We start from the raw sequence: 72,089 nt of genomic DNA on the forward strand, positions 1-72,089 counted from the left end.
ATTCTTCTCTTATTGTATCTGACTTTCATTACTTTTTGTTCCAAGACAGGAAGTTTGTTCTGATGCAAAATACTCTCTTAAAATCAGAGGTAGAACTATTATTTTCTCTCTTTTTAAAGGAAATAATAGTCTTAAGTCTCTCTACTAGGATTGCCAAATGATAAAGCTGTCTGCTTCGTTCCAACAAAAAAGTGACTTAAGCTTGGAAATCCCAGGAGATATCTTCCTAGTATAAAGTATATTTTCACTGAATGTTCAAAGAGTGCACTTTACAGTAGCAGATATAATTAATTGTGTGCCACAGAAGAGGCCAAACTATAACCTACATAAGAACAGAATTTTGTACCAAGGACATCTTTAGAAAATAAAATGCCATTGGGAGACTATAAATCTATGACAACTACACTGTCAGAATTGCCATTGAGAATCAGAGTTGCAGTTGAGTACCATCAGCTGCCCCTTTCTATCATGTATTGATGCAAATACTGAGCCTCAAAGTACTCAGAACTGAATTACCTCCACCTTTCTCTCTTCATTATTTCCTCCTGCTTTTCAGTAACCATAGAATGTTTATTTCCCAAAAACGTGGAAGTAGAAAAACGTCAACATGTGATTAGTTGATTTCTTAAAGGCAGATCTTGCTGTAAGCAAGTCATAGTCAATAAATGTCTTGATTCATGGAAATTCTAGAAACTCTTTAATTATCCTCATTAAAAGTCTGTTAACTTGAAACAGATTTCAAGAAAAGTAACGCTTTCATAGATAACATAGACCTATCACTATTTCAAGAAAGGAGTAGGCTCATATATGGTGAGGTAAAAGGAAAGAAATAATAATGGTAAAAGCAGAAATCAGTTAAATAGGACACAAAAATATAATGGATGAGATCAACAAAATCAAAATCTGATTTTTAAAAATGACTAATAAAATCGACAAGACCCTAGGGGTAAGTCCCAAGAAAAGACAGCATAAAGTAAACTCAAAGTAAAAGTAAATAACTAACAAAAGGTAAGAGAAAAAATCAATTAAATAGAAATAGAAAAGCAAAGAAGAAAATCAGTAGAACCAAAGCTTGTTGTTTGTAATGATTAATTGATAAAATAATCAAAATCTAGCTATAATGACCAAAAAGAAAAGAAAAATAAAAAAAGAGATGCATCACTGTAGATTTTGACCCATGTCAGATGCGTGTTGATGTATGGCAAAATCAATACAATATTGTAAAGTAAAAATAATAATAATAATAAAATTAAAAACAAAACAAAACAAAAAAAAGAATAATAAGGAAATATTATGAACAGCTTAATGCCAATAAAGCTGGCCTATGGACAATATGCTTGAAAGGTATGACTTATGAAAAGATATCCAAAATGAAATAGAAAACATAAATAGGCCTATAGCAATTACAGAATTAGAATTTATAATCAAAATCCTTATCACAAAGAGAGGCCCAGAAGGATTCAATGATAAATTTTATCAAACATTTAAGGAACAATAATACCAATCCTACAAAAACCGTTCCAGAAAACTGAAGAGAGAACATTTTCCAATTAATGTAATGGAGCCAAAATCAGACAAAGACATCTCCAGAAAAAAAAGAATTACACACCAAAATCCCATAAACACATACACAAATATATAAATATACAAACAGAAAAATGTATAATGGCCAAGAATGGCTTATACTAATAATGAATGATCAGTTGGACAATCAAAAATAAATCAGTCACCATATAAGTAAAATAAAGGAAAAAATCCATGTGATCATCGCAATAGATGCAGGGAGAAAACAAGAAAAACTTTAACTCCCATCTATGACAAAAATTTCGAAAAATAGGAATAAAAGGGAATTACTTTAACATGATAAAAGGCATATTTGAAAATCTTGCAGCTAATATCAATTTTGAAAGGCTCAAATCTTCCTAGCTAAGATCAAAACTTAGGGAAGGATGTCTATCTCACTTCTGTTCAACCTTGTGATGGAGGTTTTAACTAGCCAATTTAATCAGGCAAAGAGATAGATGTTAGATAGATAGATAGACAAACAGAGAGGGGCTTGATCGATAAAGGCAAAGCATAAATATTGGAAAGAAAGACTAAAAATTGCCTTTACTTGTCAAGGACATTATCAACCATGTACACAGAAAATCCCATTGAATTTATACAAAAGCTACTAGAACTAAAAATAAATTTAGCAAGATCACAGGACATAGTCAATAACATAAAGATCAATTTTATTGCTGTCATATCACAATTAAAAATATTAAAGTAAAATTAGAAACTATCATCATGTACTAGAACATCAAGATATGAAACAGGAGTAAATTTAGCAAAAAAAGGAGGCGCCCAAATTTTTACAATGAAAACTACAATATATTGCAAAATTAAAGCACATATAAATATATATACTGTGATATTGACAAAATATTGGCTTTTGTTTTACTGTTTTATCTTGGACATATTTGGAAATTAATTTGATGATGACCTCATAAAATAAGTTTGGAAGTGTTTCCACTCTGTGTGTAAAAGTATGTAAGATACTTTGACGAATTCATCTAGGAATGGGGTTTTCTTTGTGGATAGGTTTACTTTTCAAAATTTAAATGTTTAATAGCTTAATTAAGGCTTTAGTTAGGCAGACAGGGCAAATCACCCCTTCCTCCACCTTTATATCCTATTGAAGCCCCCAACAGATTGAAAGATGCCAACCCATATTGGGGAGGGCAATGCACCTCATTCAGTTTATCAATTCAAATGCCAGTCTCTTCTGGAAATAGCCAAAGACTTAACCATAAATAATGCCTAATTTCCCAGGTGGCACAGTCGTTAAGAATCTGCCTGACATTGCAGGACATGCAAGAGGACGTGGGCTCAATCACTGGATTGGTAAGATCCCCTGGAGATGGACATGGCAACCCACTGCAGAACTCTTGCCTGGAAAATTCCATGGACAGAGGGGGTCGCAAGGAATTGGACATGACTGAGCACACACACAACCACACACAGAGAGACATCTGAACATTCCATGATAAGGTCAGGTCATAAGATAAACTATCATATATGGATATACTACATATAACACAATTTGTCCATTCATCAGTTGAGGGGTTTTGCTATTATAAACAATGTTGCAATAAGCATGAATGTACAAGTCTTTGTATGGACATATGTTTTCCTTTTCATTAGATAAGTATCTAGAATGGGATTGCTGTATCAGATCATAAAACATGTTTAATTTCATAAGAAGGGGCTTCCCTGTTGGCTCAGAAGGTGAAGAATCTGCCTGCAACGTAGGAGACTGGGTTTGACCCCTGGGTTAGGAAGATCCCCAGGAAGAGGAAATGGCAACCCACTCCAGTATTCTTGCCTGGAGAATTCCATGGACAGAGAAGCCTGACAGACTTCAGTTCATGGGGTCACAAAGAGTTAGACATGACTAAGCAACTTACACTTACTTACTTACACCATATTATCTTCCAAGTTAATGGGCTATTTTGAATTTCCATATCAAGGTATGATAGTTTCAGTTGCTTCACATCTTTTGTGAGAAGTATTGTCCATCTTCTTGACATGAGCCATTCAGATGAGTGTATAGGGATATCTCACTAACATTTTCATTTGGATCTTCTTGATGACTACTGATGTTGATCATCCTCTGTGATTATTGGCCATTTTTGTGAAATATGCCACACCTTTTGCCTATTAAAAATTTTTTTCTTCTCTTTGAATAAGAGTGCTTTATATGTTCTGGATAAAGTCTTTGTTTACTTTCCTGATATCAGCACTTTGTTGATATAGTTTCATTTTTTTCCCTCTCAGTGCTTTTCTTAACAAGGCGCTTCAAAGAGAAAATGTTTTTAATTTTGATCTAATCAATTTTGATTTTTTTCCTTTTATGTGGCTTTTAGAGTCTATTAATAACTCTGCCTTCCTCAATGTCATAAAGGTCTTTTCTTAAAGCTTTCTTCTAGAAATTTAATAATTTTAGCTCTAACAATTAATTTTATAACTCATTTTGAGTTAATGTTTGCATATGGGGTGAGGTCAGGGTTAGAGTTTCTTTTCCCCACTTGTTTATTTATCCATTTGTTCTGGCATAGGTTTTTAAAAGGCTATCTTTTCCCATTAAATAATTTTGGAACTTTGATTGGAAAATCAATTGAACATTTAAGTGTGAGTGCCCTTTATGATGAATTTTCATAGCTCCTGCAAGGAAACACCACATTAGAATAGTGGGTCACCCTTTGAGCCAAGGTGGAAACACTCTTAGGGATTCCCAGGTAGCTGAATGGTAAAGAATCCACCTTCCAATGCAGGAGACACAAGAGATATGGGTTCAATCCCTGGGTTGGGAAGATCCCCTGGAGAAAGAAAAGGCAACCTACCCCAGTATTCTTACTGAGAAAATCCCAATGGACAGAAAAGCCTGGTGGGCTATAGTCTTTGGGGTCGAAAAGAGTCAGACACAGCTGAGTGAGCACACATGCACACAAACCCTCTTAATGATTCATTTTCAGGAAGAACCCTCAGGCAGCTTTTGTTGATGACATATAGTGTCAAGATCCTACCTGATTCTCCACTGTTTGCATATTCATGTACTTCTTGGCAGGCACCTGAGACAATGAAGTGAACAATGTTTTTATTCAGATGCTTCAAACTTAGTTTTACTGTGCACTGATGACTTTCCTTATCTTTGATTTTGGTCAGGGGATTTGATTACCCTGAAGTGTCAAGAAACACCTGGAGTAACAGGCAAATTTGGCCTTGGAGTACAAAATGAAGCAGGGCAAAGGCTAACAGAGTTCTGCCAAGAGAACGCACAGGTCATAGCAAACACCCTCTTCCAACAACACAGGAGAAGACTCTACACATGGACATCACCAGATGGTCAACACCAAAATCAGACTGATTATATTCTTTGCAGCCAAAAATGGAGAAGCTCTATACAGTCAGCAAAAACAAGACCGGGAGCGGACTGTGGCTCAGATCATGAACTCCTTTTTGCCAAATTCAGATTTAAATTGATTAAAGTGGGGAAAACCACTGGACCATTCAGGTATGACCTAAATCAAATCCTTTATGACTATACAGTGGAAGTGAGAAATAGATTTAAGGGACTAGATCTGATAGCCTGATGAACTATGGACGGAGGTTCATGACATTGTACAGGAGACAGGGATCAAGAGCATCCCCCAAAAAAAGAAATGCAAAAAAGCAAAATGGCTGTCTGAGGAGGCCTTACAAATAGCTGTGAAAAGAAGAGAAGCAAAAAGCAAAGGAGAAAAGAAAAGATATACCCATTTGAATGCAGAGTTCCAAAGAAGAGCAAGGAGAGATAAGAAAGGCTTCTTCAGTGATCAATGCAAAGAAATAGAGGAACACAATAGAATGGGAAACACTAGCAATCTCTTCAAGAAAATTAGAGGTACCAAGGGAACATTTCATGCAAACATGGGCTCAATAAAGGACAGAAATGGTATAGACCTAATAGAAGCAGAAGATATTAAGAAGAGGTGGCAAGAATACACAGAAGAACTGTACAAAAAAGATCTTCACAACCCAGATAATCATGAAGGTGTGATCACTCACACTCACCTAGAGCTGGGCATCCTGGAATGTGAAGTCAGGTGGGCCTTAGGAAGCATCACTACGAACAAAGCTAGTGGAGGCGATGGAATTCCAGTTGAGCTATTTCAAATCCTGAAAGATGATGCTGTGAAAGCGCTACACTCAATATGCCAGCAAATGTGGAAAACTCAGCAGTGGCCACAGGACTGGAAAAGGTCAGTTTTCATTCCAATCCCAAAGAAAGGCAACGCCAAAGAATACTCAAACTACACAACTGCACTCAAAATTCTCCAAGCCAGGCTTCAGCAATATGTGAACCGTTAACTTCCAGATGTTCAAGCTGGTTTTAGAAAACTCAGAGGAACCAGAGATGAAATTGCCAACATCCACTGGACCGTCGAAAAAGCAAGAGAGTTCCGGGAAAACATCTATTTCTGCTTTGTTGACTATGCCAAAGCCTTTGACTGTGTGGATCACAATAAACTGTGTAAAATTCTTCAAGAGATGGGAATACCAGACCACCTGACCTGCCTCTTGAGAAATCTGTATGCAGGTCAGGAAGCAACAGTTAGAATTGGACATGGAACAACAGACTGGTTCCAAATAGGAAAAGGAGTATGTCAAGGCTGTATATTGTCACCCTGCTTATTTAACTTCTATGCAGAGGACATAATGAGAAACACTGGGCTGGAGGAAGCACAAGCTGGAATCAAGACTGCCGGGAGAAATATCAATAACCCCTGATACGCAGATGACACCACCCTTATGGCAGAAAGTGAAGAAGAACTAAAGAGCCTCTTGATGAAAGTGAAAGAGGAGACTGAAAAGTTGGCTTAGAGCTCAATATTCAGAAAACTAAGATCATGGCATCCAGTCCTATCACTTCACGGGAAATAGATGGGGAAACAGTGGCAACAGTGTCAAACTTTATCTTTGGGGGCGCCAAAATCACTGCAGATGGTGATTGCAGCCATGAAATTAAAAGACACTTGCTCCTTAGATGGAAAGTTATGACCAATCTAGACAGCATATTAAAAAGCAGAGAAATTACTTTGCCAACAAAGGTCTGTCTGATCAAGAATATGGTTTTTCCAGTAGTCATGTATGGATGTGAGAGTTGGACTATAAAGAAAGCTGAACACAGAAAAACTGATGCTTTTGAACTGTGGTGTTGGAGAACACTCTTGAGACCACCGTGGCCTGCAAGGAGATCCAACCAGTCCATCCTAAAGGAGATTAGTCCTGAGTGCTCATTGAAGGGACTGATGTTGAAGCTGAAACTCCAATATTTTGGCCACCTGATGGGGAGAGCTCACTCATTTGAAAAGATCCTGATGCTGGGAAAGATTGAGGGCAGGAGGAGAAGGGGACGACAGAAGATGAGATGGTTGGGTGGCATCACTGCCACAATGGACATGGGTTTGGGTGGACTCTGGGAGTTGGTGACAGAGAGGGAGGCCTGGCGTGCTGTGGTTTTTGGGGTAGCAAAGAGTTGGACATGACTGAGCGACTGAACTGAACGAAGTATAGTATAAATTAATAAGTGATGATTCAAAGAGTCAATGGATTACAATTAGCCCCTGTGACTTTTTGCTTCATAACCCTGTGCATGCATGCATGCTCAGTTGCTTCAGTTGTGTCCAACTCTTTGCAACCCCATGGATGTAGCTTGCCAGGCTCTTCTGTCCATGGAATTTTCCAGGCAGGAATACTGGAGTGGGTTGCCATGCCCTTCTCCAGGAGATCTTCCCAATCTAGGGATTAAACCCATTCCCCACGGCTCCTGCATTGGAGGCAGATTCTTTACCCAGTGAGCCACCTGGAAAGCCTCTTAATCCTGTATATTATTCTAAATTTCTGCAATAACTGACATTAAGGGAAAACAGCAATAATAAATGTTGTGCAGGGAAAATAAAATGTATTGTGGTTTTATGACTGATCCTGGCTCTACTGCAACCAATTCATTTTGTGACTAACAGCAACAAAGAGAAAAAGAAAACAAAGAGAAAACATGAAATGAGCAGCTGAACAGAGTGACCCAGCCAACATACTGATCAGCGATCCAGGTGGGAGCTTCCAGAGACCTGGGAGATTGTTCCTTCTCAGTGCAGTCAGATTCTGTTTCTCCCATTCTCTTTCCCACTGCTCTGCCTTTTTCTCACTCTCCCCATGGACTGTCATTCTCCTCTCCACCCCCCTCCCAGCTCTCATTGCCAATTATGAACTTATCTCTTCTTAGTCACGGACTCGATCTGGTTGAAGTAATGAAATGATATTCTCACTTCTCTGGACATACAGTGTTGTCATTGGAGCCCACAAATGAGAAACTGGAACCAATTACAGATATTTGGTGCATCATGTGGTAATCTTAAATGATGTATGAAAATGGTATAAACATGGATCGATTTTTATATCCTACTTTGATTCTACTTGGCTGCAAATGGTGATAAAACTTGTTTTGAATAGGAAACTATGAAAAGGTGAGAGAAAAGTCACAGAAAAAGAGTTTGTAACTTACAGGGCCCAATGTCTTTATTTAAAGATTTCTCCCACCACTCGTACAGCGAAGATACTTTCAAAATCAAGTTTAATTGCTTAGAACTTCATGTGTCAGAGGGATATACTTTATAGAGTTTTAACTGCCTGTCCCATATATGCAAATATTTACATCAGGATTTTTATCATTATAATATAATAGAATCTCAGACCTGGAAAAGGGCTTAGAATTAATCTTGCGAAGTCCAAGCTCTTAACTTTACAAATGAAAAACCTAAGTCTTACAGAAGTAAAGAAATTAAACTCAAATCTTAAAGCTACTTAACAACAAAGCAAAATGTTGACTGTATGCTTCCAGAGTCCCGTTTTAATACTACACTTCCCAAACTCTAGAATTGGGGAAAATATGCTACACAATGGGGATTCTCATGAATAATAATCATGAAGGTTGGAAGGAATCAATTTTCTTGAATACAACTAGGAGCCCATTCTTATAACACGATTTACATGATTTTCAGGATAAGCATGTTTTCCATGCATATGGAATGCAAAGAAAATGTAGCCCAGATGACTGCTAAATGTTTTAAAAACAAAATATGCATGGAGAAGGAGCAAAACTAGAACAGTAAAGGAGTAAGTCTAAATAACTCATAGCTTGAGACTTCAGGAATATCTCAAGTTTGCAGAGACTACAAAATATTTGCAAGCTTCTAGATATTGAGATCTTGGAATGACTGAGAATGATACATTGAAATGCATGTTCTTGACATTGCTATGATGCAGTTAAATTGTGCCGTTTTAAATCAAGAGCCCTCAACAGCCCCAGTCCACATCCCTGCAAAGAATTGCCTTGCCATCCAGCTATCGTTGTGACTAAACTTTGTGCAGAATGACCCTTCTCAAGACACTTGCACAGTTTACAGTACATAGATGTTCAATAAAGAATCGTGTTAAACAGGTGAATTTATCTCCTCCCACTGTGCTGAGGAAGTTGTTATTTGATGCACTGCAAAATATGTGGTTTGACATACAGATACAGCAGATACTGACCAAGCCTAACATTTGTGTTAATAAATCATAACCACTGGTAAAGGAAAAGCATCTCACCCTCTGCAGGCTTGTCTTGAAAAAGAAGTAGAAACCTTTCTGTCTTTAGGAGAAAATGATCTTTCAAATGAAACTCAATGCACTTTTCCCCCTAAGCAAATTAGACTTATGCTGCTGCTGCTGCTAAGTCGCTTCAGTCATGTCCAACTCCGTGCAACCCCATAGATGGCACCCCACTAGGCTCCTCTGTCCCTGGGATTCTCCAGGCAAGAACACTGGAGTGGGTTGCCATTTCCTTCTCCAATGCATGAAAGTGAAAAGTGACAGTGAAGTCACTCAGTCCATGGACTGCAGCCTACCAGGCTCCTCCGTCCTAGGATGGTGAATTCTCCAGAGAGAGGGAGGACAAAATCTTGACATCCATTGTAGTTTCAAATTCTCCATGCCTCAGGAAGAAAGTCCTTTTCCTCCCATTTCTGAGTTAACAGAAGTCCTGCCTGGTGTCAAGAGATAGACTATATACCAGGGTCCTTGAGCTGTAAGTAGAGGTAAGACCATATTAGGCAATGTTTTCACACTAATTTGAGCACTAAAGTAAGTGTTGAGCCCATGGGAACTTTTCATCAGTTCAGTTCAGTCACTCAGTCGTGTCTGACTCTTTGCGACCCCATGAATTGCAGCACGCCAGGCCTCCCTGTCCGTCACCAACACCCGGAGTTCACTCAGACTCACGTCCATCGAGTCAGTGATGCCATCCAGCCATCTCATCCTCTGTCATCCCCTTCTCCTCCTGCCCCCAATCCCTCCCAGTATCATAGTCTTTTCCAATGAGTCAACTTTTCGCATGAGGTGGCCAAAGTACTGGAGTTTCAGCTTTAGCATCATTCCTTCCAAAGAAATAGCAATAGCCAAATGTGTTTGCAATACTGAGAGAAAAGGACCTACACATGAAACACTTTGTGTGTTAGTTGTTCAGTCCTGTCTGACTCTTTGTGACCCCATGGACAGTATCCCACCAGGCTTCTCTGTCCCTGGAATTCTCCAGGCAAGAATACTGGAGTAGGTTGCCATTCCCTTCTCCAGAGGATCTTCCTGATCCAAAGTCTGAACCCAGGTCTCCTGAATTGTAGGCAGATTCTTTACCATCTGAGCCACTAGGGAAGCCCTACTGTAAGGCAAAAATTACTGCTGCAACAGAAGCATAAGCAAAGATAAAGAACCAATGGAATATAATATTTAACTGACAGTATGAGAAATGTTTTTAAATGGTGTGGTATACCAGTTGGACTTTGAACAATTGGTTAAATTTTAATAGGATAAAAAGCATAGAGATTTTGTTCTGTGCTGCAGGAATAGTAGTAAAGGCATGAATATGCATCCTGTGTTTAGGAATAACCAGAAATTCAGAGATAGGAATGTAATTTGTGGGAAAGAAAAGTTAGAGAAGGGTCAGCTGCACTTCTGCCTCCAGATCTGTTCCTCAGGCTTGCATCCCATTCCACTCCACATCACAGACAAGCCCATTCCTGCAGTTTCATCCAGGCTTCCACATCATCTGATTTATGGCTGAGTTTGGCCAGTGGGAGTTGCCAGCTGGAGACTAGAAGGCAGTTTGTAGTGCAGAGATGGGGGCTCTGTCAGCTCCTTTCTCGCCCTTGGGTGTGACCTCCAGCAGCAACTAAGTCCTTCTTATGGCTTCAGCTTCCATGGGACAGTCCACCCTCTGCAGCTTCACTTCTCACCAGGAAGCTCCCACTGTGGTTACAGTTTCCTCCAGAAAGCTTTGGCTTCTTGGTTCTGGTAACACCATCTCACCACATTGTCCTCTCTGCCTATGTACAGAGGTAGCAGCTTCCTCTTTCAACAGAAGGAAATCAGGATATGTCACCCCAAAATATGCCCTCTGATACAAAAATTATTTTGAGGAATTAACAGAATATGAACACTTAGGTGACGATGATGATGACACAAAAATATCTCCTATGGTTTTTGTCCTACAGTTATTTGATTTTTACATGAACATACACAACAGATAAGTTTATTAACTGTACAGCATGATGACTATTTACTGTTCATTAAGTGGAAATAAATCATCATAAAGGTCTTCATCCTTGCCATTTCCATGTTGAGTAGGCTGCAGAGGAGGGTTGGTCTTGCTGTCTCAGGAGTGGCAGAGACCAAAGAGGGAGAGGAGGTGGAAAGGGCAGCAGGAGGGTCAGGCACACTTAGTGTAACTATGGAAATATATCATAACTTCTGTCTGACTTCGCTTTTCATTTCTCTCAAAATGTTTCTATACAGACTGAATCCTCCTACCATTCACTTCAGTGCCCAAATCATAGAAGGGATCATCCATGTTATAAAAGAATGCAAAAGCAGTCTTGAAAAGTCAGAACCCTTCTGACTTTTGTCTAACGTTAGTTTTTTTTGTTTGTTTTTTTTTTTTCTGGCACTGCTTCTTGTACATCTTCTCCGTTGTCTGGCACTGGTTCAGAAGCACTCAATCATCTTCTGGTAATTCCTCTGGTGTGGTGTCTATTAGCTCTTGAATTTCTCCAAGATCCATATTCTGAAACCCTTCACAGACACCACCCTATCTTTTTTTGCCACATCCACAGTCTCTTTCATAATTTCCTTGATGAGCTCTGTCATAAATCCTGAGATGTCATGCACAACATCTGGAAACAATTTCTCCACAGGAACTTATTGTTTCAGGCTTTATGGTTTTTACAGGTTTTTTTACAATAACGATGGCATCTTTAGTGGTGTAATCCTTCCAGACTCTTATAATGTTGTTTCCATCGAGGTTCTCTTCCACAGGATTGACAATCCTTTCCATAGAGTACCATGTGTAATGAGCTTTAAAGTCCCTAGGAGCCCTAATCTGGAATCTGAATCTGAGACACTGTGTTTGGGAGCAAGTAGACCACTTCAGCACCTGTAGTGCTGAACTCATGAGGTTCTGGGTGGCCAGGGACATTGTCCAATATCAAAAGACCTTTAAAAGGTAGTGCCTTATGGGAGAGGTATTTCCTGACTTCAGGGACAAAGCATCAATGGAACCAGTCCAGAAAAATACTTCTCATTGTCTGGGACTTCTTGCTGTACAACCAGAAGACTAACAGCTGGTGTATATACTTTTCTGTCAAGGCTCAGATGTTAGCAGCTTTATAGATACAGGCAGTTCTGATCATAAACCCGACTGCATTTACACAAAATGGGAGAGCTAGGCTATCCATTCCTGCCTTAAATCCTGGTGCACATTTCCCTTCTGTATTAATAAATGTTAATAACTCCTGGAGATACTCTTTCCAGGAAATTGTCTGCTGCCTCTTGGTCAGTGGAAGTTGCCTCTCCTGTTATCTTGATATTTTTAAAGCCAACATCTTTCTAAAATTATCAAACCATCCTTCACTGTTAAATTCTACAGCTTTAGATCCTTTACCTTCCTTTGGCTTTCCATTGTCATATAATAACTTCACTTTTTTTTGAAACATATTAGTCTATAGATATGCCTGCACCCGCATAAAAACTGCATTTTCAATACAGGATAAAAAGATATTTTGCAAAAAGTGCAAAGTTTTCCTGCTTGCTAGTGTAGATGCAGTTATGCCTTCATGGATTTCCTTTTTGGGGTTTGTTTTTGTTGTTGTTTTGTTTGTTTGTTTTTACAATGGTCCTTATGCTGGATTTGTTTATCTTGAAATGGCAGGCAACAGAAGCTGCAGACCTCCATCTAGGGTACATATCCAGCAATTAAACTTCCTCTTGTAATACCGTCATGACTTTTCTCTGCTTCTTGGGAGCACTTCCAACCTCACTAGCGGCACTTCATATGGGTCCCATGGTGTTAGCCAAGGTTTATGATATAGAACTAAACGTGATGAAAACCACACAAGAACTGAAAAGATCACTTTCTACTGTGATGCACAGTTTACTAGAGAGAGGAACTGCACATACGGAGATGATGAGCATCACGTGGCATTTTACACAGACCCTCACAACACCTAAGCTCACCTAAACAGCAGCAGGAGTTGCCTGTACAGTAGTACAGTGTGTACTGCAGCTAATTTTACAGTTATGATTTAACACTGCATCATTACACTTTTTTACATTGTTTTTTACTTTTCTCTCGGCTATGAATGGTGCCAAGTATGGTTTTTACGTGTTTTAATGCATAAGTTTTGATAAATTTTAAGTTTTCATTATAGATTTGTATGTATTTTATGACCATAAATGATAAAATAGGCTAGAATATTCATATATTTTATGCATTTATGACATACCTACTTTTTCTTCACTTTTTTTACATTTCTAAGCTACATGGTTTATTGGTAATTTTTTCAAAGCAGTGCAAATCTCCAAAATTTTGTCCAGTATATTTACTGAAAAAGATCTACTATCAGTGGACCCACAGTTTAAACATGTGTTGCTCAAGAATCAGCTGTAGATTTTTTGATGTTATTCTCAGCTACGTTTTCAGGAATCAGGTTCACATCCACATAAGTCTTCACATGTTTTCTAATCACTTCATTTAATTCCTTCAAACATTACTGACCATCTATTATTCACAGAAACTATACTAAGTGAACTGACCACAAAAAGCAGTGTGCCCATACATGACCGTGTAGCTAAATAACATATAGTGTGATAATGCCTGAACAGTGTCTACAAAGAGTCAGCAGAATGCAAATGACAGAGAAATCAATTCCTGATTGGCAGGTGGTAGAGAGGTATACAAGATGAAATACTACAGAAGGGAAACATGAATAGCAATAGGCATTTGTTTACTGCCTCAGCTTCCCTAGTGGCTCAGTGGTGAAGAATCTGCCTGCCAATGCAGGAGACATGGGCTCAATCCTTGCATCTGGAAGATCCTCTGGAGAAGGAAATGGCACCCCCGCTCCAGTATTCTTGCCTGGGAGATCCCATGGATGGAGGAACCTAGCAGGCTACAGTTCCTGGGGTCACAAAAGTGTTGGACATGACTTAGCAACTAAACAACAACAGCAACAACATTTACTGTCTACTGTGTTTCTGACACTTCAAAAAGTATTTTAAGTATACTTTTATTTAATCCTCAAAACAATTCTCTGAGGTAGGTACTATAATTATTCCCATTTGCCAGATGAGAAAACAAGGGACATAGAAATTAAATAACTTCCCCAAAGTATAAACAATCGCATGGAGATGGGACAATGCATAAAACAGTTAGGAAGAGGAAGTCACTCAGTGGAGCACTTGTTTTAGTGTTTGAGATCAAGAATGTCCAGATTAGGAAAAATATCCTAAGAAGTTTGGACATAATGCTGTGTAGGCAAAGGAATTCATCATAAATCTCTGAAAGAAGCATTGGTAGGGAACCAGGGCACATCGTCATGTTTTTGGAGCAATGTGCTATAGTAACTAATTTGCAGACTCTTTTTTCCTATTGAATAATACTAAATCAAATATAAATTCACATTGAAGGAACATGACTCTTGAAGCATAATGTTTCTTCTGTTCTACATGAATGTAATTTGCCTGCACAAATTAACTCATGTGTAAGTGGGTTCGAACCTCATTATCCAAAAGTAATGTCATTGGGAATAACATTGTTTTAAAGCAAAAGACAAAAGTTCCCATTTTATGTGTTTATTGATCACCATAGGCCTTGAGCATTAACATTCAAATTTCTATTTAAACATGCTAAAATAGGATATGTTAATAATACCTTAGTTTGCAAACATACATGAATAATGTCTGATATAACGCCAGGAATAAAAATATTCTAGCACAGAACTCAGCATTTCCAAATGCTGTCATATATTCAACACCAGGAGAAAATAATCTTCCATTTCAACAAGCCTTAGTTTTTATTTGAGTTTCCAAATTTGACCTTCACCACGTGGCGGGCTGCCGTCTATGGGGTCACACAGGACTGAAGCGACTTAGCAGCAGCAGCAGCAGCAGCAGCATCTTCTCCATTTAGAGCATTGACCACTAGGGGGCAGAAATGACCCAACATTTAGTTTGTTTCCGTTGACTGTTTCAGATTTTGAATCCGAGACGTCGTATGCTCCTAAAGCTAAAGGTGTACCTTCTTTAAACTGCATATCAAACAAACAAACAAAAAGAAAGAAAAAAAAAACTGAATTCAATTTTGTCTCTTTCATTTTTTATGAGTTACCAAGTCCAAATCTTATGTTTATTTTCAACTACAATAAAATTAAATTTACAATAGAGAGATTGATAGTTGATTATTGGTTTGTTGTAATATGAGACTAGCAATGTCCTTCAGTATCTGGGTTTATGTTTCTAAGTGCCTACACTAATGATTAATGTAGTTATGAATATCACCTAATTCACGTATGTTATTAATTACATATATATTATACATATTATACATCATACATATTAATATAGTTACATATATTATCTAATTATTTATATGTATATATTATCTAATTATATATATTATCTAATGATTTAGTTACATATATTATCTAATTTAGAGTTTATGACATATCTATGTAAGATGGGAAATTAAAGATTTTTTAAAAGATTGCAAATTATGTAGCATAATAGGGATTTAGACCCAGTTCTGCATAATTCCAAAAGTTTTCTATGATATTAATTTTTTTCTGTTAGTATGGAATATACAATACAGGCAGGAAAGTACAATAAAATACAAATATTCAACTTAAAAATGTTATTAAAGCAAATGTCCATTTCACCACCATTCTGATCAAAACAAAGGACACTTTTAGCTCCTGCAGAAGCACCAGGTGGCTACTTACTCTTCACAAACCCCCTCTGCTGGAGCCAGCGTGAGGAGCTCCGCCCGTGGCAAAGGTCATGAGAAGGAGGCTCGGCATTCTCAAAGGCGGGATCGAGCCTCAGGAGTCCCCCTGGATATTCTCGAGCATCTACCCCCAAAAACCAGAGTCTGCCTACTTTACTGCCTTGTGCTCTCACCTCTGACTTTACTGGGGGCTGTCCCCCACCACCATCTCACTCTCTCTGATAGAGTTAACTTACAGCTCCAGTTAATAAAGTTCCTGGGTATTAGGAGTGTTTAAATCCAAACCCCTCAGATAGCTCTCTAACTCGCCTGACAAGTTTACCCGGACTCCTACAGCTATGCATACAATTGTTTACAGTCTCCAAGCCGTGAGAGGCGCCCTGAGAGGCACGGGAAGCTTAAGATATTTAAATAGCTTAGAGCCTCTCAGAGAGTTAGAAACTGTGAGAATAAAACTAGTAAAAGATTTCATTGATGAGCCAATGCTTGCTGCCAAGTTTCCACATCCCCTGTATTGTATCCTTAAATGTGTATTAATTAATATAGTTGGTATGTAGAAAAAATAAGTAGTGGCCTTGGTGTTAGCAACTTTAGACCCTTAAGGCAATAAATTCTTTCCTTTGTTGTAAACCCACTGCACCTCTGCCCTACAGGAATGCAATTTTATCTAACACCTTCGGAGGATGGCACCAAACCTTAAAATAATTACTCTTAGAGAAAATAAGTCTTACGGTTGACAAACCTTTGTCAAGAGTCATAAAATGTTAATAGGCCTTCTGGCCAGAAGATGATGTAAATCACCTAAACCATTTGTATACGATAAATTTGCAGGAAAGAAACCCTGGTTTCGATAAGTATCAAAGACTGCTGACTTTGCATGATTTCACATCCCCTATTATCCTCTATGAGCAACTTAGGGTATAAAAGCCCCTGTTGAAAATAAAGCTACGGGCCTTGCTCACCGAAGCTTGGTCTCCCCCTGTCATTCTTTTTCTCAATTTCTGCCTGAGTCTCCATCTGGAGCGCAGAGGTCCTCTATGACCATTTATTTGCCTGGGCTTCTAAGACCCACTCAAGAAGGTGCCTAAGTTGGGGCACCTTCCGCTATTCGAGAGGGCGCCTGCAGCCTCCGTGGTCAGAGCTAACCTGATGTCACAGGTTATATTGATTTTCCGCGTAAACCAAGCTACTCAGCCTCTTTTCTCCACTGAATTTTCCTACTGAGCTATCCTCATTCTATTACTCTTTATATCTTTGATGAATATTTAAATTAATCGTCGATGCCATCTCCCTTCGAACTCCCTGAATCAGCCGGGGCTGGACCTCGGCACCCCTCCACCTTGGGAGGTAAAGAAATAAAATAGTCTACCTGATTTGTGTATGTTTTTGCCTGTCGAGACCAGCTCGACAAGCAGGGTTTCCGAAAGCGCGACATGGGGAGAGAATGAGAAACAAGACACAAGAATTCAGAGAAAAGCGAGGATCGGGGGGCCAACACTGCTCCAAGGTGAAGGTGCCGAAACTGAATCCGAGCCAGCTTTATTATGCCTTCAGCCGTGAAGGGAAGAATATGCGGGGAGTTAAGCTATAACTCTTGTGGCCTTCAGGGCCAAAGAAGAAAATGATCATTAACCCTTGAGTAATTGAGAAACAGTAACCAATAACAAATCAGTAACTAAGACTGATATTTTATCTATAGATTTTCCATCAGATACGTAAAACATGGGACTCTGAGACGCCAGTTGAGAAACAGTCTGGGGTCGCAGGATCATATCTTGTTTTCAAGATGATGAACTGTTCCCTCCGGACTTGTTCCAAGAGTCTCATGCCTTATAGCATCCAGTTTATCAATAATTACAAATTTATTTTGCGGCCCTTGCCGGGGCCTGCTTTTCTTTTATTCTTCCTGTCTCCTACACTTGCCTGTAAAAATATTTCCTTCTTTTTATTGCTGAGTAGTATTCCATTGCATGGATATACCACATATTTTTACTTATTCACCTGTCAATAGACACTTGGATTGTTTCCAATAAAGTTGAAGATATGTAGACAGACCCAATGAGCTAGAAATTTCTGAGTTATACATCTTAGGGACAATTTTTATATGTGCCTCAAAAGATGTGTATAAGAATCTTTAAAGTAGCATTATTCATAACAGTCCCAAATTGGAGATAATCCCCAGGCCTATGAATAGTATTAATAGAACAGATAATAAATTACAGTATATTACATAGAGCCCCTCTCCACTTGAAATAAAATCACCATCTTCATTTTTATGACCATCATTTTTAAGATTATCATTCCCTTTGTTTTACTTAGCACTTCTGTGAGATTTATATAAATCTATTCATCATGTATAGATTCATTCATATCTTTCTCCTTTTGGTCAATAGTATACTTTTAATATTTATCGATACTACTGTATATAGTTATAGCTCTTTAATTTTCATTGCTACATGAACTGAAATCTCTATGTAATATTAATTTGCTACATCTTTGAAGAAGTGTTCAGATATTCAAACAAAAATGGCTTTAGGTTAAAGAATACAACATTAACAGGGACCCAAAGAGAATCAAGCACTTTAGAAATAACATAAGAAGGCAAAAATTAAGACAATACGGCTGAAGGTCAGAAGATGTTGACAAGTCATATTAGAATAATCTTTTCCAAAATCACACACATACCACATACACACACGTATGCACACACTCAAGTTAGACTTCAGTTTTACAAGAAGAAACTTTAATTTTTCACAGATACAGAACATAATTTTTAAAGAAATTATTAGTCTTTTATACAATTAATGATTTAAATTGTGCTGCTCCTCTTTATAGGTATTATGATTTTGTATGTGTAATTTCATTCTAGATTTAAATAAAATATCCCCCTCAGGTTCAACTGCTTCCTTTTTTCCCATGTTTTCTCATTTCACACTTTTCACTCTTCTATGATGAAATTAAAAGCTTTAATATGCAACATGCTCACTTATTTTCTTTATTCACATTTGATTATTTCTTTCTTCTGATCTCTGAGTAAAGAAAACAACATACTCTTAATGGGTTATCCAGGGGAAACCACGGAGAAGGCAATGGCAACCCACTCCAGTACTCTTGCCTGGAAAATCCCATGGGTGGAGGAGCCTGGTAGGCTGCAGTCCATGGGGTCGCTAAGAGTCGGGCGCGACTGAGCGACTTCACTTTCACTTTTCAGTTTCTTGCATTGGAGAAGGAAATGGCAACCCAATCCAGTATTCTTGCCTGGAGAATCCCAGGGACGGAGGAGCCTGGTGGGCTGCCGTCTATAGGGTTGCACAGAGTCATACAGGACTGAAGTGACTTAGCAGCAGCAGGAAAAAGCAACCAGTAGGAAGAAGAAACACTGGGCTACAGCAGGTCTAAGCCAACCCTGACTTTGGGAGTGCATACCCCATAAGGAAGAGAAGGAATGGGAAAACCAGGATGGCAAAGTCAGAACCGCAAACATAGTAATGTGAGAGTTTCCCAGGAGTTTGCAAGGGAGAGAGCCAGAGATAATATGATACTCTGATTTCTCACAAACTGAAATAAGATTTGAGTTTAGGCTAACACTCCTGCCTTATCTTTGATTGGAACAGTGCAGCATGTACTATACACAGGTTGATAACAGGAAATACACATAATACTAAAATCTGAAGTCATAAACAGGAAAAGCAGCCACCTCTACCCAGAACTGATTACACTGCATTAAGACAGGCTCTGATGAGGGAAAGCCATTGAAAAGTCAAGTCAAAAAACAGGCATAAGTATAAAGCTCCAATGAAGGACTAATAATCAAAGATCACATCTGATCAGAAACAATGCTGAGTCAATCCCTTTTTGAGTCCCAAGCAGCAACACCCACTTTGACAAAAGAGAAAAAGGATACTGCTTGGTCTGTTAAGACAGAGGTGAATCATTTCAAATTTTCATTTTAAAACAAGACAAGAAGGGGAAGAAGTAGGGTAGGTCCAGTATACACCCAAACTGGAAGTAGCCACATAGTGGACACCTTACGCTTTTACACCATCAAACACATCTACCTGTTTTCTCAAGAGGAAAATTCTCTAAGAAGTCATCTGCAGCCCGCAGCATCTCTTTCAGTGCAGAGAGGATCAGGACATCTATGACAGGCTCCAGTTCCCACTCTGAGGTATAATTACTAACCACAAAGATGTCAGAAAGAGGGAATCCAAGTTTTCTGTGAACTGCCTCTAGCTGCAATAGAGAATGTAAAGCCCAGAAATCTTAAAACAGTGCAAAATACAATTTTATGTCAATATAAATTATGAAAGTACTAACATAAAGTAAGAACTTGGCAATGCTTTTGCTGTTGGAGAATGTAGAGACAGAGATCTGGCCCCATAAAGGGGTTTCTTCAAGAACTTCACAAGTCAAGTTCTAATATCATTGCTAATTTTCATTTAGAATACACATAATAGATTAAATATGAATTAGAAGTGAAAGGTACCTAATAGTTTCATACAAACTACACTGAAATTCAAGCATTTTAACACCTTATATTAAACTCTATCATTTCCTTTTTAAATTTCTTTTCAATTTTTATTTATTTTTGGTTGTGCTAGGTCTTTGCTGCTTTGCACAGACTTTCTCTAGTTGTAGCGAGTGGAGGTAACCCTCTAGTTGAAATGTGCAGCCTTTTCATTGCAATGGCTTATCTTGTTGGAGAGCAAGGCACTAAGCACGCGAGCTTCAGTAGTTGCAGCACGTGGGCTCAGCAGTTGCAGTGTGTGGGCTCTAGGGGGCGCAGGCTCCAGTAGTCACAGCACTCAGGCTTAGGAGTTGCGGCACATGGCGTTGGTTGCTCCAGGACGTGTGGGATCTTCCTGGACCAGGGATCAAACACGTGTTCCCTGCATTGGCAGGTGGATTCTAATCCACCGTAGCACCAGGGAAGTTCCCTTTCAGTTTCCTTTTAAAGGTTATTCTCGGGATAAGTCGGTTTTACTAGACTAATTTAATGTTACGCTTAATTCAGGCTTAGCCTAGTTTATTTGTGGAACCACACTTCCTAGGTTCAAAATAGGACTCTGTCACCTCCTAGCACCATCAGTAAACTAGCAATTGCTTTACTCTGTGTGCTTCTGTTTCCTTATCTATCAAATGTGGTCATGACAGTGCCCATCTCATAAAGTTGTTATAAAGTATTGAATAAGAAAATACATCACATATTTAGTGCTCAATGGGCTTCCCTGTTGGCTCAGTGGTAAAGAATATGTCTATAATGCAGGAGACCTGGATTCGATCCCTGGGTCAGGAAGATCCCCTGAAGGGCATGACAACCAACTCCAGTATTCTTGCCTGGAGAATCCCTATGGACAGAAGAGCCTAGCAGTCTACAGTCCATGGGGTCGCAGAGTTAGACATGACTGAAGCCTCCAAGCAGCAGCAGTGCTCAACAAATATTAACCATCTTTATTTCCTCCCAACTATGGTTCCCACCTCCAGGTTCCCTCGACTCCAATCTATTCTGCACATGGGTGGCAGATGTTTATTGGCTTAACTTTGGTCATACCATTGCTCTTTCAAAAACATTGCTGTAATTCCATATAATGCACCTAATTAATAGAATCATCTCATGCAAATGTAACTTCCTCTCTCTAGCACTCCAAGGATTCAGCCCTCCCCTAAACTAAACAGTACCATGCTTCCCATACACACTACCTTTTCCCTTATTGATGCATTGACTTATCCAGGGCCTCAGTTTTTCCCCTTTTGGTCCCTTCACTTCTTGAAATGCTCCTCCTCAGTCCCACCCCAGTAATGAAATCATCCCCCTCCCTTTTAATGCACTAATTTCCCTTCTCTAAACTTTCAAAACATTTTATTTTTAATCATTTCTGTTTATCACACTCAATCACATCATATCCTTTTGTCAATTTCTTCTTATCCTACCACATCCCCCAGTCTCTTTACCTCTTCCTACAAAATTATATGCTTTTTAGTGCAGGGAAATTATTTTTATTATCTGTGTATTTGATTGGAGACTATCATATTTGCTTGATCATCAAGGTAATTTATATAAGTTGAATAGAACCTAACTGAATTAAATTGTAGTGAATGGAAATATCTGTGTCAGTGTAAAGATAAATATATATTTAATTTTTAAAAATTGGAAAATGAGCCTGAGTTATCTCAAGCAATTGTTTTAATTCTTCTTAAACTCAGTAGGTGTTTGTTTTTATTTTTATACACAGTAATATGTGATTAGAGTGACATAATACCCCAGAAAATGTGTTTGCAAATTGCATCACCCATTACCTGAAGTTTCACAGGCACACATTTGTATACGTCTATGAGGTCACCTTTTGTAATCAGATCCAAGGTATCCACATGCGTGAGCAACACCACATGGACCACATCTATGCCAAAAAGATCCAAATTATTTTCATTATTAAAGACAACACCAATATTTTTCATTTAATCAGCTATCAATTATGCAATATGCTATCTATGGAGCAATTTCAGAGACTTGAGAAGGTTCTGAATCCCCCACAAAAAAAGGCCCCCTTAACTACTCATTCATACTTGAAATTCGTCTAACAGAGGAAATATCCTTCATTGCCTCCTATGGGAAAAGACAAGACTTCAAAAGAAACCACCTCTTGGAAGAGGTAACTATAATGTGTGCTATAGCATTATTGATTGATTCTACATCCTATCCAAACATTTGTGTTTTTATGGAGATTAGAGAAAACCAAAAGAACTCTAACACACAAGATGGGGGGAAAGATGCCTCAAGAAGAAGATGGGATTTTAGCAATCACCTCCCTGCACACCACCCTTGAAAGCTTTTAAATTTCAGTGAACAAGTAAATCAATCATTCCTGCTTCTAACTTAATCAAAGTTGTGACAAATTGTCTCATGTGCAAACAGAATGAATAACAGAGCCTAGAAAAACTATTAAGGCACCCTAATTCCCTAATCCTATTTACCTTCTCCAAAGCTTTGATGCTACCTCTCCCTATTCAACATCTTACTTTCCTACATCTTTCTCTTACTGAAATGTTCTTTTCCACTTTCTAATCCTTTAAGAAACAAGGGGGAATTTAGGATTCTTGGTAAATAAACACATGCTAGAATGCCAAGGTAGCAGGCAGTGAGGATTATAGTAATGTCTTCATCTATATTGATTTGTTTAATCTTTGTAATAAATCTCTGAGGTAGGCTCTATGATTATACTACAATTTTATAGATCAGAAAATTGAGGCACAAAGTCACTCAGTTTGTGAGGGATTAATTTGATTGAATCACACTGATTAGCCAGGGGAATATTCACCTATGAGGGCTTCCCAGGTGGTGCTAGTAGTAAAGAACCTGCCTGCCAATGAAGGAGACATAAGAGACGTGGGTTCAACCCCTGGGTTGAGAAGATCCCCTAGGGGAGGGAATGACAACCCACTCCAGTATTCTTGCCTGGAGAATCCCATGAAAAGAGGAACCTAGTGGGCTACAGTCCATAGACTCTCAAGGAGTCAGACACAACTGAAGCGACTTAGCACACACAAGTTCACATATGCAATTTCTTAAGTTCTTCATTCTGTCCCCAAACCACCCAACAATATAATCATTTCCCTTAGAAGTAAAGTGGAAAGAGACTCACCAGACTTAATCAACTCCCTTCGAATTCTTTTGATCTTTTCCACCATCTCATGGGAGAGCTGTCCAACAGAGTTGGCACTGAACACAAATGCCACACAATGAATTCTGTCCTTCAGCAATGGGCAGACTGTATGGTTACCAATGCCTTTTGGCCTTAGTTATAAGGAATTAAACTGTCAAGTAAACATAAAGCAATATATTAATTCAATGAGTATTTATAAGCACACACTCTGCACCAAGCACAGTTCAAGTGACTGAAACTGAACAAAACAGGCATGTCTCTAACATTAAAGGGCTAACAATCTGGTAGAGAAGACAGTTGTTATGCAATTAGATAGCTGTCCTTTCACATGATCAGGTAAAGCTTCTATGAGGAAGGGTCATATACTCGGAAAGCTAAAATGCTGGGGGAGAGTTAGTCTGATAAAGGGAATAAGAAGATGGTAGAAAGCATTCGAGATAGTAGAAGCAATGTGGATAAAGGTGGAAGTGAAAGCATTCAGAAAGAAATCTGGTATCAGCAGAATACAAGCAGGGAAGTGATTCAAAATAGGATGTGTTTACTCTTGAACTAGCAATTCCTATGCTGGGAATCTGTCCCATATATATATTGGCAAAATACAAAGTAATCTATATACAAGGCTATTAACTTCCGGACTATTTGTAGTGGCAAAAATCTGATTCATCAGTGACATATAGTATTCTATCACCTCTCTAAGAAAGGAGAAACCACAAATAAACTATAAATTTTTATATGAGTACTTATAAGAAAAGAGGACGAATGTATTCAGAGAAAAGATGGATTCTTTGAGTACACCTTTTCTAGATTTGACCTTGTATAGATGACAAACATAAATATAAAACTAAATTTTAAAAGCTATCCTTAACTTTAAACAAATAAGCTTTTATATCCAGTGGGATCATAACCACACAGAGATAAATAATTTGACTCGAAAGCATAGTCATTTGTATATTTCTGCTACATATTTCCTAAATTGAAAATAAAAATCTGCTAAAAGAATAAATTGTTTCCAGCTTTGATAGTGCTTAAATTATGTTGGTATTAAATATGATCATGATTAGATTGTTCATAGTAGTAATAGGAATTTTGCTCTGAGACCACAGTGAATATTATGTGCAATAAAGCAAATGAGTGGTGACATGATATTCTGCCACCTCTGATGCACTTGAGAATAGGGATTCTCTGCTTGGGAAAAATGAGATACAAATGTAAGATTGTTGTTCAGTGGCTAAGTCATATACAACTCTTTGCAACCCCACGGACTGCAGCACACCAGGCTTTCTTGTCCTTCACTATCTACCTGAGTTTGCTCAAACTCATGTCCATTGAGTCAATGATGCCATCCAACCATCTCATCCTCTGTCAACCCCCCTTCTCCTCCTACCCTCAATCTTTCCCAGTATCAGAGTCTTTTCCAATGAATAGGCCCTTCACATTAGATGGTCAAAGTTTTAGCACTTCAGCTTCAGTATCAGCCCTCCCTATGAATATTCAGAGTTAATTTCCTTTAGGATTATGTAAGATAGAAGAGATTAAGTAAAAATTCTCTAGCCCTGAGTTTGAATGGAAAGTTTCTTCATAAATTCATACTATATTTTATCATAAGCACATATATTATATATGTATGTGTGTGTATCTTAGCCCTGTCTACAGAAAAGGGCAAGAACCAGTGGCCAACTAAGAAGCAATCAACAGTTCTAATGACCCAAGCAAAGACTCCTTAGAGAAATCATTGTTTTAAAATCTAGAACTGGAAATATGTACAATGTGGCTTGAATATCTAGTATATCATAAATAAGAAATATAGAAGATTTTTAAGGTTTCTATCAAAAAAAAAAAACCACTCAGTATCCAAAATGTAGAGGTCTCCACTTGTCAAAAATGGTACATTTGGCATCAAAATGGAGAAAAACATAGTAAATAGAGGCATATCAAGTATATTCAATTCATGAGTTCATATGGATAATAAAATAATAAATGGTATTTGTTGGCAGATACAAAGAATTAACTTATTGTTTCAAAAGTTTGTGAAAAAGAGAAAAAATGGAGCATACATTTCTACCTTTCCTATACAAGCTCTACCACTAAATAATCTAGTAATAGAAGAGGGGAAGCTTCTTTTTCATATGTGAAATGAAGTAGTGACAGAAAGAGAATATCACTATTTTCACACTGCAGTAAAGGATCTAGACATTGAACACCAATGGCTACCTTATATTATAAAAATGAGAAAACCCAAAGTTGTATGCCTCTTCATGAAAGAACACAACACCACCTATGAAGTACAAGCTGAATTTAAACATGCCCCAGGCATGGTTTTGGAATTTTTCCCATGGTTTTGGAAACCCACATCAATTGAAACAAACAGCAAAGTTCATACTATAGGTTAGTCTAGAGAACAAACAACTAGATTTCTTAAAAAATTAATTTCGAAGAAGAATACCAGAAGATATAGAGGCAGAACATACAGACTAAAAGAGGCTGGAGAGATTTATTTGAATAATGTTTCTAACAAATTGTCAAGAAAAGATGCATGATAAAGAGAAATGGGTAATAGTTTGCAAATTAAGAACAAGTATAACTTTTAGATGTGATAAGCCTATAATGGCTATATTTAACAAAAGACACATATGTGCCATGAGTGTATATATATATGCATATATACATACATATATAAAACATTTGACATGTTAAATATAAATTAAATATATATTTTAATAATAAATTTAAAATATATATATATTCAAATAAAAGTGAAAGTATTAGTCTCTCAGTCATGTCCAACTCTTGGGAACCCCATGGACTGTAGCCTGCTAGGCTCCTCTGTGCATGGAATTTTCTAGGCAAGAATACTGGGAAGAGTAGCCATTCCCTCCTCCAGGAGGTCTTTCTCACCCAGAGATCAAACCTGGGTCTCCTGCATTGCAGGCAGATTCTTTACCATCTGAGCCACCAGGAAGACTAGAGATCTCTTCGAGAACATTGGAGTGATCAAGGGAACAATTCATGCAAGGATGGATGTGATAAAGGACAGAAATGGTAGTACCTAACAGAAGCAGAAGAGATTAAGAAGATGTGGGAAGAGTTCACAGAAGAACTATACCAAAAAGGTCTTAATGACCCAGATAATCACGACAGTGTGGTCACTCACCTAGAGTCAGACATCTTGGAATGTGCAGTCAAGTAGGCCTTAGGGAACATTACTATGGACAAAGCTAGTGGAGGTGATGGAATTCCAGCTGTTATTTCAAATTCTAAAAGATGATGCTGTTAAAGTGCAACATTCAATATGTCAGCAAATTTGGAAAACTCAGCAGTGGCCACGGGACTGGAAAAGGTCAGTTTTCGTTCCAATTCCAAAGAAAGGCAATGCCAAAGAACGTTCAGATTCCTGTACAGTTGCACTTATTTCACATGCTAGCAAGGTAATGCTCAAAATCCTTCAAGCTAGGCTTCAGCAGTAGGTGAACCAGATACACAAGCTAGATTAGAAAAGGCAGAGGAACCAGGGATCAAATTGCCAACATTCGTTAAATCATAGAGAAAGAAAGGGAATTCCAGAAAAATATCTACTTCTGTGTCACTGATTATGCTAAAGACTTTGACTGTGTGGATCACAACAAACTGTGGAAAATTCTTAAAGAGATGGGAATACCAGACCACCTTACCTGTCTCCTGACTAACCTGTATGCATGTCAGACATTGAACAACGGGCTGGTTCAAAATTGGGAAACAAGAACATAAAGGGTGTATATTATCACCCTGCTTATTTAACGTCTATGCTGAGTACATTATGCAAATGCCACACTAGATGAATCACAAAGATGGAATCAAGATTGCCAGGAGAAATATCAACAACCTCAGATATGCAGATGACAACGCTCTAACGGCAGAAAGTAAAGAGGAACTAAAGAGCCTCTTGAGGATGAAAGAAGAGAGTGAAAAAGCTGGCTTAAAACTCAGCAGTCAAAAACTAAGATCATGGCATTCGGTCCCATCACTTCATAACAAACAGAAGGGGGGCGAAAATAGAAGCAGTTACATGGTTTTTTTTCCTTTGGCTCCAGATCACTGTGGACAGTGACTGCAGCCATGAAATTAAAAGACACTTGCTCCTTATAAGGAAAACTATGACAAACCTAGACAGCATATTAAAAAGGAAAAACATTACTTTTTTTGACACTCATATAGTCAAAGCCGTGGTTTTTCCAGTAGTCATGTATGCATGTAAGAGTTGGACGATAAAGAAGGGGGAGTGCTGAAGAATTGATGCTTTCAATTTGTGGTGCTGGAGAAGACTTCCAAGAGTGCCTTGGACTGCAAGGAGAGCAAACCAGTCAACGCGAAAGGAAATAAACCCTGAATATTTATATGGAAGGACCAATGTTGAAGCTGAAGCTTCAATACTTTGGCTACCTGATGCAAAGAACTGATTCACTGGAAAAGATTCTGATGCTAGGAAAGATTGAGGGCAGGAGGAGATGGGGATAACAGAGGATGAGATGGTTGGATGGCATCACTGACTCGATAGACATGAGTTTGAGCAAACTCCAGGGGATAGTGAAGGACAAGGAAGCCTGGCGTGTTGCAGTCCATGAGGTCCCAGAGCATCAGACACAACTTATCAAATGAACAACAACAACAGCAACATATATTTAAAGGCATATTCATTTATGGATGAAATGTTATGACGTCTCATATTTTCTTCCAAATAATACAGGAGAGAAGAATGTGGATAGACATAGATGAATCAAGATTGGATATAAATAAAAAATTGTTGAAGCTATGTAAATGAAAATTTGTTAAATAGTTTTATCCACTTTTACATAGGTTTAACGTTCTCTATAACAAATATTTCTTTTAAAGGATATTTTAAAATAAACTTAGCTACCTCTATAAGATAACTTGACACTAAAGAATGAAAGAATCTTGCATAAATTTAAAAATAAAGTATTTTCTGTTTCTGAATAAAAATACTGGATGTGCATAGATGTATATCAACATGCAATATAAAATTTTCACTTCATCCCAATCAAAGCACCAACAAATCAAACACGGAAACAACCAAATAAAGTACAAACAAGTTCATCTGAAAAATTGTATGTATGAAATAGTCAAAAACCTGTGAGAAATGAATAATGAATGATGTATCCAGTGAGTTATCAAGACACAATTTATTGCCATGGAAATTAAAACAATTAGACAATATAACAAAAATGATATCACAATGGAATTTAAATATATATTAATAGGACAAACTATGGAATAAAAATTAATATATATATTTAGAATGAAAAATATGCAAAGACATTCAATGAAAGATGTTGGCACATTTGACTATTCATTTGGAACAAGATGAATTGATAATTAACTTAATTATCTAAATGTTTATAAAAAGGAATGGGAACTTTTTTTTTTAAAGGCTGACTGAAGTAGTTCTTCTCTTTAATCTTTTCCTTTTTCTTGCCTGGAATATTGACAGTGCTTAGCATGATCATCTTGAGAACACAAAGATTAAAACCACATGTCTTAGTCATCCTGGCCTGCTGTCACAGGTTAGAGAGAAAAACTTTTATTTCCCATAGTTCTGGAAGCTAGGAAATCCAAGATCAAAATGCTAGTAGATTTGGTGTGTGGTGAGAGCCACATTCTTGCTGTGTCCTCATATGGCTTCTAGAGAGGTCATCTCTTGTGTCCTTTCTTACAAGGATACTAATTGCATTTATGAGGGCTTCACTGTCATGATCTAATCACCTCCAAAATTCTCTACCCTCAAACCTCAGCACAATATGGATTAAGCCTTCAACATATGAATGTGGGGTTGGGAGGGCAAACATTATGCCTTATGCTGAGGGATCTCAGAAACAAAAGTCAGAAGGACTCTTGAAATTAATAACCTGCCACACTGTCCCAAAACTGCCTACCTTCAGACTTCCTGCTACATAAGAAAAATCAGCCATGTGAGTATATTGATGTAGTTAGGTTTCTGTTTCACATAACCAAAAGCAAGTGAACATAAATAGCATTCATTGTTATAACAGCTATGACAGAAGAATCCTTTGGATGCTTTGTGTGCTAAGTCACTTCAGTTGTGTCTGACTCTTCATGACCATATGGACTGTATCCTCTGTCCGTGGGATTCTCCAGGCAAGAATACTGGAGTGGGTTGCCATGCCCTTCTCCAATGAATCTTCCCGACCCAGGGATAGAACCCAGGTCTCTTGAGTTTCCTGCATTAGCAGACTAGTTCTTTACCATTAGCGCCATCTGGGAAGCCCCTTGGATGTTTTAATTCTTTATAAAATAAAATATCAAAAAGCAGAAAAGGATCATGAACAAGTATAGTTTAATACAGTAAATCCCAATGCACTAGAGTCTGATATTGTCAACTGTGGGCAAAAATAAACATTTTAAGTATCAATTATACATTCTCAATAATTAGCTAAATCATACCTGGTATTTGTCAGGAAAATGGCCTTCTAAGATATAGGGTATGTCATCCATGTCCAGGCCTTCTTTCTCACTCAGCCCCATTGTGTCACACAGAATAAACGGCAGAGTGTTGTTATCCTTCCCATCCTTAATGAAATATGTTCTGTACTGCAAAGGGAAAAAAGCAGCTTTAAGAGCTCATTAAAAAAAAAAAAAAAAACACTGTAAATTGAAATGAATGCTATGTGTAATGAAATTGATCAGCAAAAGACATTTCAAATCTAGTTAACTTGAACAAAAAAGCAAAGGCTGAGTGATCTAGCATGGACTCACCTTTTCAGATGTCCCAGTTGGATCAGAACCCACCAAAGCCTGGTTCGTTACATGGCCTCGGAAAATAGACCTCACTGAGTTGAAAAAGCTAGATTTCCCAGCTCCAACTGGACCCAGAAGCAGAATGCGAACTTTGTGAACCAGGCCTCCATATGGTATGTAATTTCTGATAGCACACAATAAGCTCTCCTTGAGCCTGTTTAGATAAGACAAGTTTAACAGTTGACTAAGACTCTACCATAAATTTTCCTAGAATTCAGTCTCTTTTCTTCTTATACGTTATTATTTATTTCTAACTAGCAACTTGTATAAGAAGACATGAAACTATCTTATCTCAAATCCTACAAGTAAAAATAACAGTTTTAACTAAAACCAATCAAACATAAAGACTTTTGGACTTAAGTATATATAAATCTTGGAATAAACATCAATTATGCTAAACAAGAAGATAAATTATCAATAATAGACTTCAAAAACCACAACACAATATGTGACTTTTGAAGTTTATAGAAGTAGATGGTTTCTAACATGTTCTTGAAGTTCATCATAAGTATTCCCACCCTGCCAACCACCTCTGCCCTGAAATAGTTAAAACTGTAGCTCTAAGAATTCTAGCAAAAATATAGACATTCAGGCAAATAATAATTTCCCTTTAAGTATATAAAAACATTAGAAATGCCTTTCATCCACTCAGTGATCTTTTTGCTTTAACATTGAAATTATGAAATATTTTATGATTATAGATACAGTTTGTTCTTCATGACGCACAAATTATATGCTATAATTTACACTACCAATTTTATTGACAGACTGTATAGTAGAATAGGGTTTTCCAGGTGGTGCTAGTGGTAAAGAACCCACCTGCCAATGCAAGAGATATAAGAGACACAGGTTCAACCCCTGAATCAGGAAGATCCTCTGGAGGAGGGCATGGTCAATTCACTCCAGTATTCTTGCCTGGAGAATCCCACGGACAGAGGAGGCTGGTGGGCTACAGTCCATAGGGTCACAAAGAGTTGGACATTACTAAAGAGACTTACAGGAGGAAAGGATAGTAGAATAAGTCTCAGATAATGAACAGAATAATAGAAAGTTAAAACATTGACTTACTCAGTAAGTCCACTCATCTTCCTTTCGTCCAATAAATCTAGAGAAATAATCAAAGAATAATGAATATTACAGGTTGTTGAATAATTGAAACTGAATGAATGTCAATGAAGTCACTAGAAAAAAATACAAAAATTGCCTTTCTGCGGGAACAGTACAGTATGGTGAAAAGCAAGTAGAAAACTACAGGAAATCTCCTTAATGTATTTCATTTGAAGAGTCCAGAGCTGGACTCTGGACTCTGGAGTTCAGAGCTGGTGGGCACTGCAATATCTTTTCTCACCAAATTATTTAGCAATAGTGTGTGACCTACTCCAACACAAGAGATACGAGCTGGGGCCTCTCTGATCAGAAGCAAGGCCTAGAGGCATAGACAGGCTAGGGAAAGATTTGAAATACTCTAAAATATCTTCTCCTCCATAAATCCAATAGATCTGAAGGGGATAATGTACAAAGACACAAATAAAAAAACCACAGGCACCGGATTTTCTCTAAAACCTACTGTTAACTGTTGGGCCGCTTAGAAATTCCAATCCAATTGATTTTCTTCTTGGTGCAAAAAGGAATGTAGTACTTGTGCATAAACAATGAGAGCACAGTAAAGGATTCAAGGGCAGACTTAGGTCTTCACTGAACCAGTGAGACTCAGGCTCAGCATTCTTTTGTTTCTAGGAAAGGGTTACTCTTTTTTGGTGGATTTAAAACTGAAAGGATTAGGTATAATGATGCTGGTAACTCTAAATAACAAAAGAATAATACTGTGTGGAACATTTATGCTGCTGCTGTTGCTGCTGCTGCTGCTAAGTCGCTTCAGTCGTGTCCGACTCTGTGCGACCCCAGAGACGGCAGCCCACCGGGCTCCCCCGTCCCTGGGATTCTCCAGGCAAGAACACTGGAGTGGGTTGCTATTTCCCTCTCCAATGCATGAAAGTGAAAAGTGAAAGTGAAGTCGCTCAGTCGTGTCTGACCCTCAGCGATCCCATGGACTGCAGCCTTCTAGGCTCCTCCGTCCATGGGATTTTCCAGGCAAGAGTACTGGAGTGGGGTGCCATTGCCTTCTCCGACCAGAATGGCTACAAATTGCAAAATCAGTAATAAAAGATTTGGGGAAAGTTTTAGAGAGACAGAAAGTCTCATACACTGCTTGTGGTAATGAAAATGGGTATGACAATGTTGGAAAACTTTATCAGTATCTACTGAAACTGAATATACACATACCTGATGACCCAGCAATTTCATACTTATATTCAAAAAAAAATTATATATATACATGAACCAAAAGACATACAAGAATATTTATAGCAATATTATTTGTACTAGCCCCAAACTGGAAAACCCAAATGGTCACCAAAAGTGACTTGATCTTTTTTATGGTGTGATGGAATCATTACAATGAATATTATAGGAAAATAAAAAGGAGAAAATTACTACTATATATAATACTATGGATGGATCATTAGGGAGGTAGAAGTTAAAACAACTGACCTAGGATACATTCACTCTCTTTACCAGGGAAAGAAAAAAAGTAACTAGGTCTAATTTTCTTATAAATATGCTGGTAGTCTTGTCTCCTGGGAAATAAACTAGTGATATTTGCTACAAGGATGGTATTTTTCTCTTGAATATCTTTAACAGTATGTTCCTGGCTAAGAATTATGTGCTAAGTTACTTCAGTCAAGTTAAATTCTTTGTGACCCCCATGGACTGTAGCCCGCCAGGCTTCTCTATCCATGGGAATACTGGAGTGGGTTGCCATTTCCTTTTCCAGAGGATCTTCCTGACCTAGGGATCCAACCCAAGTCTCCTTCATCCCCTGTATTAACAGGCAGATACTTTATCACTGATCCACCCGGAAGCCATTTCTATATTACAAATTGATATATTGACATATAACTAGCTAAAGGCTAAAAGGCAGCATAGTATTATTCTAGAGTCCGGGGCAGTATCTGACACATAAACAGGCATTTCTAGAACGCTTTTGTGGGTAGCACAGACAACTGAAGCTTTTGGAAGGTATCTATCCAAATGCAAAGGTATCTATCCAAATGCACATAATTCTTAAACAGCAACTCCACTATCAGGACATTACCATAAAGAAGTTTTTTTGTGTACTTATATGCATACAGATAATACAGGAGCATTGGTTGTAACAGCAAATACAAGAAACAATTTATGTCTTTAGTAAAACAATGGGCAAACTAACTTTGTTCTTTTGATATGATGGATATAATACGAAATTGCAGCAGAAAGCATTGACTACCAACCAAGAGAAGTTCAAGCTCTGGTTTCTTTCTAACAGTCTCACAGTCTTCAAGTTTGCTTTCTGTTCGCTCTCTCTCTCACTTCCTTCCACATTATCTCCTCCTCCCTACCCCTTCCCCACACTCCAGAGAACTCTGCATACGCAATTTCTGACCATGTTTGTGTTGTAGAAAACAATTTGGGCCAGTTTTCAGCCTGGGCTTCCTGAAGATAAGAACAAATATAAAAAATTATTGGTCCTTACAGGAATGGGTCAGCTAGAATCCTCCATATGTGAAGGGTTATCTGGTTAAACTTACCTTCACATCGAAAAACTTCACAGTCTTGGAAGGAAATATAAATTTGAGATAGTCCAAGTTTTTCCATTGCATTTTTATTAAAATACATTGTTTTTTCCTTTAGATGTATACTGACTTCAAGATTTCCATCAACGTTTTTATCAAACAACATAGGTAGTTTAAATGGTCCTACTTTGCATTCTGTAATTGTAGTCTCTTGAAAGACAAAAACAGCGATTAAATAGTTTCCTTCCCCATAGTCCTTTTGCATATATGCCCCAACAATCTGATCTTCACTGTAAATCACTGTTAGAGTAGGTCCTTGATTAGAGCATATCTGAAGCAACCTATCAGTAGAAAATCCATGGACACTGGCCTTATAGAGAAGGCTAAACTGCTTTTCTCCAAAGTAATTTTGCAGCTTTTTTTCTTGCATCCATGTCAAACGAGTTGCCACTTCCATACTTCTCAATCTGGTGGAAAATCAAATACATTTTCCATTAAATATTGAAATTTTTGCACTGCCAAAAACATTTGCATTAATGCTTCTTAATTTACTTTGCATTACAAATGAAATATGTAAACAGAGGGTGAATAAATAGCAAGAAAAGTCATTAGCTAGTTTTTTATTCTAAATGATTTCTTTTTTAATTAAAAAAAAAAAAGACTACCGTTTGCAAGAGGCTAGAAAAAGTGGAAGGCCATTTACCTGTTTGGAGGATTTCTTCAAGGGCTGAAGCTGAGGGTAGCTGCTCTGTCTGACAGCTAGGCAGGCACAAAGTGAGAGCAAAAACTTTCCCAGCAACCTTGAGGCTTTGGAGAAGCAGAGAACAGGAAACTGAAACTTAGTGAGGTCCAGCCCAGTTGGCTGTGTGCTCACTTCCTCTAGTAAGCAAGCATAAAGAGATCCAGTTAATTTTAGATAGTAAAGTCATATAAAAATTATATTAGAAGAATCAAGGAATTGAAGTCTGAAGGAAAGAAGCCTAATAGCTCACTACTTTTTTTAATGACTTAAAAAATTTTTTAAGGACAATTCAGTTTCTGTATATGGACACACAAAAAAGCAATGTCTATTCTACCTCCAGCATGCATCTCAAATATGTTCATTTCTCTTCATCTCTGCTATCAATATATTCTAAACCAACAAATGTAGAGTTTAAACAGTTTCCTAACTGGTCCCGCTACTTTTCTGTTTGCCTCCTCTCCAATACTGTCTCTTCAATGGAACCAGTCATTTGTAAAATATTTACTGAATAAAGTAAATTTCACACTAAAACCCCTTCTCTGATTTCACAGTGCTAGGGATCACAAACTTGTGTCCTATAGGCTGAACACAACCTGCAGATTTGTTTTGTAGGGCCAACACAATTCCTTTTCCTTCTTGCGTTTTTTTTTTTTTTTCTTGGTGGGAATGGGGAGTGGGGGTAGATTTTAAATTTGAATGTTTTTATATCATTCCATTTCCAATTGTCCTCATAAATCCACCAATCCTGGTTCTGAAAATATTTAATTGTTTGCCTGGCCCAAAGAGGAATTTAAGTTTTTTATTCTATTTTAAAAAGCACTATAAAATAAAAATATTTTAGATAGCTTTTAGGTGTTACTTACTTGGGCTTCCCTGGTGGCTCAGAGGTTAAAGTGTCTGCCCGCAATGCGGGAGACCCAGGTTCGATCCCTGGGTCGGGAAGATCCCCTGGAGAAGGAAATGGCAACCCACTCCAGTATTCCTGCCTGGAGAATCCCATGGGTGGGGGATGGGATTCTTACTTAGCCAAAAAAGTACCATAAGCTATCATATGCTTATTATTTACAAGGCACTATCCATGTTATCTCATTTATTCATTTCAATAATCTTGTAGGAAAAATACTAATCTTGCCTCCAGTTTTCAGATAAATAAACGATTGGAGTTCAATACCTTGCCAAAATTCACTCTGCTGCTAAATTTTAGATCCAAGATTTGAACCATAATCTAAGTGAAAGCAGAGTGATAGGGGTTTCACAGGTACATACTAAAAATTGCGTCTGTTGGAAGTATATAATCTGATTGGTTTTGACACAATTTTATGTATCTCAATTATATCTTATTATAGCTGCTAAAAAAGTCTACAAGTTCCAAACAATATATTATCCTGTTTTCCCCTGTATAGTAAAAAAGTCTGTAATACAGTTAAACTGCCTGGCCACAGTTTAAAGGCACTGACATACACAGATATACTTAAATAATTCATTAACATGAAAATAAAAGTCAGAAAGATACTCTTTTACAAAAGCCATTAATTACCTGTTAACTCCAGAGTCTCTAGCTGTGCAAGCTAAGCTTCCTATTTGTGTTGTGAACTGAGATTCTTTCATTCATTCTTTCTTCAATATTCATCAGATATCTACTATGTGCCTCCACTGTTTTGGAGGCTAAGGATATAGTAGACGAGAAAAGTTCCTGCCCTCATAAAACTATAGTCTGTAGAAGGCAGGTAACCAACACAAATGTTATCTAGAGAAAAAAGTTGTGAGGAAAATAAATGGGAATAAGAGAGAGAAGAATGATGAGGGGGTGTCTGCCACTTTAGATCATATGATAAGGGAGTGTCTGAGGAGATGGTGTTGGAGAAGAGAACCTGAATGAAGGTAGGGAGAGTGCCCTGGATACATCCAGAGGAAGGGCATTGTAGGCAGAGGAGGGAAAGCAAAACCTTGGATGGCAGTAAGGAGGTCAATATAGCAGCAGTAAAGTAGGTATGGAAGAGATTAATGTCGGTGATCACTCTAAAAAGAGAAAAAATATAGGGCAGCAAGAAGGCTATTGCAGTTATCAGGTGAGAACTAAAGATCATGTAGCCTAGTGCGATAGTGAGAGAAGCAATGAAAAGTGGTAAGAATCAGCATACATTTAAGGATGACAAAAAAGCTGTGAGAACTTATTGTAGGACTAGTTGTGATGGGAAGGGAGCAGGAACGGAGGACAAAGGAGAATTTACCCTTTGGACAAAGGAGAATGGCCCTCACGGATTTTTGGCTTGAGACTGGATAAATGATGGAACCACTTGTCGAGATGTGTATACTGGAAGATTTCTTGAGCGGATATCATATATTCTGCCTTATACTGAAATCTGTAAGTGCATAATACAGCTAGTTGGGTTTATGAAATCAGAGACTAGGAAAGAGGACCAAGTTGAACACTGAATTTGAGAATCATCAGCATAAATCTACGTCTATATATCTGGAGAAGGAAATGGCAACCTACTCCAGTATTCTTGCCTGGGAAATCCCATGGACAGAGGACATGGTGGGCCACTGTCCACGGGTCTCAAAGACTCGGACATGACATAGTGACAAAACAATGGCAGCAATGTCTATATTTATCTATCTAGAAAGCTAGAAGTGACTTTAAATTAATGAGAGCAGTCCTATAGACCAAGACCTGCCCCTGTCCCCAACATCTAAAGTGAAGTCACTCAGTCGTGTCCAACTCTTTGCAACCCCATGGACTGTAGCCCGCCAGGTTCTTCCATCCATGGGATTCTCCAGGCAAGAGTACTGGAGTGGATTGCCATTTCCTTCTCCAGGGGATCTTCCCGACCCAGGAATCAAACCTGGGTCTCCCGCACTGTAGGCAGATGCTTTACCATCTGAGCCACCAGGGAAATCCATCTAAAGATCATATTTATTAAAAGGGTCTATCCAAGAAGACTAAGAATGTGTGACCAGAAAAGAGAAAAGCTAGAAGAGTAAGTTATCCCAGGAGCCACATGAAGAATGAGAAAGTGATTGGCTGCATCAAATAGTGGAACACTTTCCTTCAGAGCCTCCTGCATTTAGACAGCTGAAAAGACTCACTCTGTCTCTCAGGATCTGGGAATTTGAGGGATAGTCTCGTCTCACTGTGGCATAGGGCATTAGGGTAGTGGCGACTATCTCTTGTTAGGGAAAGGTTGGAAATTGTTAGAGAAGGTAGCTCTGCTGCAAATAAAGAAGTGAATCTTCAGAAAAGCTGTCTCCACAGAGCTGAGTGAGGCTGTGGTCTGTGCTAGCAACAGAGAGGGAGGCCTCCCGCCCTGGCCTCAGTGAATTGCTCAGTGGTAAGCAGTTCTATTTCTCTCTTTCCATGCTCAGTAGAGAGGACCTCTTGTCAAACTGGCCAGTCCTGAAAGTCCTGAGCTCTTAGTGCATCAGGGACCACTGCTTTATATGCTGTTGGTGATAAGAAAGACTTTAGAGCTTACTCCAGCAAAGAAACATGGGAAGGTTTCTGAAAAGCTGTGATGGGAGGTGCAGCCTCAAGAGGAGATTATTTGATAAAACAAAAGGCTTTCAGAGATTAGTGAGGGTTAAGTGCAGTGTAACCATGGTCTGAACTTCTCCTATGTTCAGGTTCCTCTGTTCCCTGAAAGACTCATAAAAGCAGAAGATCCTCTCTTCTCCCATTTTGACGACTGCCTTAAGAACTCAGACTGGAGCAAGGGGGTCTAATATCACCTGGAAGATAGCTGTCAGCTCAATTAGAAAGATGGGAATCTCAGGGTAATACTTGACACATTCCTTGTATGATCAATGAAACCAAAATAAATAAAGCTTAGCTCTGTAAAAATAAAGAAAATAAGACATGGAGATGGCAGGAGAAATCATTTGGTAGTCAGCACTAACCTCATATTCTTTTTCTTTTTTTTTTTTATTTAACTTAACTTTACAATATTGTATTGGTTTTGCCATATACAAGATGCTGTAGAACTGACATTTATCAAGATGTAGTTTCAAACTGCCCTCCAACCCACCCCATGCACACACATTGCTGATGTTCAGTTGCCAGTCATGTCCGACTCTTTGCAACCCCATGAATTGCAGCTCACCAGGCCTCTACATCCCTCACCATCTCCCAGAGTTTGCCAAGTTCATGTTCATTGAATCAGTGATGCTGTCCAACCATTTCAACCTCTTATGCCCACTTCTCCTTCTGCCCTCAATCTTTCCCAGCATCAGAGCTTTTTCCAATGGATCGTCTATTCACATCAGATGATCAAAATACTGGAGCTTCAGCTTCAGCATCAGTTCTTCTAGTGAATATTCAGGGTTGATCTCTTTTAGGATTGACTGGTTTGATCTCCTTACTGTCCAAGGGACTCTCAGAAGTCTTCTCCAGCACCACAGTTTCAAGGCATGAATTCTTTGGTGTTCTGCCTTCTTTATACACACATACAATAACCCAGTAACTTAGACAGCCCTTGCTCATAAATTATGTCATTTAAAGGAATCAACACCTTCAAAAAGTTGATATTCTCAGCTTTCCTTTCCTTGAGACTTTAAAAAAACATATTAATACATATTAAATATGAGCTCAGAGTTGGGATAGATCTCACCCAAAAGCCTATGTTGGTGTGCCCTCTATCCCTACCCCTTGCATACTCCCACTGGTCCTTTTAACAACAAGGATCAACCCTATATGTTTGGAGTATTTTGAGTGTCTCAAGTCTTTATAAAAAGCTATGCTCCAACTGTTCAGACAGCCTCAGATAGCCTGAGCCTCAGCCTCACATTCTAGAACAGAAATGTGTCCTTCTGTTGGATAATCTACAGATGATTAGATTATCTGTAGGTTACATTATTATAATCAAGCCATTATTAATGAAAGGCTCACAGGCCACATTGACAAGATTGTCAGATACAGTTTCTTCTTTACCATGTAAAGTGTGGGACTTCTTCAAACGGGAATGAAGACTTTGGACACATTGCCCTGGCTTCTAGTCAGTGTCTTAACTTTCACATGGTACCGAGAACTTCCCCCTTTGCTAATGACACCCTTCCTCTGGGTCTCTTCAATTCTATTTCTCTTGATTTTTCTACCAGTGTTATAGCCAGTGTTTCTTCCCAGGATCGGTGACTACCTTGTAGTTTCGACAGAACTGAGTCCCTCTATTACCTTTTTAGTACATAGCAATTCCATAAATTCTGTGTTCAGATCCTTTCATGGCCTGGACTCCCAAGAGTCTATATGGAAGTTTAAAAAACTCAGATCACTGTTTCAGGTTTGTTTGTTTGTTTTTAACCCCTGTTCTAAATAATCTTAATTCTTAAAAGGACAATGGGCATGACTCTGGGAAATAAGGGGTGAAATACACACAGGGAAGTCAAATAACTATATATATATATATATATATATATAGTTATTTTAAGAGTTTGTTCTAGCTGCATGTGCAACCCATTTGAAATATCTGAAGTCTGACCATGCAGATGAGCTACTTTTTCTCCCTGGACTCGTCAGTCATGGGGACTTGACAATTCTCCCTCTATAAATCTACACTGAAAATAGAACCACTGATTGCCTATCAGGCAGAACAAGGTCTGATACACTCAGAATAACACACCTGTATTTTTATCATATTAATAGTAAGCTTATTGAAATTATAGTGATCCATTCACATTTGAATTGCTTCTACAACATAACACAAAAATAGAACACAAATGTTCTCAAAAACTTAACTATGTGTGGTTTTCTTTGCATTTTTTTAATCAATATCAGACTGTCATTCTCATGAAATACTCCAAAGAAATAAATTGTTTTAAAAAAATTGTAATGATTTTCCCACCTCTGTTGAGCTCAGCTTGTTGGTCTTTTCCCTGCCTCTTGTGAGTTCCTGCCATCTGTACTTGCAGTTTTGCTTACACCAACATTTCTTCCTGGGGCCTGGAATAGCTTGAATCTATCCATGTGAGGGGTGTGCAGCTAGATATTGACTATTATCCTAAGTATTGTCTGACCAACCCCAGTGTCCTGCATTTTCTCCAGCATCAGAGAAAATTTTTGCAGTGGTTTTGTAGGCTTGATTCCATCTTGCTTAGATTGAGGGCAAAAATCAGATGTATTTAATCTACTCTCCTCCATAAATTAGCCCAGACATTCATCACATTAAGGATGGGATTTGGGGACATCCAAATTCTCACAACTTTCAGTTCAGTTCAATTCAGTTGCTCAGTCGTGTCCGACTCTTTGTGACCCCATGAATCGCAGCACGCCAGGCCTCCCTGTCCATCACCAACTCCCGGAGTTCACTCAGACTCACGTCCATTGAGTCAGTGATGCCATCCAGCCATCTCATCCTCTGTCATCCCCTTCTCCTCCTGCCCCCAATCCCTCCCAGCATCAGAGTCTTTTCCAATGAGTCAACTCTTCACATGAGGTGGCCAAAGTGCTGGAGTTTCAGCTTTAGCATCATTTCTTCCAAAGAAATCCCAGGGCTGATCTCCTTCAGAATGGACTGGTTGGATCTCCTTGCAGTCCAGGGGACTCTCAAGAGTCTTCTCCAACACCACAGTTCAAAAGCATCAATTCTTCGGCACTCAGCCTTCTTCACAGTCCAACTCTCACATCCATACATGACCACAGGAAAAACCATAGCCTTGACTAGATGAACCTTTGTTGGCAAAGTAATGTCTCTGGTTTTGAATATGCTATCTAGGTTGGTCATAACTTTGCTTCCAAGGAGTAAGTGTCTTTTAATTTCATGGCTGCAGTCACCATCTGCAGTGATTTTCGAGCCCCCAAAAATAAAGTCTGCCACTGTTTCCACTGTTTCCCCATCTATTTCCCATGAAGTGATGGGACCAGATGCCATGGTCTTCGTTTTCTGAATGTTGAGCTTTAAGCCAACTTTTTCACTCTCCACTTTCACTTTCATCAAGAGGCTTTTGAGTTCCTCTTCACTTTCTGCCATAAGGGTGGTGTCATCTGCATATCTGAGGTTATTGATATTTCTCCCGGCAATCTTGATTCCAGCTTGTGTTTCCTCACAGCTTTAGGAATGCCTTAAGACTTTGATCAAGCTTCCCCTGTGGCTCAGAAGGTAAAGAATCTGCTACAATGCAGGAGTCACAGGTTTGATCCCTGGTCAGGAAGATCCACTGGAGAAGGGAATGGCTACCCACTCCAGTATTCTTTCCTGGAGAACTCCTTGGACAAAGGGGCCTGGTGGGCTATAGTTCATGAGTCTCAAAGAGTCAGACTCAACTGAGCAACTAACACAAAGACTTTGATCAGCCTTGCTATCAGGTGGCCACTTTAGCATCGGATGGAGTTATGTCCCTACAAGATGATTAATCATCAGCCGGTATCTGAATCATCTGAGGCCTACTTGAGTCCCCCGATCAGTTTTGCCAATTAGTTATTAGCCTCCCTTTTTTATGAAGAAGCAACATGATAATCTTTTAAGATTAGTTTTCTAAAGAAGACACAGGCTTGCACATCACCCACTGTAACTACCCCTCTTATTAAGGTGGATGCTGGATGAATTTGCACAATGCTACAAATTTCTGTCAGAAATAATTACTTTTGTTTTTACTTTTTTTCAAATTTCATTAAGATATAACTGATATAAAATATTATGTAAATTTAAGATGTTCAACATGATTTAATAAACATATATTATGAGATGATTACCACAATATGGTTAATTAACATATCCATCATCTCATCTCAAATCATTACCTTCTTTGTATGTGTGGTGAAAATATTTAATAACTACTGTCTAAGCAACAACTGAAAATTTGTATCCTTTAACGAACATCTCATTTCCCTCCCGCTCAGCCTTTGGCCACCACCATTTCATTAACATTTAAGAAATGTTATGCAGTATTTGTCTCCCCTATATGACTAATTTCTTTTAACACAATACTCTGGCCCATCTATTTTGTCTAAAATGGCAGAATTTTCTTCTTTATGGTTGAATAATATTTCATTTCTTTATCCATCCATTGATGGACATGTAGATTAAGAAACATGTTGTGGCATCCACCTACCCCACCTACCACACAAAGCTTCTAGCATTGATACTTAAACTGTCTCACCAACATCCCCCTCACTTTAAGACAATATTCTACCTTATATTTCCCCTTGTTTTATCTACTGTGCCCCTTAGCACTATTTTGCTAAGAAGTATTTTAGCAATTTTGGCTGGACTATACAACTAAATGAATTGCAAATTATGTAAAGTTTAAAAAATGCTGAATGGCTTCTAAAATGCAGCAAAATGGTGAGTCCTACTATCTCTCAGGATGGTAGAGAAAGATCAGCAGAATCTACAATGTCAGGGAAAGTCCTCTCTCAGGTTAAAGAGAAGTTTACCCCTTTTGAGGCTTCCTGCCATCACCGATCCTTTCCAGCCTAAACTCCAAATAAATATTTAGCTCCATTGGGGGTTTAAATGCTCCCAAAGTAGTGTAAAATCAGAGGATTCAGAATTGTGACATCAATTATCTAACACTGCCCTTTATAGAAAAAAAGAAAAAACCTCAGTATTTACATTCTCAAACAATGTTGGCTCACCTAGACAGTCCCTCATTGCTTAAATCTGTTCATAATTCCATTACTTCCCATCTTTTTCAGCATCTCCTTCTCCCTCATAACAGTATTCCATGCTATCCTTTCAAATAAAGTTCCATTTTGAATCTAATTTTACATCTAGAGAAACTTTCCTCTGCCCAGATTTTTGCTGACTCCACTCTGGAGAAGGATGAAGTATGGCCCTACAGTTACTGAAATCAATGGTGGGTCCTGAGTCACCTTCGGTCTTTTCCAACCAACAATAGCTATGGCTTTTTTTTCTCCCTAGAATACATGGAGGCAAACATACCTTACTTTCCAGACCTGTTGTGCCTTATAACCACATCATAACTATCCTGTCTGCCACTCTAATTTTGTTCCCAACATCTACTTGGGCTCTACTCCAATACTTATGACCATTCTATTCCCAAATATTTTCTAAAGAACCTATCCATCTCTTCCATTGAACTATGGCTTCTGGACATTCATTAGAACATGGCTTCACCTGTAGCTTTGCTTTAGGAAATATTCTTTTTCCCATAATTACCCTGAAGGAATTCTTGCCCTTGTAATACCCAGGACTTCCCCCAAAAGATAATAATTCTAAGTTGGATTGTATTAATACAAAGAACCATTGATCCAAAGCATATTCATTTGACAAAGACAGAAAATTGAAAGGAGTTAAGTAAAAAGAGAGAAAACCTGATTCTTCATCTTTCTTTATTAATAGTTCTAACTTCTTCAGCTATCCAGTGAACTTTAGAATCATTTGGGAGTACTTGTATAAAAGAACCTTATAATTGACTTGCAGTAGTAGACTTCCCTTTCACTTTTCACTTTCATGCATTGGAGAAGGAAATGGCAACCCACTTCAGTGTTCTTGCCTGGAGAATCCCAGGGACGGGGGAGCCTGGTGGGCTGCCGTCTATGGGGTCACACAGAGTTGGACACAACTGAAGTGACTTAGCGGCAGCAGCAGCAGCAGTAACCTTATTTGATCACTCTACTTTGGAAATATGGCTAGGGTGGTTTGGAATTCAATCAATGAAAATCAGGCACGGGATCATTAGAGGAAAAATGCTTTTTCTCACAGAAATGAAATGTTAATCTCTTGGGAACACTTGTTTCTTTTAATTAACTTAAATTCATATTTTCATCCAGAGCTAAGTGATAGATTCTCCTTCCTTTATTTATCTCCAGCATTTCATTCTCTCACAGTCTTCCTTTCCATAAGGAGAAAATTTTAAATATACATTATCACACTGGGGAGATCGGGAGATATGCTTAAGAGCAGGTATGCTTGCTCCCTTCCAGGCAGTGTGCGAATTTCTGTGAATACAAAGATAAGCAAAATCCAAACCCTGCTTCTTGAAAAGCTCACTATTTAGAGAAGCAGATATCTCTAACCATTTTATGCTCAGTGTGGTTAGTACTGACACTGAGTTTTAAATTAAGTATTGAAACAATTAAGACAAGTAAGTAAGGGAATAGTTAACTTTTCTGAGGATATATTCAAAGATGTCATAGAAATTAATTTGTAAATAGTGCATAAATACGAAAGATGGTTTGCAATAGGACATATGTTGGCCCACTACTGCTTAAGGTTGGCCTTTGTACTTGAGGTATGGCTGATCTTAGAAGGAACCATCAGCTAAATATTGTCAGGGACAGAAAGCAAAACTCGAGTAGAGGCAGAATCTCAAAGAGGCTGTTGGCAACTCCAGCTTGGGCCAAGTGTCTGAATCAAGTCAACTGATGCAGAGCTGGAACATTCCTGCAGTTGTATCTGGAAACAAAACATAAAAAGGGTGAGAACAAAGCAATATTGTTACATGGCTGTCAGGACTACTGCAGGCAGATGGGTACCAACCATCCAACTGAGAAATAGCTAGTGTTTTTCCAAAAACTTCGTGAGAGGAGCAGGATGGGGCCAGATCACCTGTTTACTCAAGAGGCAAATCCTCTAAGAAGTCATCCGTAGCCCGGAACATCTGCTTCAGCGCAGAGAGGATCAGAATGTCCTTTACAGGGTCCATCTCCCTCTCTGAAGCATAATTGTCAACCACCAATATTCTAGAAAGAGGAATGCCTAGTATCTTGTTGACATTCTGTATCTGTGGAAAAAAGAATTTAATAAACGTAAGTCTAAATATCTAAATATCTAATATCTAAAATTTGACTGAATTTAAATATAATTTAAGAAAGAAACAGTAAACACAATGGCTTAATATTATTTTCTGAATATAATTATAATTCAGATTATTATTTTAAAGTAGGGTATTAACTTCAATCAACCAGCCAATTGATTCATTTCTTCATTTACCTGTGAATATGTAGTGTGAGCATGCACACACACACAAAAATATAAAACTATTACAATTCTATTTAGTTGCAAAAAGTATTCTTTACCTGGCTTTGAGAAATCATAGCCTTATTCATCTTTAAGAAGTTGTCTTGAAGAACTTCATTGCAATTATTCACTTTAGTAAGTAATGCTACTTGTGCTACACCTATATCAAGTAGATAAATCAGTTAATTTACATCATAAACAGCAGTGTATTAACAAGATAATTAAATATGTGTGAAAATAGTACTCTGTAAGGTAAATTTAAGATCAGGAGAATGGAATATTCCCAAGAAATCTCAATATGGGACCTGAAGTTCTTATAATGGGAGACATTATTTCTTCCAACATGAGAGACTATTTCTAAATGGAATTAAAATTATACTAAGTTTCAATCAGCTACTATCCCATTCAAACAGTGTGTTTTAAATTGGTCAGTGGGGGGGAAGTGGTTGCTGGATCTTGAAGACTGAAAAAGAACCCCAAGGAAGAGAGAAAGCAAGGAGAGTTGTCTGAGAGCATTTGTGAACGTGAAGTACACTGATTTCACAGTTCTACTAAGGACCCTGCCTTTTCCCTAAAACCATAGAGATCAAAGTAAATAACTGGTTGTAACTGAACCAAAGTTCTACTTTACTAACAGCTATTTCCCCAAGAAGGACAGAGGGATATCTCTTTAGACCCCAAAGACATAAAAAGAATGAGAAGATACTATGAACAAGTCTACATGCATAGTTTGACAACTTAGATGAAATAGACTGAAACTATACACTACAAACTACACTACAGCTCATCTAATATGAAATAGATCATTTTAATAGCCCTAAAACTATTTTTAAATTGAACTCATGGTTTTAAAAATCCCTGAAAAACAAATCTCCAGGGCCAGATGGTTTTATTGGAGAATTCTACCACACGTTTAAAAAAAAAAAAATTCTATACAATCTCTTCCAGAAAATGAAAGAGGAAAGAGTACTTCCTAACTCATTTTATAACACCAATATTACCTGAGACCAAACCCTGAAAAATACTGCTGTTGCTGCTGCTAAGTCGCTTCAGTCCTGTCCGAATCTGTGCGACCCCATAGACAGCAGCCCACCAGGCTTTCCCGTCCCTGGGATTCTCCAGGCAAGAACTGGAGTGGGCTGCCATTTCCTTCTCCAATGAATGAAAGTGAAAAGTGAAAGTGAAGTGATTCAGTCGTGTCCGACTCTAGTGACCCCATGGACTTCAGCCCACCAGGTTCCTCCGTCCATGGGATTTTCCAGGCAAGAGTACTGGAGTGGGGTGCCATTGCCTTCTCCTTGGCAAACACTACAGAAATTAAAAAACAAAACAAAAAAACTACAGCCCAATATCCCTCATAAATGTAGATGCCAAATTTCTTAATAAAATATTATCAAATAGGATTCAGCAATATATAAAAGGAATTATGCACCATGAACACATGGGCTTTGTGTTATGGAGACAAAGTTGGCTCAAGATTCAAATTCAGTCAATATGATCCATGACATAAACAGACTACACAGGGAAACAATTCCCATGATCATATCAATCTACAGAGAAAAACCATTTGGCAAAATTCAATAGCCATTCATGCTTTAAAAAAAAACAAACTCTCAGAGAAGTTGAAATAAAGAAGAACTTCCTCAACTTAATAAAGAACAGCTATTAAAAACTATAATGGCATTAGTTGACATTAACGTGGTGAAACATTGAATCTCTTCTCCTAAGTTCAGAAACAAAACAAGGGTATTTGTTCTCATCACTATTCAACTAAAAGTACGAGCCAGGATGGTAAGATAAACAAAAATAAATAAAACACATACAAGTTAAGAAAGAGAATAAAATTGTCCTCATTTGAGATGACATGAAATCCTAAGAATTTAATGATGAAAAAAGTCTTCCTAGAACTAATAAACAATCAACATCCCATTAAGACTTTTTTTGTAGAAATATACAAAGTAACTCTAAAATTCCTACAGAAATGTAAAGGAACTAGAATAGATAAAATAATTTTGACAAATAAGAATAAAGTGGAAGGGATTATTTTACCCACTTTAAGACCTATAGCTTTTATTATTATATAACCACAGTGATAAAGACTGTGTGATGTTGGTAGAGGAATGAACATATAGATCAAGGGAACAGAATAGAGACCCAGAAATAGATGCACAGAAGTGAGGACATGGATTTTTGATAATGGTACAAAAGCAATACAATTGAGAAATGACAGTTTTTTCAACAAATGGTCCTGGAGCAACTGAATATCCATAGGCAAAAATAAAATAAACCTTGACCTACACTTCATATCCTACACAAAAAGTGACTAAAAATTAATTACATATTTAAATGTAAAATGTTAAGACTATATAAAACTTTTAGAAGAAAACAGAAAAAAATCCAAGACTTAAAGCTTGGCGAAGGATTTTAGACACAAAATGAAAACATGATCCTTAAAAGAAAAAACTGACAAATAGGAGTTCACCAACATTTTTAATATTTTGTTTGTGAAAGGCTCTGCTAAGATATTGAAAAGACAACTGAGTACTGGAAGAAACTATTTGCAAACCGTATGTCATATCTGACAAATGAATCATATCTAGAATTTACGGGTCTTTTAAAATTCAACAGTAAAAAAAACAAAGTGTCCAAATAGAAAACAGGTCAAAGACATGAAGAGATCTTTTACTGAAGAAGACATATACAAGCAAATAAGTACATTAAAAGATGGTCAGTGTAATTAATCATTAAAGTGAAGTCCCTCAGTCATGTCCAGCTCTTTGCAACCCCATGGACTGTACCCTGCCAGGCTCCTCCATCCATGGGATTTTCCAGGCAAGAATACTGGAATGGGTTGCTATGTCCTTCTCCAGGGGATCTTCCTGACCCATGGATTAAACCCAGGTCTCCTGCACTGCAGGCAGACTCTTTACCAGCTGAGCCACCATTAGGGCAATGTAAACTATCATTATATACCTACTAGAAAAGTTAAATTAAAAAAAAAAAAGCAATAATTGTAAATACTAGCAAGAATCCAGAGAATCTGGATCTCTCATATATTGTAAAAATAGAAAATGTGCAGTAATTCTAAAAAGTGGTTTGGCGTTTTCTTTAAAAAATTAAACACAGAGTTAGCATAGGACCCAGCAATCACACTTTTGGGGAATGATCCCAGAAGAAAGAAAACTTACACCCACACAAAATCCTGCACACTAATATTCAAAGGAGCTTTATGTGCAATAGCCCCAAAACAGAAGTAATCAAAAAGTCCTTTAATAAAGAATGGTTAAAACAACTATGGAATATCTATACCATGAATTAGTACTCAACAATAAACAGAAATGAACAACTAATATACATAACAACTTTTATGTAATTCAAAGGATATTAGACTGAGTGAAGAAAGCCAGCCTCAAATCAGACATACTGTTGGGATTCCATTTGTATAACATTCTCAAAACTTATGGAGATAAAGGAGAGATTAATTGCTGCCAAAAATTAACTGGTGAGGGTTGGGGGGTACCATGACAAAGACTTTCATGGCGATGGAATAGTTCTGTATGTAGCAGTAGTTACTGGAATCTACCCATGTAACAAAATAACAGAGCTATAACACGCCTTATGAGTGTTGTATCTCCTGGTTTTAATCTTTCTGGTCTAGTCACCTAATATGGGAAGGTAATTCCTCTATCTAGCCATAGGAAAATCACACATGATGAAAAAATCATAGCCATTCTAGTCTTTAAGGATTTCAGTAAAGCCTTTGAATGATCTCTATCTGCTACTGCCACCAACCAAACTGGGACTCTGGAAATTGGAAGAAGGGGACATGGGACCTTGCTGTATTCTTTTTGCAATTTTCTGTGGATGTATCTTTATTTCAAAGTAAAAATGTTTTGAAACTCACCGCAGTTTATTACTTCTTTTTGAATTTGTTTGAGCTTTGCCACCATTTTAGAGGAGAGATTGTCCATAGAGTTGATATCAAAGACATAAGCCACACAGTGGATCCTGTCTTTCAGTGATGGAGAGGTGATGAAAGTAGGATGCTTGGGTGTAATTGGTTTTTGGGGACTAAACTGTTATAGAAATATAAGGTAACATTTAAGAGAATGCTTTCATTCATTTACAAGAATTCTGCTGAATTCTTTCAGATACAATTCATGTTTCAAGCATGATCGCCACTAACTTCCAACACAAAAACTTCCCTTCTCCCAGACACTCCTGCCCCAGATTAGTTCACAGCATTCTTTCATACTTCCTCTCCACTGTTAGCATGGCATCATTATATTAAAAAAAAATAATACAACCCACTTCATTGCTTTGGCAAAATATATATATATATATAATTACAACTTAATTATCCATAATGGAAATATTTCAGAAAAGTACAAACAGTGCTATTTTTTTAATTTTATTTTATTTTTAAACTTTAAAAGCTAATTTCAAGTCTCAGTCTCTTCAAATCTCAAAGCACAATTGAGGAAAAGGAAATCACTGCTTAGAAATTGAGGCTAATTTTATTGCACCCAATACCTAAAAGAAAGGTGACAATAATGTTTAACTTTCTGAGAACTTAGAATTTATCTTCTCATTTAATCTTTTTAGCCACCTATGAGATCAGCATTATCATTATCTACATTTCCCACATTAAAAAAAAAAACTCAAAGAGACAAGCATGTAACTTACTTATGGGTACACACCTAATTGGTAGCAGAGCCAACCTTTGAAATCAGGTATTTAGGCTGTATTTAAGTAGTGAAGCCTGCTCACCTTCAATGTAACATCACATATCAACTAAGAGTAGTTGTTTCAATATTTTGTCTAAGTGATTATAAAAGTGCAAGAGATTATATTACTCCTTTCCTAGTATTTAGAATCATTGCAAAGAGTAATATAAACACAGTTCCTCCTGACCTTTTCCTGGAACCTATATGAGTAAAATCTTGCCTTTTGGTTATATTTCTTAATGCTGTAGAAAATAATAGAAGTTATCTGTTTTCTTTACATAAATATTTTTTAATTTAAAATACAGTAGTATTGGTTGGTGTTGAAACCACTTTATAAAAATTAGAAATGCATGTGATAAAATATCAATGAAAAGCATTGCTGAAAATGATTTGAAATGTTCTAGACTTTGAAGGATTCTTACCTCATATCTGTCTGGCACACAGCCTTTTAAGATGTGGGGTATGTCATCCACACATAAGCCTACTCCCTCTTTCTCATCCAGCCCCATGGAGTCACACAACATAAATGGCAGAGATTGGCCATTTTTTCCATCTTTAATAGAATATATCCTATACTGTAAAACAAAACACAGCAATATAAAAGTTCACTCTTCAACTAGCCTTCAAGATGTAATAATAATAAGAAAAACCCATTAATATTTATACTGTGGTCCTCAAACATTTTGGTCTCAAGATCAACTAAGTTTCTTAAAAATTGTTGAGGCTCCCAAAGATATTTTATTCATGTAGGTCTTATCTATTTATGTGAAACATACTAGAAATTAAAACAAACATTTTTAGTATTTCTTAAATTATTTAAAAATATAATATGAACCTGTTATATATTAATCTAACAATTTTAGGGAAAAACTATTTTCAAAAAATTATAGAAAAGAGTGGGATTGATATACTTTTTGCAATTCTTTTTAATGTCTGAATCAATAAAAAACAGCAAGATTCTCATAGTTGCCTCTGCATTCAATCTCTTGTGATATATTGTTTGGGTTGAAGTATATGAAAAATCTGACCTCACACATACAGGTAGTAGGCAAGGAGGGAGTATTTAATTTAACAGCTTTCAGAGAATTCTGGACATTGCTCATTAATAATACATCAAAGCTGAACAAGTGATAATTTCTCAAAGGTTCCCTGCAATGTGAAATCTGTGATACTTTCAAACTATGACATTAAGTTCATTGATCTATTTTACACTTTGAATATATTTTTTATCCATCCATGATTTTGTAACTTGATGCATTGGTCATTTGAAAGTATTGGTTCACTGGCTTATCTGGATCTTCCAAATATTGGTACATTTCATTGTACAATATTACAATATCATATTTGTTAATACCATCATTAATCTCATTAGATAAGTCTTTAAGTTCTTAAGTTTTCAGGCTCAAAGTAGTGGATACAAACTTCCTCATGCTCTTTTTCTTAAAAGCTCAAATGTTATCTTTGACAACAAACACTGTAGGTTGTTATCCTTGAAGTGATACCCTCATTTCGTGCATTTTTCCCCAAAATGTCTACCAAATATCCAAGTATAAATAAGCAAGTCTTTCAGTTGTCTTTTCAATCAAATATGATATTCCATGAGAAAAGTTCAGCTTACAACCACCATATTTTGACATGCATTAGGAGCACTTTGCATGCAGAATCTGCCTGCAGTGCAGGAGACCTGGGTTCAATCCCTGTTGGGAAGATCCACTGGAGAAGGAAAAGACTACCTACTCCAGTATTCTGGCCTGGAGAATTCCATGGACAGTCCATGGGGTCACAAAGAGTCAGAAACAACTGAGGAACTTTCACTTTCACTTTTCACTTTAACAAAGCTTCTTTTCTAGACACACTCCATCTGATCCCAAGACTATTTTTCAGGATAACTCTGAAAAAATTTCATTTATTGGTCAAATACACTTTCAACATAGACTCAACTATAGAAGATTTGGGAAGAATCACAAAGAAAAGGTCTTCTCAGAGACACCAAATGATACTCAGTTCTTTCAGTCCAAACCAGGAGGTGGAGAATTCCTCTGTAACCTATTGTCATTTGTGAAGGAGTCAAAGCACCCATTGCTTCATAAAAATGCCTAAAGCAATTCCACTGGAGATTTTGATCTAAGTGAATGGGGTTTATTGGTACCTCAACATGAAAGAAATTAACTCTAATTAGAGTTAGATAATATTCAATACATTAATATTTTCTATTAATTCCCTTTATTCTTTTTGTTGATTACATAATATTGACAAGCATAGAATGGAAGCTTCTAGATAAATATTGCACTGTAAATCAAAGATCTTTAGCATAACAGTTTTAAAAATGGCATTAGTACTTATTTCCTTAAATATATTTATTTACAAATAAGATAGTCTTTATAGGAGCGTTGGTAGACTGATTTACCCCATGAAGGTTTTGCTTCTCATGATCATTTTCTATTAAATGATCTCATATAATGCAAAAGTGTTACAATACATAATTTTCGTTATTTTATTACAAAAAAAGAGAAAATAATTTCAATCCAGGCAAAATCATGTGGGACATGAGTAAATATATATATATCAAATAAAACGGACAAAGATTTCTTTTTTTTTTTTTCGGACAAAGATTTCTACAAAGTTTTTAAACATTTATTATTTTTTGCAAATACCAAAAAGCATTCTTCTTAAAACTGCTTACGTCCATTAAAATGGAAAGCTTCTCTGTCTAATATAACTCATGGGGGAAAATTCTAATTCAATTTTTATTCCTGTTTTACATTTGATTTAGCATTTAATTGTTCATAGATTAGGAGGTTAAGCTATTGAAGAAAGTGCCAAAGAAATTAACAGACCTCATAATTGTAACCTATAAAACAAAATCCTCAGGAAATCCTGAAATAACTTACCTGTTCAGTAATGCTGGTGACATCAGATCCCACTATGGCTTGGCGAGTCAAATGGCCTTGGAAAATGGACTTCACTGAATTGAAAAAACTGGACTTTCCAGACCCAACTGGACCCAGCAAAAGAATACGGATTTCTGAAACCAAGTCTGCATAGGGACTGTAGGCTCTGACATCTGCTAGGAGACTATTTCTGTGCCTGGAAAAGTGCAGTTGTTAAATACAACAGCCAAACTTTCATAAGGAACAATATAATTCTGCTGAGCTTGTATTCCTGCTAAAAAGCATGTTTTAACACTTATTTATTATTTTGATATTAGCATCTTCTTTCATATAACTTGAAAGGGTCTAAGGTTATACATTTTGTGCTTGAAGAAAATGTACTTATCTATATCTGACTAAGTTAAACTAACCAGCAACCAAATAATTTCTAAACTATTAGCCTTAGACCCCATAAGTATAATAAGAAATAACAACACTGAAAATGAATTTTCAGTGACAATGTTACATTAAGGGGAAACAGAAATAAAATATATGCAATGCAAGTGTTTATCTATAAGTGGGAAGAGCGGACTTTGTTTTTAAAATTTTCTGAGGTTTTTCTGAAAACTTGATTCTCAAAATAAGGATTCAGAGGAATTATCTAAAATAGTCTTCTCAACTCTGGAAAACTTTGAATCTAACAGAACCAAAGTGAAACATGAAGTCAAACTGCCATCATGTGGATCTTAAAAAGTTTCAGCTGGTAGTGGTTTTGTTTTTGTTGCTATTCTAAATTGTTTTCAACACATTATGTCAGGAACACTGTAACTGATTTTTATCACTCCAAGTAACATGATTTTTAATCTCACTGTCAGTGCCATTCATACAGTTGATCTAAATGAAATGAGTAAGAGATAGTTCAAGAAACTAACTTACTGTATGGCTCTTGTTATCCTGTTTATGTAGCCTGCCTCATCCTTAATTCCTGAAGGAAATAAACACGGCATAACAATTTTTAAGCTTGTCTGATTAAATGTGACCAAGTCTAACTTCTAAATAGGGCATTGAGTCTTTTTGCATAACCCAGATGAGCTGTTTGGTTAGGAATTAGGGTTGGCAGTATAATGAGATTAAGGGGAGCTAAAAGTATCTTCTTTGTATAAGTCACTCTGCAAACTCATATAATTATGCCTAGGAGTCCCAGGGCTAACTCAAAAAGTGTCACATGTCAAAATAATGAAACTTCTCTCTCCGTCTCCATCCCTTCATTCATACTTCTCAACTTACTTTGGCCAAAGCTGCCTATATTTTCTGGGTGATAACCCCATAACCTATATGCCTTCCATGTTTCATTTTGGAGGTTATTAAAAAATGTGTGATATGAAATTCACTTGTCTGTCTTCTTTTTTCTTGTTCTTGTAGATTAATTATGAGTTACCAAACACAAAGACTGGAATCAGAACTTAGTAATGTACAAATTAACATACCTTCAACTCGAAAAACTTCACATTCTAAAAATGTGGACTTTGCGTGAGATTTTACAATTAATTCTTCCTCAAAAATTCTAGGTATATAAATGCGACTTTCTTCAAAATTTAGAGATAATTTTTGATTGTAATAACTAGAGAAACAAAATGTCAGGTTATTACGATAAAATGTCACTGTTGAATTTAAAACTACAGTTTTCATTTCCATTGTTTCATTCTTTTGAAGTGAAAAAAAGAAGGAAGCATTTGGCTCTGTAAAACTTTCAGACATGTCAGAACTATGCCCAAGTGTAAAGACACCAAAAATACTGTTGGAATGATAAATCACTGTTACAATGGGTCCTTGACAACGGCACCTATTCTGCATTTCTACAGTGCTTCTTCCATGGACACTAGACTTATAAAGAAGTCTCAGAGAAACATTTCCAAGCAGCTTTTGAAAACTTCTTTCCTCATTCCATGTCAATGTGGTTGTCACTGCCATTGCTCTGTATCTAGTAGGAAAAAAAAATTTTAATAGTTTCAGAGAGCAGTACAGTATTGTGATTTCTGCTATACTAGTTTCGGTGAATTCTTTAGTCACTGACCCAATTAAAACATGTTATTTGGACTTGGGGTGTAAAGAACTATATACATACACATATGTATATGCAGGTCAGGAAGCAACAGTTAGAAATGGACATGAATCAACAGACTGGTTCCAAATAGGAAAAGGAGTACGTCAAGGTTGTATATTGTCACCCTGCTTATTTAACTTATATGCAGAGTACATCATGAGAAACACTGGGCTGGAAGAAACACAAGCTGGAATCAAGTTTGCCGGGAGAAATATCAGTAACTTCAGATATGCAGATGACACCACCCTTATGGCAGAAAGTGAAGTGGAAACTAAAAAGCCTCTTGATGAAAGTGAATCAGGAGAGTGAAAAAGTTGGCTTAAATCTCAACATTCAGAAAACGAAGATCATGGCATCCGGTCCCATCACTTCATGGGAAATAGATGGGGAAACAGTGTCAGACTTTATTTTAGGGGGCTCCAAAATCACTGCAGATGGTGATTGCAGCCATGAAATTAAAATACGCTTACTCCTTGGAAGGAAAGTTATGACCAACCTAAATAGCATATTCAAAAGCAGAGACATTACTTTGCCAACAAAGGTCTGTCTAGTCGAGGCTATGGTTTTTCCTGTGGTCATGTATGGATGTGAGAGTTGGACTGTGAAGAAGGCTGAGCGCCAAAGAATTGATGCTTTTGAACTGTGGTGTTGGAGAAGACTCCTGAGAGTCCCCTGGACTGCAAGGAGATCCAACCAGTCCATTCTCAGTCCTGGGTGTTCTTTGGAAGGAATGATGCTAAAGCTGAAACTTCAATACTTTGGCCACCTCATGCGAAGAGTTGACTCATTGGAAAAGACTCTGATGCTGGGAGGGATTAGGGGCAGGAGGAGAAGGGGACGACAGAGGATGAGATGGCTGGATGGCATCACCGACTCGATGGACAAGAGTTTGGGTGAACTCCGGGAGTTTGTGATGGACGGGGAGGCCTGGCGTGCTGCAATTCATGGGGTCACAAAGAGTTGGACACGACTGAGTGACTGAACTGAACTGAATGTGTATACATATACATATATATTATATATTTTAATATATATAACAGTAATGGGTAGATATGAAAAGTAGATAATTTGGACATTTAAATATCATTAATTTTTTTAAGTCAATAGGAAAAACAAACTAGAGACTGGATTTAAAAAGTAGAGAAAAATTAATGAATTAGAGCAGAGATCATCACACTTTTTCTTAGTAACACGTAGTAAAAATTTTAGGATTTGGGGGTCATATTGTTTTTACCACAGTTACTCAACTTTGCCAACATAAGGCAAAAACAGTCATAAACAAAGCTCATGACAGTGTTCAAATAGACACTTTTTTACAAAAATAGATGCCTGGAATGAGGGCATATTTTACCAATCCATGAATCTGATTATAGAAATGAGAAATTAACTCAAAAAACAGTGCACAAAGAAAGAAATTGAAACATGAGAGGATTTAATAGATAGGAAAGTCCATGAAGGCTAGAACACTAGCCATCATGCCATTACTTTCAATAAGAAAAATTAAAAACAAGGGTAACTGTGATATAAATATATTTGAAAGCATTGGAGAGAAAACAAAGCAGTAAAGAATTATATTATTGGCTAAGATTTGGAAAAGAAGTGACTGCAGAGAGGTAAGCTTGGCATTGTTGCATCTGTCAAATTCAGAAGCTGCTCCAAACCAGGCTTAAACAGTACATGAATCATGAACTTCCAGATGTTCAAGCTGGATTTAGAAAAGGCAGAGGAACCAGAGATCAAATTGCCAACATCTGCTGGATCATCAAAAAAGCAAGAAAGTTCCAGAAAACATCTGCTGCTGGTTTATTGACTATGCCAAAGCCTTTGGATCACAACAAACTGTGGAAAATTCTAAAAGAGATGGGAATACCAGACCATCTTACCTGCCTTATCTAAGAAAGCAAAGAAGAACTAAAGAGCCTCTTGATGAAAGTGAAAGAGGAGAGTGAAAAAGTTGGCTTAAAATTCTCCATTCAGAAAACAAAGATCATGGCATCTGGTCCCATCACTTCATGGCAAATAGATGAGGAAACAATGGAAATAGTGAGAGACTTTATTTTTTTTGAGCTCCAAAATCACTGCAGATGGTGACTGCAGTCATGAAATTAAAAGACGCTTGCTCCTTGAAAGAAAAGCTATGACCAACCTAGACAGCATATTAAAAGGCAGAGATATTACTTTGCAACAAATGTCTGTCTAGTCAAAGTTATGGTTTTTCCAGTAGTCTTGTATGGATGTGAGAGTTGGGCTATAAAGAAAGCTGAGCATCGAAGAATTGATGCTTTTGAACTGTGGTGTTGAGAGTCTTGAGAGTCCCTTGGACTGCAAGGAGTTCAAACCAGTCAATCCTAAAATAAATCAGTTCTGAATATCCATTGGAAGGACTGATGCTGAAGCTGAAGCTCCAGTACTTTGGTCACCTGATGCGAAGAGCTGACTCATTGGAAAAGATCCTGATGCAGGGAAAGATTGAACGCAGGAGGACAAAAGAATGACAGAGGATGAGATGGTTGGACAGCATCACCAACTCGATGTACATGAGTTTGAGCAAGCTCCAGGAGTTGGTGATGGACATGGACTGCAGCCTGGCATGCTGCAGTCCCTGGGATCACAAAGAGTTGGACACAGCTGAGTGACTGAATTGAACTGAACAGGGAAGAACCACCAGTGGACTGAAACAGACTTAATTCCATCTCTCGTCTTCTCAATCTAATCTATAATAGGATTAAGACAAATGAGAATTGCCAGTGTCTCTAGCTATATAGGACAGATACAAAATAAATTTTGTCTGAGTGAAGAGAAAATTTTCTTAACTTTAGGTCTACATTTTCTTGATATTCAATGTCTCACATTCATCATAAACACCAGAGAGCAGACAAAACAACATGATAGAAAACCAAGAGGAAAAAAACAGAAAATAGAAAGAAATCCACACTGATAATTGAGTTGAAAGTGAAAATAAGGTCGCTCAGTCATGCTCGACTCTTTGCGACCCTGTGGACTGTAGCCCACCAGGCTCCTCTGTCCAGGGGTTCTCCAGGTAAGAATACTGGAGTGGGTTTCCATTTGCTTCTCCAGGGGATCTTCCCAACCCAGGGATCAAACCCAGGTCTCCCGCATTGCAGGCAGACACTTTAACCTCTGAGCCAGCAGGGAAGCCCACAGTGATTTTTAAACAACTGAGCTTTGTGTGGGCTTCCCTGGTGGCTCATCCGTAAAGAATCCGACTGCAAGGCAAGAGCTGCAGGAGAGGTGGGTTCCATCCCAGGGCCAGGAAGATCCCTTGGAGGAGGCTGTGGTGGTGCACCCCAGTCTTCTTGCTGGAGAATCCCATGGACAGAGGAGCCTGGCAGGTTATAGTCCATAGGGTCGATATCAGTCAGACATGCCTGAAGCAACTTAGCATACAAGCTTGGTGTATTCAAATAAGTAAAAGATAAGATTAAACGGCTGACAGAAAATGGAATGGGGTGGGAATTGAAGGGAATTCTAGACTTTAAAAATAAATATCTGAAATAAATTCAATTTATTTCTGAAAAATAAATTGAAGGTTAAACACACTTGAAAGAAAGAATTAGTTGGAAGAAGCTATATCAAATGAAAAATTGAGACAAAGAGAAGGAAAAAGAACAAAGGACCAAAGAGAATAGACAGTATAGTAAAATGAGAGGATATCTATGCAACTAAAGTCCAAGAATGAGAGAAAGAAAGAATATGGCAGATATCAAAGTAGTCATACAAAGCTCAAAAAGCAAGTAAGTCTCAAAACATTTCAAACATAAAATAGATTCCCTAATACATTAGAAAATAAAGAAATCTCTGGTGGCTCAGAAGTTAAAGAGTCTGCTCACAGTGCAGGAGACCCAGGTTCAATCACTGGGTCGGGAAGATCCCCTGGAGAAGGAAATAGCAACCCTCTCCAGTATTCTTGCCTGGAAAATCCCATGGATTGAGGAGCCTGGCAGGCTACACAGTCCATGGGTCACAAAGAGTCAGACATGACTGAGTGACTTCTCTCAGTACTAGGAAGTCCACTGATCAATAAGAAAACTGAATAAGATCTAGAAAACTGAATAAATGATAATTATTGTCAAAACTTGTGAAATGAAGCTAAAACATGCTGTAAAAAGTGTTTATAATTAAATATATGCATTAGAAAAGAAGAAAGGCTGAAAATCAATAATATAAAATTCAGCTTCACAAGTCAGGGGAAAGTTGCCAATTATACACACACACAAAAGGAAGTAAATAGTAAAAGTAAAGCCAAACTTAATAAAGCAAAAATAAATATACAAAGAGAAGATTAACAGAACCAATGTTAGTTTTCAAAAAGTATAAATAATAAAGTCGGTAAAACATTGCTGATATTGATAAACAAAAAATGGTTGGGGGGAGGAGCAATGTACCAAAATCAAGAACATAGACAAGAATATCAGGACATATGCTACAAACAGTAAAAACATTTTTTAAGCCGAACAATTTTTAAAAAAATAAATTTGAAAACAGGTAAATTTGAAATGGGCCAATTCTGAGAAAAACTTACCAAAACTGCATGAAAATAAATAGGGGAAAAAAAAAAAAGAATAGTCCCATGGCTATTCTAAAAAACAAAACTCACCATTAAAGACTTCCCACAAATAAATTGCAAAGATAAGTGGGTCCAATAACCAAACCAAACTTTGAGTGCTAAACATTAGAATCTTAAAAAAACACTTCAAGAGAATATAGACCAACACATTACAATGGCATTGCAAGCAGGAACACTGCAAGCTAGTCTCCCTCCTAAATACAGGTGTAATACTGTAAGCCAATCATCAAGCAATTAAAAATAAATAAATATTTTTTAAAATCTTCAGCAAAATATTAACAAGCCTAAAGAAAAAAAAGAAGTGGATTTTTAAAATTTATTCACAAAAGCAGCAAATAAAATAATGTACCTGGAAGAAAAAATTTTTAAAGCTACAAACAACTTCTGTAGAGATAATTACAAGAAGAATGTTATAAAGGACATGAAAAATGACCGAAATAAATGAATACCTATCCAATTTTCTTAGATGACAAAAGCCTTCTTAAAAATTGTCAGTTCCTCCAAAATGTATCTTTCAGTTCAGCGCAAGGGTGATCAAAAGCCCAAGAACATTCTTTCGATTGAATGTAAGAAGATAATCTGAAAGTTCCCATGATATCTCAAGGAACAAAGAATAGGCAAGACAGTTTTAAAGATGAACAAGTTAAGAATTATATAAAATTACGATAATTAGGAAAATGTGACCATGGCATTAAGATAGTCAAGAGCCCTGAGACTGACCCACTTTCATAGCTGGGGTGCCCTGGAAAACAAAGCTGAATGCCAAGTTTACATGTGGAGACTTTACTGCTGGGTACAATTTCAAAGAAATAAACATGAGATAAAGCAGAAAGAGAAACTAAGAACAACCTAAACCAAATACAAACTTAACACAACTGTTTACTCAGCTTGAAGGGGAGGTAATAGCTCTATAGGAAAACAATTTTAATTAAGTCATATCATCCTCATAATCTCATAACATTTTCAAAAGTAAATTCCAGTTGATATGAAGCACTAAATGTGAAAAAATTTTAGAAGGAAGTATGAGATATTGTCATTACAACCTTTGCTTTGGGAAGGATTTCTAAAATAAGATACCAATAGTACAAACTATAAAGGAAAGAAAAATAAATTTAACTACACTAAAACTTAAAATATCTTACAATAAAAGGTACAACAAATGCAACCTTAAAACATCATATATCTTACAAATACTATCCCACCTATGAACAATAAAGAAACCACAAACAACCTAATAGAAAAGTAGTCAAAGTATGTGAACAAGAAATTCACAAGTGGAAGTAACTTAAATGGACTATAAGTCCATTTAATGGACTATATGAAAAAATGTTCAAGAATTCTAGTGACAAGAAACTGTAAATTAAACAACAGTGGGATATCACTTCACATCAAACAAAAGTTCAGTGAAACAGATGACCAGGATATAGCAATTCAAGAATATTTACATTGTCCTGATGACCATGCATCATTTTGGAAACAATGTGCATAGCATCATTGTTTATGGTAATGTTAGAAGATTGGATGTACAAGTTTTTGCATATTCATAAAAGGAAATACTAAAGAGCATTGAACTAACTGAATTAGACATATTTGTCTTAACGCAGATAAATCTCAAAGAATTCATATTGACTGGAAAGAAACAAGTGGAGAATGAGAATCTTAGTATGATACCATAAATAAACTGTTAATTTACAAAGCAATACTGGAGGTCATTTAAATACACACATATATACAGTAAAAGAGCAGAAAAACAAGCATGACAATAATTTATGACAAAGTCTGGGTACAGTTTCTCTCTAGGAAGTAAGGGAAGTGAAGAAAATATAAGAGAGATTCATCAATAATTTCAGTGAGATCTGTAATGCCTTGAAGTTTTCAAGAAAAAACTATTCTTATTAATAAAGCAAATCATTTTAAAAACCAGAACTGCATAAGATTACAGTAAAGTTTATGTATTCTCTGTATTCCCTGTATTTGAAATATTCATTAAAAAACAAAACCAACAAAAGCAAAAAGCATGATCTTAGTAGCAATTTCACTTGAAAGTCTTCTTCAAAGAAAGAAAAACAAACAAATTTCTTTGCCCACAGTTAGGAAACGTTGGATGGCAGCAAGTCACTTACCAGCTTTTCAGAATGGGACAAGGCTTAATGGAGTGTTAACTGCTCTGTCACACTTATGGACTAGCCAGAGTTTGGAGACTAAAGGTTCTGTTGAGATCAGTGGCTTCCTGTTCCTGAAAAAGGAAAGTGAAACTCAAAGCAGCAAATGAGCAGGAAACAGCAAGCCAACTGCTGTTAAGTCTCTTTTTCCCTAAAGAAAAAAGAGACAGAGAGATCTGCTCAGCACAAGAAAAAGGTGCAAAGATGTTTGGTCCCCTCAGTAGCCCACATCTAAGCATGCATGAAATTATTAATTATTAATTAGAAATTATTATTAATGTTTATTTAATAATTATTAATATTTATAATTTTATAATATTAATGATTATTAATAAGAAATTACAATAAAACTAATAGTTTAAAATTTTTTGTTCATTTAACTATCTATTTGGCACTGATCTATGGGGCTACATACATTTCCCTAGTTTCTTCAATCTTATACAGTAAACTTTACTAGCATCCATATTTCTAAAAGTATGAAAATGAAACTTCAGAGACTTCGCCCAAAGTGATTGAACTGATAGAGTGGTGCAGTCAGCTGGTATTCAAAACCCAGACTCTCTGCACGGAAACGAACAGATTATGACTGGGCTTTTCCTGAATGCATATGTAAGGCAGTGCGCATTCTCTTTTCCCATTTACAAGTTCATTCATTCAACATGAACTTAGACCCTGGAAAGCAAAATGCTGAGTAAGATAAAACCTCCGCCCTCAGAGACCATGCCTTGTACTCAGGGAGGCAGGCAGGTAAACCGACAGTTTTGTCAGTGTGCCAAGGGCTACAGGAGGTGTCACGCGAGTGTATATTCCTCAGTTTTTGTCTTGTCACAACAAAGATTTGGAGTGACGGACATTAAAGCCCCCTCGACGTGTCACAGCTACTGGGGCTCAGCAGATAGCGCCTTTGGGACATGCTGAGGAGTAGCCTCTCCAGAGTCCCTCAGTTGTGCCCACTGCTGCCCGCCTGTTCGCGGGAGGTTCAAGGAAACAAGAAATGAGAGAGTGTAAAGGAATTAAGATTTCATTAGGCATGTCCCTCCAGCCATAGGAGTGAGGACCTCCTACCTTAACTGGAGGTCTTCTGGAATCTGAGACTGAGCTTTGTGAGCTTTCTGCTGAGTTTGTTTTTCACTGTCCCGGTTTCCAGCACGATGGGCCTTCCCCTGCTCTGGGTTTTCTTTGCGTTCTGCTTCTACCGCGGGAGCTTCGCTGAGTTGGGCTCCTGCTGTGCTTGGCCTCTGCAGGTTGTTTCAGCCAGGTTAAATCCAAGTCACGGCACTGTAGACGTCACGCAAGTGTATGCTCCTCGGTTCTTTGTCTCATCACAACAAAGATTTGGAATGACGGACATTAAAGCCCCCTTGCTGTGTCATAGCTCTCAGGTCTTGGACAGACCGTGTTATAGCTCTCAGGTCTCGAATGGACCATGTTATAGCTCTTAGACAAATCAGTCTTACAGCTCAGTGTTATATCTCTATTGTATTTGGAAGATAGCAGAAAAATCCATCTTCGAGGCATGAGGGCATGTCGATCCAAAGACGCGAAGAGAAGAGTGACCCATCAAGCGGGAGAGAGAGAGAGCTAGATTTGGCTCCTCTTTTTATATGTTTTTCTCTCCCTGGGCCTGTCTTATGTAAATTGGGCCAGCCAGGAGTGCTGTTTGTTTTACCTGAGGTCCTCACTCCGGTCCTTGGTCCTTCCTTTGTTCTATTTTCGTGGGCTTTTCCCCTTCTTGTCTTTTAGCCACCGCCATTTTGGACTCCTTTTCCCTATTCTACCTACCTAACGGAGGAATAAGAATTAGATTGTCTGGGGACCAGGATAATGGTGGCCTCACCCTACTAGTCTTAAGTGAAGTGAAGTCGCTCAGTCTTGTCCGACTCTTTGCAACCCTGTGGACTGTAGCCTACCAGGCTCCTCCATCCATGGGACTCTCCAGGCAAGAATACTGGAGTGGGTAGCCATTTCTTTTTCCAGGGGATCATCCCGACCCAGGAATTGAACCCGGGTCGCCCGCATTGTAGACAGACGCTGTACCCTCTGAGCCACCAGGAAAGCCCTACTAGTCTTAGGGCACTAGTAAAACACTTGCTAAAAGATCAAAGTTTAGATTGAGACAGGAATTACAAGGAAGAAGTGAAGCAAGAGAGAGTGCAGTGTTATGAGACCTCCAATTATTTTAGTCTGACTGGAATGGAGTGACATCAGATTGGTAGGCAACAAGCCTAGAGAGATGATCAGGGTTTTAAAGTGTTAGTCGCTCAGTAGGGTCTAACTCTTTGCAACCCCATGGACTGTAGCCAACCAGGCTCCTCTGTCCACTGAATTCTCCAGGCAAGAATACTGGAGTGGGTAGCCTTTCCCTTCTCCAGGGGATCTTCCCAACCCAGGGACTGAACCCAGGTCTCCTGTATTGTAAGCAAACTCTTTACTATCTGAGCCACCAGGGAAGCACAGGGTTCTAAAAAGTCTTATTTAACTTGAATTTTTATCAGAAAGACAACATTCACACTCTGAGAGCAAGGGGTGGCACAATCAAAACTGAATGTCTTAGAAACAAAACTTCTGTTGTTTCTTGCTTGTAACAAATACCATAAACTTAGAGGCTTTGAAACAACTCACATTTATTATCATACAGTTTCCATGGATCAGGAGACCAGCATGGCTCAACTGGATTCTCTCCTCAGGGTCTCTCACTAAGGTGTTGGCCAGCATTGGTCTCCTCTTTCTCTGGGAAAGCTCTTTCAGGTAATGGCAGAATTCAGTTCTGAGAAAGTGTAACACTCAGGCCCCCTATTCTTTGCCAGCGTGAGGCCACTCTAAGCTCCAAAAGGTTGCTCCAAGTTTCTTGTCAATGGTCTTCTCACTCATCAGAGGCTTACTTGACATGGTGGCAACAGAATCCTCCAGGCCAGCAGCAGAATCTCCCTTGTGTCAAATCTTCTTCAGAGAGAGCCCCTTTCTTTTAAGGGTTTACTTGATTGTATGGAGCCCACCCAGTGAAGATAATCTCTGTTTTAAAGCCAAGAAATTAATCATGGAAGTGACAGTCCATCATTTTCAGACCTTTCTTGCACTCAAAAGGAGTCAGTAACACAATGATATAGGTCAGAGGGGGCCAGCATAGATTTCTGACTATCTCAAAGAGCAAAACTGAGATAAAACTGACCACTTTTTTGCCTTTTCCTTTTTTTTTTTTATTTTTTTTTAATATTTATTTGGCTGTACCAGAGTGTCAGGAATTTATGCTCTGGTATTAGGGGGAACTCTCCATTTTTAGAATTGGACCAAGGACTTTGAATCCAGAAGCAGGACAATGTATATCCTAAAGCAGTTAGGGCATGTGACCTAAGCAAACTATTCCAGTAACAGGAGCTTGACTAGGCCCCTTCTCCCTTGACTCTTGGACAAGTTTACTTCCAGTTTCCCTGTTGATATCCATGTAACACATTGCTGTTCTTTTAAGTCAATGAGAGCTGACTACTCTTGCTTATAAAAAAGGAAACATAACAAACCTGCATGCACTTCTCTGTCAACACTCTCACATCCTGGATGATTTGATTCATTCTCATACTTTATTTTTCTTTTTTAAAAGTATATACTACAATTAGTGTTTTTAATTGCAATACAGTTAATTTACAATGTTATGTTAGTATCAAGTGTACAGAATCAAGTGATTCAATTATACAAATATATATAATATATTCTTTTTCAGGTTTTTGTCCATTATAGGTTATTATAAGATACTGAGCATAGTTCCCTATGCTATACAGATCTTTGTTTATCTATTTTGTATACAGTAGTTTGTAACTGTTAATCCCAAACTTCTCATTTATCCCTCCCCCACCTTTCCCCTTTGGCAACAATAAGATTGTTTTCTATGTCTGTGAGTCTGTGTTTCTGCACAAGATGATCCCATTCTTCAGAGCCTTGTGGAAGTCAGGCCGATGGACAGGCCGATGAGTCCCTCAATCCAGCTTCTGAGCTCCACCTCCTCCTGAGGGTCGTGTTCCTACAGGAGCCAGTTCTTGATCTCTGCCAGAGAGCCTGCAGAAGGGCTCCTTGTTGAACTGCATGGAGCTCAGGCCTGGTGGAGGGGCACTGCAAGACAGTGTGGACAGAGACCCACTGCCAGGTTGCCAGAAATGCTGGCTAAAGCGGACCGGGAGCTCCACCCCCACTGCTGACTCAATGGAACCACTTTGAAGAAGGGCGGGTGGGGGGGGGTGGGGCGGGTGGAGAACTAACCTAAGTAACTGCAAAAAATAGTACTTTGACTAATACTCTAACACTAAAGATGAAAACAACTGTAATGTTCCATTGTATATATGTACCACAACTTCTTTATGCATTTATCTGTGGATGAATATCTAGGTTGCTTCCATGTCCTGGCCATGTAAATAATGCTACTATCTGTGAGGACATGGAGGGGTGGGATGTGGAGAGTGAGGCTCCAGAAGGAGTGTTAAAAAACTAAAACTCTCACTGTTTGCAGATGACATGATACTACACATAGAAAACCCTAAAGACGCCAGCAGAAGATACATTACTAGAGCTAACCATTGAATACAGCAAAGTTTCAGGATATCTAATTAATACACAGAAACTCTTTGCATTCTTGCACACTAGTAATGAAAAAACAGAAAGAGAAATTGAGGAAATAATCCCATTCACCACTGAAACAAGAAGAACAAATTATCTAGGAATAAACCTACCTGAAGAGACAAAAGACCTGTATGCAGAAAACTATAAGACACTGATCCATCCATGCTAGTGCTCAGTCATGTCTGACTCTTTGTGACCCCATGGACTTAGCCTGCCAGGCTCCACTGTCCATGGGATTTCACAGGCAAGAATACTGGAGTGGGTTGCCATTTCCTCCTCCAGGCCATCTTACCAACCCAGGGATCAAACCTGCATCTCCTGTGTTTCCTGCATTGCAGGCAGATTCTTTACCTGCTGAGCCATTGGGGAAGCCCTGACTGATGAAAGAAATCAAACATGACACAAACAGATGGAGAGATATACCATGTTCCTGGACTGGAAGACTCAATGTTATGAAAATGACTATATTACCCAAAGCAATTCACAGATTCAATGCAATTTTTCACACAACTAGAACAAAAAATTTCACAATTTGTATGGAAACACAAAAGACCCTGAGTAGCCAAAGCAATCTTGAAAAAGAAGAATGAGCTCAAAGAATCAACTTGCCTGACTTCAGACTATACTATAAAGCTATGGTCATCAAGATAGTATGGTACTGGCTCAAAAACAGAAATATAGACCAATGGAATAAGATAGAAAGCCCAGAGATAAACCCATGTACCTATGGGCACTTTATCTTTAATAAAGGAGGCAAGAATATACAATGGAGAAAAGATAGTCTCTTCAATAAGTGGTGCTAGGAAAACTGGACAGCTATTGTAAAATAATGACATTAGAACAATCCCTAACACCATACACAAAAATAAACTCAAAATGGATTAAAGACATAAATTTAAGATCATAAACTCTAAAACTCTTAGAGGAAAACATGGGTAGAACACACTTTAATATAAATCACAGCAACATCCTCTATGACCCACCTCCTAGAATAACAGAAATTTAAAAATAAATAATCAAATGGGACCTAATTAAATTTAAAAGCTTTTGCACAGTGAAGGAAACTATAAAGAAGGTAAAAAGATAACCCTAAGAATGGGAGAAAATTAATAGCAAATGAAACAACTGACAAAGGCTTAATCTCCAAAATATACAAGCAGCTCATTCAGCTCAGTATCAGCAAAGCAGCCCAATCAAAAAGTGGGCAGAAGACCTAACAGACATTTCTCCAAAGAAGACATACAGATGGCTAATGAACACATGAAAAGATGTTCAACGTTGCTCATTATTAGAGAAATTCAAATCAAAACCCTAATGAGGTAACATCTCACACCAGTCATAATGGCCACATCAAAAAATTCTACAAACAATAACTGCCTGAGAGGGTGTGGAGAAAAGGGAACCCTCCTGGACTGTTGGTGGGAATGCAAATTGATACTGCCAGTATGGAGAACAGTATGTAAATTCCTTTTAAACTACCATGGGACCCAACAACCCCACTACTGGGCATGTACCCTGAAGAAATCATAATTGAAAAAGACACACATGCACCCTAATGTTCATCACAGCATTATTTGCAAGCTAGGACATGGAAGCAACCTAGATGTCCATCGGCAGATGAATGGATACAGAAATTTGGGCACATATATACAATGGAATATTACTCAGTCATAAAAACGAATGCATTTGAGTTAGTGCTGATGAGGTGGATGAACCTAGAGCCTACTCTACAGAGTGAAGTAAGTCAGAAAGAGAAAGACAAATATCATATATTAATGCATATATATGGAATCTAGAAAAATACTATTGATGAACTGATTTTCAGGGCAGAAATGAAGATGCAGACATAGAACAGACTTGTGGACACAGTGGGGGAAGGAGAAGGTGGGGTGAATTGAAAGATTAGCACTGAAACATCTGCATTACCACATGTAATATTAGATAGCCATTGGGAATTTGCTATATGACACAGGGAGCTCAAATCTGATGCTCTGTGACATCCTAGCAAGGTGGGATGAGGCGGGAGGTGGGAGGGAGGTTCAAGAGGAAGGGGACATACTTATACCTTTGGCTGATTCATGTTGATATATGGCAGAAATGCAAAAACCAACATAATATTATAAAGTAATTATCCTCCAATTAAAAATAAACATATAAAAAGAGTGAGGGGACATATATATATATACACATACTTATGGCTGATTTGCCTTTTTGCACAGCAGAAACCAAAAAAAACTTTGTAAATTATTTATTTTCCAATTTTAAAAATGTTTAATTAAAAATTATTTTTAAAAATCTGTAAAACATGATATTCCAGTTACTAAACATGTTAGCAATAGGGGTTTGGATACTTAAAAATCAATTCTAAATGGATTACAAATCTGAAATGTGAAAGGTAAAGCAATCATACTTTTAGAAAAAAAATTATATAGAACATTGCCAGACTTTGAAGTGAAAAATATTAAAAACTAAGGATTTCTTATCAAAAGACACACCAATAAAAATGAAAATACATCCCACAAATTTTTGATGGGAGAGTTCCAATTCATATATTTGACAGAGAACTCATATAGAGGATATTTCAAGAACACCTAAAAATCAGGAGAGAAAAACCAATAGAAAAATTAGTGCTTCATAAATGGTGAATAGACATATACAAAATATTCAATGTCATCAATCATCAAGAAAATCAACATTAAAACCACAATAAGATATCACTATTCACCTACCAGATTGACTAAAATGAAAAAGACCAACCAATTTTTGGTTAAAATGTGGCACAATAGCAATTCTGGTTATACAAGTATAAACTGGTTCAACCACTTTGCAAATTAGTGGACTATATTATCAGTGAAAGCAGAACAGAGAGTACCTTACCACTCATCAGTTCTACCACCTGTGCGCTCTCCTATGCATTATTCATCACAGGAAATGCACAAGAATGTTCACAGCAGCACCATTTGTAATAATCCCAGGCTGAAAACTTATCAAATGCCCATTGGCTGTAGAACAAATAAATATGCTATGGTATATTCACAAAATGAAATACTGTATAGCAATGAGAACAAAAGAATGATACCTTCACACAATATACCTGGATGGATCCCACAAACATAATGTTAAGTGAAAGAAGCTAGGTGGGGAAAGAATGATCTATCAATGTTCAAGTATAGTCAAAACCTACCATATGGTGTTAAAAATCAGAATAGTGGTCCCCTGGCAGGAGTAGTGACTAGAAGCAGAAATAAGGGGAATGTTGTAGGTGTTAGTATAATCTTGATCTGTGTGCTGGTTACACAGGTATGTTCAATTTATGATCAATTTATCAACATGTAATTTGTATACTTTTCTATAAGTGTTATATTTCTTTAACTTGCTTAAAAGAGAGAAAAGGAAATAAAAGCAAACATAATGACATGAAATTAATGAATGTGGTACAATTAACTCATAATTCAAATATATTGGGTATGACTGTGCTAAGTTGCTTCAGTCATGTCCAACTCTCTACGACCCCATGAACTGTAGTCCACCAGGTTCCTCTGTTGCTGGGATTTTCCAGGCAAGAATCCTGGAGCTGGTTGCCGTTTCCTTCTCCAGGGGATCTTCCCGACCATGCAGGGATCCAAGCTGGATCTCCAAGGTCTCCTGCATTGGCAAGCAGTTCTTTACCACTAGCGCCACCTGGGTATAAGATAGGAAAGATTTAACAAATTCTAGTTACGGTCTTCATTTAGAATACATATTCTCCTGCCACAAGGGGGTACCCTTGCTATACTCCTTTACTTAGGACACTGCCTATTTTCTAGATTCTCTTGGTGTTCTGAGGCATTTTACCTATTTATCTTTGAAGGATTCAACAAGGCACTCTCTTTACAGAATAGAATATAACATGAAGCCTCTCCACGACTACTTCAAAAGTGGTGGGACATGTTTCTGCAAACTCTTAATCTGATTGCTAGAAAATGCATCTTAATCTAATGTTTAAATCCATCCTTTGCCCTTTCTAGCCTTTATTCTTGCTCTGTCTCTCAGGTCTGAGTTTCTCTGTTTTGGACAGAGTACAAGCTCCTTTTAAGGCAACTGAGGTATTTTTATCAGCTACATTCTGTCTCTAACTTCTTAAACTGACATTTGGGTAAACACACACAGATTTTTTTTTTTTTTTGGGGGGGGGGAATGTTATCCTGTTTAAATATTTTGTATAAATATTTAAACAATATATGTGCAATCCCCATGGAGGGTACCCATCAGGCTCCACTGTCCATGGGATTTCCCATGCAAGAATACTGGAGTGGGTTGCCATTTCCTCCCCCAGGATATCTTCCCAGACCAGGGATCAAACCTACATCTCCTGCATTGCAGGAGGACTTCCTTCTATAATTTTGTCCACTCATGAATTCAATCATTCATTCACTGAGTATATATGGAATGCTAGTATGGTGCTCAGCACTTTCTAGAAGCTGAGATGTGACAAGTTCCTGCCTTCGAGCTCTGTTTTCAGTGGGAGAAAAATGGAAAACAAATTGAACAAATGAATAAGTAAGCTAAAGTCAGAATAGCCAAAATTCTGGTAAGCTGACAAAAGCAAACTTAGGCAGTAGTAAGTTACAGGGAGTTACTTTACATAAGCTTTCCTTCAGACAGGAAAGACCTCTTCAAAGTACTATTTGCGTTAAGACCTGAATTGTGAGGAACCAGCCACAATGGCAACCCACTCCAGTACTCTTGCCTGGAAAATCCCATGGACAGAGGAGCCTGGTAGCCTGCAGTCCATGGGGTCGCCAAGAGTCGGACACGACTGAGCGACTTCACTTTCACTTTTCACTTTCATGCATTGGAAAAGGAAATGGCAACCCACTCCAGTATTCTTGCCTGGAGAATCCCAGGGACAGAGGAGCCTAGTGGGCTGCCATCTATGGGGTCACACAGAGTCGGACACGACTGAAGCAACTTAGCAGCAGCAGCAGCAGCCACAAAAATGACCCAGAAAAGAGTTGCAGAAACAGAAAATAGCAATCAGAGATCTGAGGCAGTAACAAGCATGATGAGAAAGAGAGGAAGAAGATCAGAGTAATGTACAGAGAACAATAGCAGAAGTGTGAGATGAGGCCAGTAATGTTGGCAAGGATCAGAGATGGTATGGATCAATCCACCACATCAGGGAGTTTCTGTTTCATTCCAAGTGTAATACGGAGCCAGTGAAGGTTTTCAGTGGAAGAAAGATATGATCCAAGGATAGTCTGAAAGCATCACTATGTATGCTGAGAAGACAGATGGCAAGGGAAGGTAGCAAAAGTAGGTGACGCATCCAAGTGAGTTACAATGGATGGACCTAGCATGGTGATGATCAAGATGGCAGTAAATGAAGAGGGAGGAAGAATATTTTGGAGGTAAAGCCAGGAGA

General features: G+C 37.7%; 2 protein-coding genes across 3 annotated transcripts; both read right to left on the reverse strand.

Annotated features, from left to right (window-relative positions):
- Positions 1 to 14,729: 14,729 nt before the first annotated feature.
- Positions 14,730 to 34,831, reverse strand: IFI44 (interferon induced protein 44). The gene is given in 9 exon segments (XM_002686295.7): positions 14,730 to 15,200; positions 19,954 to 20,128; positions 22,193 to 22,293; positions 23,536 to 23,707; positions 30,010 to 30,156; positions 30,322 to 30,517; positions 31,432 to 31,468; positions 33,990 to 34,441; positions 34,678 to 34,831. Coding segments are annotated over 8 exon segments (1,275 nt in total). The 5' UTR covers positions 34,432 to 34,441; positions 34,678 to 34,831; the 3' UTR covers positions 14,730 to 15,195.
- A 9,154-nt stretch (positions 34,832 to 43,985) lies between these two features.
- Positions 43,986 to 62,121, reverse strand: IFI44L (interferon induced protein 44 like). 2 transcript variants are annotated; one of them, XM_003585891.6, is made up of 9 exons: positions 62,042 to 62,121; positions 54,714 to 55,207; positions 54,163 to 54,211; positions 53,248 to 53,443; positions 50,779 to 50,931; positions 49,534 to 49,705; positions 45,689 to 45,789; positions 45,219 to 45,393; positions 43,986 to 45,065 (listed from the first exon to the last, which is right to left on the reverse strand). In XM_003585891.6, exons 2-8 carry the CDS (start codon positions 55,195 to 55,197, stop codon positions 45,223 to 45,225), a joined length of 1,326 nt encoding a protein of 441 aa, XP_003585939.1. In that variant the 5' UTR covers positions 55,198 to 55,207; positions 62,042 to 62,121; the 3' UTR covers positions 43,986 to 45,065; positions 45,219 to 45,222. The 2 variants fall into 2 exon arrangements, with proteins under 2 accessions (XP_003585939.1, XP_059741089.1); XM_059885106.1 differs by lacking the exon at positions 54,714 to 55,207.
- Positions 62,122 to 72,089: the final 9,968 nt, after the last annotated feature.

Source organism: Bos taurus, chromosome 3, assembly GCF_002263795.3.
Source record: "Bos taurus isolate L1 Dominette 01449 registration number 42190680 breed Hereford chromosome 3, ARS-UCD2.0, whole genome shotgun sequence".
Taxonomy (NCBI): domain Eukaryota; kingdom Metazoa; phylum Chordata; class Mammalia; order Artiodactyla; family Bovidae; genus Bos; species Bos taurus.

What these genes read in the sequence shown, in the direction of transcription:
- IFI44L (XM_003585891.6), bottom strand. Translation starts at nt 55,197, where the DNA reads ATGGCAGTGACAACCACATTGACATGGAATGAGGAAAGAAGTTTTCAA. An exon ending in TGAAGTTTTTCGAGTTGAAG is followed by an intron (nt 54,212 to 54,713) that starts GTATGTTAATTT and finishes TATTTCCTTCAG; the next exon opens with GAATTAAGGATGAGGCAGGC. An exon ending in CTATGATTTCTCAAAGCCAG is followed by an intron (nt 45,394 to 45,688) that starts GTAAAGAATACT and finishes TTTTTTCCACAG; the next exon opens with ATACAGAATGTCAACAAGAT.